Source organism: Quercus suber, unplaced genomic scaffold (genome assembly GCF_002906115.3).
Source record: "Quercus suber isolate HL8 unplaced genomic scaffold, Cork oak 2.0 scaffold_4, whole genome shotgun sequence".
Taxonomy (NCBI): Eukaryota; Viridiplantae; Streptophyta; class Magnoliopsida; order Fagales; family Fagaceae; genus Quercus; species Quercus suber.
Genome location: NW_027069470.1, coordinates 1105646 through 1177734, shown reverse-complemented (window position 1 = coordinate 1177734; position 72089 = coordinate 1105646). Strand labels below are relative to the sequence as shown.

The following is a 72089-nucleotide window of genomic DNA, read 5'->3' as shown; positions in this document are numbered from 1 at the left end:
ATACTTGAATTTTGAGAGTTTGGAGGTGCAATTAGATGCCAAAGTACTTGCTCATAGCTTTTCATCCAAATCTATCGATTATCTTTTTGTCACCATTGTCAAGTGACTAGAGGTGGCTGATAAGTCAAATTTTAAGGTACAAACATTAAAATTTGTTAACTGTGAAGCTTATCTAGATGTGCAAATGCCAAAACAACATTAATGTACTCAAGATTTGTCAAATTTTTAGTCTATGACTCCATATGCAGGCACTGTACTTTGTTGAGGTCCTTTTGTCTTTAGATTGTACTAATTACTAACAAGACTACAAGAGTACTATGCCTGTATTTGCTCTTTACTTCGTTTTAGCGATCCTTTTTGCCGAAAAAGTTTACAGTAACCACCGACTTTAACAGTCTAATTAAATACAAAAATACAGGATTTGGCTGTTTGAAATCTCAGTTCAGAATAGATATATAGGACAAGCAGGTAGACAATCTGTGCACTTAGGATTAATAAATATGCCATTTCATAATTGAAGATAAATCCTGTTTGATTGAGAGGATCCAAAATACCATGAATGAGTTAATGATCAATCAGTTACATGTTTGATTGAACACATCGATACTTGAAATTCAAATTTGAGTAGAATTTGTGCACCTTTTTTTGTGTGTTTGCGTAAAATCTCAAGAAGAGAGAATCCAATAAGATATGCTCATATTTTTTTAATCCAATATGTTAAAAAAGATAACACAACGTGTGACAAGCAATATTTTACCTCCTTATTTATTTATTTATTTATTTATTTTCTCAATTTGACTCCCACTGTTGAATATATATATTCAAAACAATTATTATTTTTTACATCAACTTGATACTTTAGAGCAATTGACTAATTAATATAATAGAGAAGTAAAATTATCTTTGGGTCAGAGTTCAGACTCCACATATGCAGTCACAATTATTTAATTAAAATTGTTCTCTTTTCTATCATTTTTTTATTGGGACCTAGAGGAATTACTCATGTAATGCTTTTTTTGATTGCAAACTCCAACAAATAATGACCCCTTGGAGGTACATACTGTGTGTGAAGTGTAGACATCACGTCAGAATTATGATTCATTTGTAAAGTGTGACTGAGAATTGGGCTTAGAGCTGTTTGGTTAGATGTTTATTGTTTTGAGAGCTTAAAAATACGTTTTCAAAACTCAAAATTTTATTTCGCAACGACAACTCTTTGTTCTTTTTTTTTTTTTTTTTGGAAACAAACATACACAGGAGAGAGGGAAAGGGGTTCAACTTTTCATAGTTTTTTTTTTTTTTTTAAATGTTCATTTTAAACCAAAAACACAATTTTGCAACAACTAATCCAAACGCAACCTAAAGCTAATTAAAAATGGAGTTTCTTGATTGAACAATTGGAAAAGATTCAAGGCTCACTAGAGAGGAAGAAACTATATATAGTCACATCTATAAATAATTCAAACACAAATATAATTTATTGGAAAAACTCACTTGAGAAAAAAAGAAAGATGATGAGGAATAATTGGGGTGTTTGGTACATCATTTCAAACAATAATTTTTAGTTTTTAAATAATATTACACGTATTTTCATACATTTTTTCATTTATACGTATTTTCACACATATTTTCAAACAGCAAAACACATATTTTTAAGTGCATGTACCAAACACTCCTCCAGGACATGCATTTGTTCTTGCAGAGAGATTCCAGGGTGAGAAAATCATGAATTATTTTCTCTAAATTATTGCATGCACCGCCCATCCATGCAGTTTGTTTAAACTGCATTATTGTTTTTGGTAACAAAATGACAAAATAAATTTCAAGTAAATTAAAGGAAAGAGTCCCTTACGCATTGATGTATAACTAGATCATCACACATTCTCTCTCTCTCTCTCTCTCTCTCTCTCTATGTATATATGTATATATATATATATATATACACCAAAAGAGGACACGTTTATTAATTCATGTGGCCTACTCATTTTTGTAGTCAATCATAAAAGGATCTCTTGGTCTCTTCTCCCAATCAATCAAAGAATAACATTATTTAGTCCACTATTTTAGTCCAATAATAGAAAAATTTTATAAAAATTATTTCACACAAATGAAATATTTTAGACACTTTCTTTGCACATAAATATAATTAGTTTCATGTGTGAGATACATATGTAGAATTCACTTTTATGCAAGTGGATGTAATTCTCCTAATACACTAAGTAATTACACTATAAAAACTCCATATATTCTTCACTTATCTAAAAGCCTAATCTAAAAACTCAACTCCAGAGAAGTATTGATATTAGAATATTTAAGTGAATGCCTATATATGGTCTATTTCGTTAAACGTTTTGGGTATATAAAAGCATGTTTATAAAACCCAAAACTCTGTTTCGCAACAGTAATTTTTCATAACTTTTTATAAAAAGCTAATTTAAAATCCAAAATGTCATTTTGTTACAACTTATCCAAATACACCCATAGACCATAGTATATCTCTAAAGAGAATAAAAAACTATAAATGCCATAACATTATGTAGTGATGGAATTGTTTATCATGGTGCTCTAGTATATTCATTTTTTTAAGGTTTTTGTAGTGTTTAATTTGCATTCTGATGTGGCTGTGCCAATAAATGAGCCATTGCCAAAAATGTATATTTTTTTTCTTCGCTCTTTTTTCCACAGTTCACATGAATGTGCCAATTGTTGAACATTAATACAACCTAACAAATTAATTAAAGCTAACAGTCTAACTAATATATTTCATTGCTGAGCACTTAAAATGTATCAAGAATAATTAAGAGCTTATCTTGACAATTGAAAAGTAGTATTATGTAATGCAATTATGGGTTTGCCACTTTATGCCGTCTTCTTCTTATCTTGTTTAATTGTAATTTGCATTAAAAACTAAATTAAATTATGGGTTACCACTTCGTTGATAGCAAAGGCTCCCCCACTAATAATTTTTTTTTTAATATGAGCCCCACCAATAATTAATTAATAAAAACATCAAAATCACATGATGATAAAATAAAAGCATTAAGTCACTTTAAGCACGAGATTAAAAATAGTTGGGTTATGAAGAATTTGATTAAGGCAGCTATGTTGACTTTGGTCTATTTCATTGTGATGTGTTGCTCGTTGCATGCTGCCCCATGATCTAGGGCATGGTGGATCAATCACTAAAATGTAAAAAATTACACTGTTTTTAGCACCATGGGAGTGGAATCTTGTATAAAATGGGGTTATACTTATGCACAATATTCTTTTCACATTTATGTGACTATGGAAAAGAAAAGGAAAAATAAACAAGGGAAAGAAAAGGAAGGAAAACCTATTTTCCTTGTATGTGCGGCTAATTGAGGAAAATTGGTGAAAAAAGAGTGGCCAAGTTGTACCATACTCCAATGAAAAAAATTGCAATTTTTTTTTTACATGTTTTATCATTTATGTGATTATGGAATAGGCTAAGAACCTTGTAGATTAGTTAATTGATACATACCCATGCACAAAGTGATTAAAAAAGAAAATATTAGAACCACAACTTGCTCAAGTGGCAAGTTGTGAGTGGTAGAGTTGTGGACCCACTACTCATAACTTGTCACGTGAGCAAGTTATGATAAAAATTGTGATCCTAACATTACTTAATTAGAAATCTAGAGAGGAAATGGTTCGAATGACAGAGTTATCAATATATTGCAATTATGTATATATATATATATATAACAATAGAATAGAAAAAGGAAAAGGAAAAGAAAATTTAGGAAAATTGGAGAAAAAAGAAGCTACATCTTACTCCAATGAAAGAAAATTGCAAAAACAGTTTCACTTTTTTTAAGTATAGTTTTTTCAAACAATCTCATTTTGAAGAAGTTGAAAAATAAGGTTCCGTTTGATACATGTGTTTAAACATATGTTTTCAATCTTTAAAACAACGTTACACAAAATAGGTATGAAATCAAAGTGTTTCTTCCTTTCTGTTTCCGTACTCTTCATTTCAATCCCAATTACTGAAAAAAGTAGGCCAAGAGAAAAATAGAATTTCTCTATTTGTCTTAGCTCTCCTCACTCTCCATCTAACCAAACAAATAGAAACACTTGCTTTCAAGAAAAGAAAAAGAAAATTTTTTTTCACTCATTTTCTTCCCACCAAACATAGGTTTTACTTTTTACTGTAAAAATAGATTTTGAAGATAAAGACACAAGACACAACTTTTTTTTTTTCCTTTTGTTAAGTAAAGATAAAAACAAAACTTGTTGAGTAATTTTTTTAGCTCATTTGTCATTTGCTGTTTGCATTATCAAGGTCGCATTCAAGTTAAATCATTCTTTCGCATTCAAAATCCGACAAAAATTTAACCAAACTTGCCTCAGGGCTTTTTAATTACCAAGTACTTTCACTTTCACACTTGCGTAAAATGGACCAGGAACTTTTTTTTGGTTGAGAATCAATGGTCCTGAAACTTGAAAGCAGTACTAGGCTACTAGTCAAGACTATGTAAAAATAAATACACTTTTTTTTGTGGGGTTGTATAGAAAAGACACGTACTTTTCATATATGCAACATGCATGAATACACTCGTAGATAGAGAGATCTAAGTGCAGGTCCACCTTAATAAATATACCATACCAGATCACCCGTATTGAAGCTAGGGATTTTGATAATGCCTCCTCAACAACCTTCGAAAACAGTAAACTGATTGAGATTAACGAACAAAACCCAATTGGGTCCCCTTCTTGAAAAGTATCTTTTGGTGCTATAAGCCATATAATATGTGGCACCGTGTTATCAAGCATCACATCTAGCTAAGTATGTGACAATGACACGAATGTTGGCCAATTCAATTAGCTCCCTCTATTGGAAACCAATCTAATGTGGACCCAAATTTTGATTTTATGATCAAATTTTGCCTACAGCCTCATCACTGCCAACAATCAATCTACAATTTTCGGTATGCAATAAATTTAGGGATACAATCTTTTTCACAATTATTTGTGTGAACTATTACTACTATATTTTTTATAAGATGAAACGGAACCTTAGGCCTTACATTCGAAGAGTAAATCATAAATACACAATTCACCAACTAGAAATTGTGTATCAAGTAATTCAAAAAAACTTCTAATAAAAATCGAATACAAGATATCTAAAACTTTAGCTCATCTCAAGCCTCCAATTATTATAATTTATCATGATGAGTATGAACTATTATTATTAATACAAAACAAGTATCTTTACTTTAATATTATTACTAACAAATAAGTAATCGTGAAATATATATATATATATATATATGAAAGAAATTGGGATCTCTAGCTTTGTATGATAGTAGGTTTCTAGTTCCTTCCTTCCTTTTCTCATCAATTTTTTTGGGCTAAAGGAAAATGATGCCTCTTTAGAATAATTTCTCTGACCCTCTTTTCTTGAAGAAGATCAAAAATCGGTGGTTTACAGAGGATACTACACTGTGGGGTCCCAACTAAAAGGAAAGAAAATTCTGGATTTGATGCTGACTAAACACAGCAATCTAAGCCGTTCGATTTGCCGAAAGTATTTAAAACCCTTTGTACTATCAGACATGGGCTGTCTAAAATGGGTCCCATCGGTCTATAACTTTATCTGAATGCCACGTGTACGGCAGCAATTTTTTAATAATAATAGTAAGATTACGTAATTTTATACAATTTTAGTCACAACTAAGATTGTGTATGGATCGAGTTGGGTCGAGTTAAGGGAATTTTTTGACCTAACCCATCATGGTGGGTCAAAAAAATTCAACCCAACCGAACCCATCCCATAAGTCCAACCCAACCTAACCCAATCCACATGGGTCGGGTTGTGTCAGGTTGAACTCATGGGTTTGACAAATTATTATTATTATTAAATTTATTAAATATATTATTATTAGTATATATTATATATATTTTAAATATATATTATATATTTAAAAAATATATATATATATATAATATTTTATATATAAGCACTAATAGTATATAATATTATTATTAGTATATATTAAATTTATAGCTAATTTTTTTAAAAAAATTATTAAATATATAATATATTTTAAATATATATTAAATATGAGTGGGTTGGGTCGGGTTTGACGGATTTCTAATTTTATGACTCACACCCAACTCGACCTGCTATAAAAAAAAAAATTTGTGACCTAACCCAACCCACCAAGCTTTAAAAACCAACCCAACCTAACGGGTCGGGTTAAGTCAGGTCGAATTGGGTGGGTTGGTGAGTTTTCTACACACCTCTAGACTCACAACTTACTAATTATGAGAAGTATAAATATAATAGCATATAAGTTCATAAATCTATCGCTCACAACTCACCATACTACAATTTATGGTTAAAATTGCGTAAAATTATGTGTTCGTTAGTTAAGTTTTTCCTTACGAGATATTCTAGGCAAAAGATTGTGTTTTGATGAACATCCTATAAGGCTGTAACTATTTTTTAAGGCAATGATTTTAAGTCACATCAAATGGTTTGTCTTGATTATCTTCTTGTCAATCACATGGTCATGTGTGGTCAATAACGTTTAACAAAAATATTGCAAGTGCAAGACAATGAGAGCATCTCTAATAACTTAACAAATAATTATCCGAAATTTTAGCCAATTTTTTTAAAATAATCTTCTAATATATCTCTATCATGAGTTTTTATCTTATTATAAATTACCCAAAAGAAACCTATATTTGTATTTATTTTATTAGTATTTTTTTCCTCTCCATACATATGTCCTCCACCTTTGTTTTGGTTAATAATACTATTGATTTATTGAAGATGTCATGAGGCATGAGCCCCATGACTATATTGCATTTCATTGTTATGAAAAAATTATATGGTCTTGATTCATTATATAGTGTTATAGTGCATATAGAGTGTCCATTTAAGAATAAATTATTTAACTTTTTGTTAAAATTTTTTTGCTAAAAATGTGTTAAAGTATTTTTATTCTTTTAAAAAAGTAAGAAAAAATAAAAAAAAAATTGAGATTTTAAAAAGTTGTATGTAAAAACCAAAAATGAGTTTATCAACTCTAGCTAGGCACACTATTTAGAGTGAATATAAATATATAATACTTCATTTAATGGCAATTTTTAACATCATTTGTGTGTGTGTATATATAATATGTATAAGTAGAAGATCTACTATTTGAGCTGGATGTTGTATTCCAAGCTAATTTAGTTTATTTATAAAAATTTTCTTATCGGTTACTCCAAAATATAAATAAATAAATAAATAAATAAATAAATAAATATATATATATATATATAAAGAGAGAGAGAAGGGTTAAGTGTTAATAACAAAATTAAAAAGAAAAAAAAAAGGAAAGATTCAAATCTATTAAAATATGTACATATAAATAGAAGTTAATATATATTGATAGATCTACATAATAAATTTTTTTTTTTTACAACCGTATAGACCTTTCTTGAAGGTCCATGAAGAGGTAGATATATTATGTAATGGGCAAAACCTAACCCATAAAACACCTAAAAGTCCAACCCATACACAAGTCAAAAGATTAAACAAAAATGAAAGCAGAAAGCTAAAAGTTCAAAGCCATTTGTCATCCGATTAGGAAGACTTTTATCAAACATGTCGTCTTCTGCAGGCATGTAAATATAGGTATCAATATCATGTAATGTGATGTGACAACCTTTTATTATATACCTATATTGAATATATATATATATATATATAAAAGCTACCATGATCCATGAGGTTTCTTTGCCATGGGTTTCCCCTTTTTTATTGAAAAGATTGAACTGATTGCCTCATCCATCAGATGGAGATTTTGTCAAACAAAGATTATACCTACTCTTTCTGTTCTTTTAACCTGGTCCAAATTCAAAAAATATTGTTTATGATATTTTTGCAAAATTTCTTCACATATAAACATCATTGTCACTATTATAATTTCAACATGTGACATCCGCGTATGTGAGCAAAGTTTTGTCTGAAAATAGTTCTATAGTAAATAACCTCAGGGTCAAAATAATAACATCATCATTGCTCCCTGTTGATCTATTCATGCACTAAAATTATACAAACATCTATCAACAAATGTGATAAAAACTTATATCAGATTGATTCTATTCTATCACAATTTTAGCCCATTATTAAAATCCTGTTTAATAGGAGAGATACTGATCTTGGTAAAACTCATTGACTCAACAAATAAACTACTCTAGTGATACTATGATTAGCATGGAGTGTGATAGTTCTTAAATTGGGTATTCTCAAGCTAATGGACTATAAATTTGTTCTCTTTTTATTTTTATTTTTATTTTCCTTCTTGATGTATATAAAATTTTATTTTTGTGTAATGAGAAGAAATTAAAGAATGTAAATGTAGAGATCGATGAAGATCATTATATTTTCTAGAATTGGGTGACATGGCAAGTAATATCCATTTAAATAGGTTTTATTTATTTATTTTACCATTAGATGTTATTAATAATTCAACAAAAAAAAAATGTATATAAAATTTGTCAAGCCCATCAAGTGAAATAATAATTTTTCATATTAGGGAAAGTCCACATGACTAATAATTTCTCCAAAAGCCAGGAAAATTGGGCCATATTTTGGACCCAAAGCCAATAAATACAAGCATTAGGCAAAGCTAGATGTTGCTGGCCAAGTCCTTATGAGAATGGACCTAAAATTGGGAAGTCACCAGCCTATATATATATATATATATACCCTAAAGTCTCATTTGCTTGTTCTATCCTAGGAGTATGGACCATTTTCACTTTCATTAATGATTTAGATTCATACTAATCAAAAAACTGAAGTAGAAGTTAGAAAAGAAACAAACATAACTTGAGTTAGGAAAATTTCACCTTTTAACTCCCTCTTATTAAGAAGCTTCCAACTTTTTAAAGTAATATTTGTTTCCCTTGAATTTATCTTTAGAGCCTATTTTGTTGTGTATGTGTGTGAAGATAACCAAGAATGTGCTAACCAATTATTGCTTTATGCTTTTTCAAAAAATTTTTTAATAAAAAGCTTAAGTTGGGTTCAAAAAAAATATATTAACACATCCTCTTATTTTATATGGTTTGGATAAATTTGACTAAGATAAGTCAAATTCAGATCCAAGGGGAAAAATGGGGAAAAAATAGAACATTTATAAGCATAGAAACTCACCCCATATGTAAAATATAGTCAATCATATCTACATAAATACCAACATTAATTTTTTTACAAGTTATCACCTTATTTTACTTAAAGAGGAAGAGGAAGAGGGAAAAAACATAAACATACCTATAAAACTAAATATAAACATACAAGTAGTTTTACATAAACAATGTTATTTTTCACAACTTATCACCTCAAATTATTACTTAGATTGGTTTTAAATAAAGCAATGTTATTTTTTCACAACTTCTCTGCTCAAATTACCTAAGAGAGACAATATTTTACATATTTTTTCAATTACCACCTCATTTCATTTTACATAAAAGGTAACATTATGACCACACATTTTTTTTAATAATATTTTTCATGACTTCTAAATGAATTTAAATATGAGAAAAAAAAATTTAAGAGAAAAACGGTTTTCTTTTAGAGAACAAAAACCTTTATGCAAAGTGACGTCATTTCGAAGTTGCAATAAATATTGTGTAATATTAGTGTTGTAGCATTTTAATATTATCTAATTAAAATGAATAAATATGACAATATAAATATAAAGATATAAAGATATAGGCGTTAATATTCAGAAGTATTTTATTCAATTTCTTTTTATGTTATTTCCATTATTATTTTGTTTGCACCAACAATAAGCATTTCTTTATTTGAAAAGTTTACGCTCTAATAACAAGCTATAAGCTATATGGATAAAAGTTTACCCACTACTGCTTTCATGCGGTATTTTTGTAGTAACTCCATTCTTATAGATATAGTGATAAGGGAGATATGCACACTCATTTAAGAAACGAGAGTGCATATTCATACTTAGTTTGAAGTAATTCATTTTTGGCTATATTTAATATGTTTTTATTTATGATGTATGATAGCACAATATTTTTTTTTGGGTAATCTTCCTATTAAATTCATTGAAAAGATTGAAGAATTATCACCACTTCATACTGTATTTTTTTATGATGCTTTAAATTATGTGTGGGGGATAAAAGGATCAGGCCCAAGTTAACGGGCCGAACACCCACGAGAGAACTGTTTCACATCCGAAGAGAAGGATGAATAGAATGCGAGGTCCAGATTGGAGCGGAATCCTCTGGGTTGAGGATCATCGCTTTCCGAGGAGGATATCTCCAGTCCGAGGAGGACATCTCCTGTCCGAGGAGGATGTTTTACCCTGGTATGATAGCGGAGACTAATTGAGCAGGAGAAAAGCCTGGTTGATCGTCCGAGGAGCCCACCTGATCAAGATAAGCTCAAAGCACACTCAAGAACGATAAGGATGAAGAAATATCTGAGGGAGAGCAGGAGAAAAGCCTGGTTGATCGTCCGAGGAGCCCACCTGATCAAGATAAGCTCAAAGCACACTCAAGAACGATAAGGATGAAGAAATATCTGAGGGGAAGGCTGCTGCCACCGTATTCAATGCATTGCAACAGCTTTTCTGGCCGCATTTATGTGGAGAAGACATCTGAACAGTGCTTCATGACCTACCGCCACTCACACAGAGATGAAAAGCAGCTGCCTGACGTGACAGGTACTTGAGCACGTCCATGGATGGGGAGCACGTGGATGGTAGGGATGAGAGTGAGAGTGGCTATATAATAGAGGGAGAGGGTATGAAACGGGGCATGGAATGTAGGAGAAACTGATCAATAAATAAGAAAAGAAGTGATAATCTTTTGCTGTGAATCCCTTGTCAACTCTAGTTCTTCAACCCATACTCTACAAATTAATTGTCTTTGGGTTTACGTAGAGAAATTAGACCCTACATTATGTAAGTAACTGTTATATAAAAATGAAATATGCATTTTGAACTCTTAAAAGAAAATTTGTGTTATTTTTCACTTTGATAAATAAAAACATTTTATTTATAATTATGCCTATTAATTTTCACTTACTGCAAAAGTCAAAATGACAAACATGAGTTATAACTTAATTTTACATAAGATGAAGAAGGAGAAAAAAAACATAAACATTAACATACAAATAATTTTACATAACACAATGTTATTTTTCCACAACTTATCATCTCAAATTACCTAAGAGGGACAATATTTTTGTCAATCCACCACATTATCTCATTTAAGATAAGAGGTAATGTTATGATCGCACATTTTTTTCGTAATACTTTTCATAACATCCGAATGAATTTAGATATGAGAGAATTTGTTTACGACATTTTTCCCAATTTACCACACCAAATTTTACATAATTGGAGCAATGATGAACACAATTTTTTTCAGCATTTTTATAGCTGGTTAAAAACAATAAGTTGTAAACTAAGAAATTTCACCTTTATGAGTCACACAACTAGTACAATGTTTACTATATATTATCAAATAAAAAAAGTCATATTAACATGAGGAAAATTTTATCAGATGAATTTTATTTTTATTTTTTCACTTATAGTTTTACCAAAAACACATGGCACATAATTTTCATCCATATATACAAAACACTCAACCAAAAGTGAGAGATATTCAAGAAAAAAAAAAAATCCATCAATTTACTTAGCGAGTTTTGGCTTTATGATATCCTTGTTTCTTCACATATTGTCGGACAAATTGCTTTATTCCCTTCTATATATCTCTAGGTATAATGCCTTTATCAAGCTTTTCAAAACTAGAAAATGATTTCCTACACGATGAAATATATCAAGCTTTCAGAAACAAAATGATGATTATGACTCTGTGGCTCTTTGTCAAAAAGAAGAAGGCATTTATAATTAATGAATCCTATCACCAATCTTTTCTAAACACAAGCAAAGTATCTCCAATTCCCAAAATCAAGAAAGCTTAGTAGATTGATCAAGCTTTCTATCTTAGAAGTGAATTAAATATACACCATATACATTCCAAAAGAAAGACTAGAACCCTCTCAGTTAAAATGGAGAAAAAAAAATTATTAGTTACTCATTTTCAGCTATGAATTTAGTTTTGTTTTTCTTTTTTATAGTGTACATTGAATGATATGACATTAAATATTAGGCTAAAATGCAAATCATATCCTCCATGCTTCACTAAAATTCATTTGAATCTTCCAACTTTGCTTTCGTTCATTTTAATCCTCTAATTTTCAAGTTTTGTCAATAAGGCTTTTCCATCAACATTTGTTATATGTTATGGTTAATTTTCTTCAAATTCTTTTAATTAAAAAAAATTCAATTAATGATTGAAAAATATTTTTCAGATTTTTTTTTTGAAAAAAATTTAACAAAAGTTGATAAATAGGCCTTAATTGAATAATTTTGAAATTTAGGAGACTGAAATGAACGTAAGCCAAGTTAAAGGACTGAAATGATTCTGAAGAAATTTAAAAGGTGAATTTTTCATTTTAGCCTAAATATTATATTTGATTTGTAATATTCTATTTTTCTAATTAGAAGTATGTTAGATTTATGCCAAAAAACTTGTGGTTCAATTGACACAATTTGATATTTTTAATAGAAACCGAGTGTTTCTCATAGATTAAAAGTTGATATCAGATTGATGCTACTCTATCACAATTGTAACCCATTATTAAAAGCTAGTTTAATAGGAGATACTAAACTTGATTAAACTCAATGCAGCCAAATGATAACTCAGGCAATGACTCAACAAATAAACCACTCTAGTGATATTATGATTAAATTGGATAGTGATAGTTCTTAAATTGGGTATTCTCAACTCAAGTTAATGGACTATAAATTTGTTCTCTTTTTTATTTTTATTTTTTCCTTCATGATGTAAATAAAATTTTATTTTTTGTAATGAGAAGATCTTATATCTAGAATTAGGTGACGTGGCAAGTAATATTCTTTTAAATAGGTTCTTTTTTTACCAAGTAGTTAAAACTTCAAAAAAAAAAAAGGAATATCACATTTGTCAAGCCCATCAAGTAAAATAAAAGAGAGTTTGAGACCCTTGAGTAGGATCCATCCCTCATAATTGGGAGAGTCTAACAGGCTAATAATTTCTCCAAGAATATTCCCTAAAGCCAAGAAAATTGGGCCATATTTTGACCCTAAGCAAATAAAGACAACTCTGGCAAAGCTAGATGTTGCTGTCATAGTCCTTATGAGAATGGACCTAAAATTGGGAAGCCACTGGCCTATATATATATATATATATATATCCTAAAGTCTCGTTTGCTTGTTCTATCCTAGGAGTACGGACCATTTTCACTTTTATTGATGATTTAGATTCATCAATCACAAAAGTGAAGGAGAAGTTAAAAAAAGAAACAAACATAACTTTAGCTAGGAGAATTTAACCTTTAACTCCCTCTTATTCAGAAGCTTTCAAGTTTTTAAGGTAATACTTATTTCCCTTGAATTTACCTTTAATGCCTATTTTGTTGTGTGTGTGAAGATAAAATGAGGTAAAAATAAATATTAGGAGATGATTAAATCATTGGCATTTAATCAAACTACTAAGAATGTGCTAACCGATTATTTTTATATGCTTTTTCAAATTTTTTTTTGAGCTTAAGTTGGGTTAAAAAAAAAAATATAATAACACATTCTTTTATTTTATCTGGTTTGGATAAATTTGACTAAGATGAGTTAAATTTAGATCCAAGAGGAAAAATGGGGGAAAAAAAAAAAGAATATCTATAAGCATAAAAACTCACCCCATATGTAAAATATAGTCAAACATACCTACATAAACACCAACATTAATTTTTTCACAACTTATCACCTTATTTTACTTAAAGAGGAAGAGGAAAAAACATAAACATAACTATAAAACTAAATATAAACATACAAACAGTTTTCCATTAAAAAAAAAGTTTTTTTTTTCACAATTTATCACCTCAAATTACCTAGAATGGTTTTACATAAAGCAATGCTGTTTTTTCACAACTTTTTAGCTCAAATTACCTAAGAGAGACAATATTTTATATTTTTTTCAATCTACCACCTCATCTTATTTTACATAAAAGGTAATGTTGTGACCGCACATTATTTTTAATAATGTTTTTCATGACTTATGAATGAATTTAAATATGAGAAAAAAAAATTTAAGAGAAAAATAGTTTTCTTTTAGAGAACAAAAACTTTTATGCAAAGCGATGTCATTTTGAAGTTGCAATAAATATCGTGTAATATAAGTGTTGTAACATTTTAATATTATCTAATTAAAATGAATAAATATGACAACACAAATATAAAGATATAAAGATATGAAAGTTAATAAATAATAGGCGTAAATGTACTTTTAATCCCTATGTTTTGCACTTTTTCCATTTTGGTCTTTACATTTTATTTTTACCACTTTTAGTCTCTAAACTAATTAATGCTTAGCATTTAGGTCATTTCCGTCACCCAACTAATAGCAAAAGCTGACGTGGCTGACGATAGAATAAAAAAAAAAATTATAATCACACACATTAATTAATTAAATTAAAAACAAATATTAAAATAAATTAAAAAATAAAAAAAAAATCATTAGTTTTTGGGAAGAACATAAGATCACAAGAACTCGAACCTAGATAAAAGAACTCAAGAACACACGTCTCTCTTTTCCTCTCTCTCTATCCATCATGCCCACAACCAGTAATCACCACCACCACCAACAACCCACCAAAGCCAACAACAACCTAAACTCAACCCAACCACCAAAAGCTAGCCGCCACCACCACCGAGACACCACAGAATCCTAAATTTTTACAGATACCCACATGAAAAAAACACATTTCATTTGAACTACATCAACACACTTCCCAAACATCTTACAATGGAAATCACACACACAAATAAAAATAAAAACATGTTAGCAACTCAAATCTGAACCCAAAAACAGCAAAAAATAATAATAATATACAAGAAAAAGAATTTTCTCGGAGCTGATAAATATTGTTAGCAAATCTGGGTTTATGGATATTGTTATGGATTTTTGTTGTTTTTTATTTTTCTTTGTCTCGACTAGGTTTGGTTGGAAAAGAGAGAACAAGTATGGGTTCGGGAGAGAGAAATCGCGAAGGGAAAAATGGGTAGAGGGGTTAGAGTGCTGGGTTGAGCAGCAGTAGCAATAGCAAAGCATTGATTCGAAACCCAGAAAAACTTAGATAAGCACAGAAGCATCGATCTATATCCAAAACCCATGCGAGCAAAGCCCAGAACAACCAATCTTCAAGCCGCCGCCCGCCGCTGCTGTCACCTTTAGTCTTCAAGCCTCTGCTGTCGCCTTCGCTGTTGTCATCACCCTTGCCGAGAGAGCAAGATCGAGAGGTGGAGATAGAGGTTTGGAGAGATTTGATGGGGAATGTGGAATAGCTTAGAGAGAGGAGAAGATGATTTTTTTTTTTGATAAGTGGAGAAGAGAAATTGGTTTATAAGGATTTGTTTGGTTTTAGTTAGGAATTGTAATTGGAAATGGAATTGGAAGAAAGAGATAGTTTGAACATGTTTCCAACCAAATATTGGGGAAAAAACATGTTTTTCCGAATTTTTCAAAAATATTTTGTTTTTTTAACTTTGTTCAAGATACTTTTTAGATCTTAATTTTAGTGATTTTTAAGTTTTAATTTTTTTTATAATTTAGTTAAAATTAATAAATTAATTTTTAAAATTTTTATGTTGACATGGCATTATATTTTGTGTGATTATATGATTTTTTAATTTCACTGTCAGCCACGTCAGCTTCTGCTGTTAGTTGGGTGACGGAAAGGACCTACATGTCAAGCGTTAATTGGTTTAGGGACTAAAAATGGTAAAAATAAAAAAGTAATAACCAAAATGAAAAAAGTGCAAAATGTAGGGAATAAAATTTGCATTTACGTCTAAATAATATTCAGAAGTATTTTATTCAATTTCTCTTTATTTCAAAAGTTTATGCTTTAATAATAAGCTATGAGCTATATGTATAAATGAAGGACTGACACTCTTACTTAAGAGGGAGAGTGTTAATATGTATTTACTCAATTCTGCATACATAAGGTAATTATGCAATTGTATGTAAATCTTTCCTTATGGATATAGTGATAGGGGAGATATGCACTCTTATTTAAGAAAATAGAGTGTCTATTCATACTTATTTTGAAGTAATTCATTTTTATTATAAAGTCATGTCATTTGGTCTGAAAAATACAGAAGCTACCTATCAAAGACTAGTCAAACATATGTTTCGTCCATAAATTGAGCAAAATGTTGAAGTCTACGTGGACAATTAGTCAAAAGTGCAAAGGAGACTCAACATTTGGACGACTTACATGAGACTTTTGATACACTTAGACAATACAAGATGAAGCTGAATCCAAGCAAATGTGCCTTTGGATCCTATTAAATTCATTGCAAAGATTGAAAAATTATTACCACTTCATACTATATTTTTTATGATGTACTAAATTTTGTAAGTAACTACTAGATAAGAATTAAAAATATATTTTCAACTCTTAAAAAAAGTGTTATTTTTCACTTTGATAAATAAAAATATTTTATCTATAATTATGCCTGTCATTTTTCACTTACAGCAAAAGTCAAAATAACAAACATGAGTTATAACTTAGTTTTACATAAGACGAATAAGGAGAAAAAAAAACATAAACATAAACATACAAATAATTTTACATAACACAATGTTATTTTTCCACACTTATCACCTCAAATTACCTAAGAGGGACAATATTTTTGTCAATCTATCACCTTATCTCATTTAAGATAAGAGGTAATGTTATGATCACACATTTTTTTCATAATACTTTTCATAACATCCGAATGAATTTAGATTGAAAGACTTTGTTTACAACATTTTTCACAATTTACCACACCAAATTTTACATAATTGGAGCAATGATGAACACAATTTTTTTTACCATGTTTATAGCTTGTTAAAAATAATAAGTTGTAAACTAAGAAACTTCTCCTTTATGAGTCACACAATTAGTACAATGTTTACTATTATCAAATAAAAAAAATTCATATTAACATGAGGAAATTTTATCAGATGAATTTTTTTTCACTTATAGTTTTACCAAAAACACAAGGTACAAAATTTTCATCCATGTATACAAAACACTCAACCAAAAGTGAGAGATATTCAAGGGAAAAAAAAAAAAAAAAAAAAAAAAAAAAACCATCAATTTACTGAGTGAGTTTTGGCTTTATGATATCCTTGTTTCTTCACATATTGTTGGACAAATTGCTTTAGTCCCTTCTTCTTGTGGGTTTTCTTCTCATTTTTCTCCTTTATTTTTCTCTCTGCCCCTAATTGCTCCTCTAACTACAAACATAGCTGATCCAATACATTGGGCTCATTAGATTAACATACACCTTACCCCCTATACCATTGATCAAACGGTCAGAATTGGTTCATCTAAATATATATATATATATATGATCAAGCGTCTCTATGAGTGTTCCTTTGACTTCAGCCTCAATCTTCACATAGTTGATGGGACAGCAGTGCTTCTCTAGGCTCCATTGGGGAAAATCAAGGGATGACATGTGTCCATCACTTGTGATGGTCCCACTTGATATAGTGGATGCACAAAAGCTCTTTGAAGACCTGTTACACCCTCTAATTTCCTCCAAATGCCTCAACTAATAGCATGTATTAAACAAGTGACAAGTGCATATCAAAAGTTGTACATAAAATTTTCAATTTTTTCCCTTCAATTAAAAAAAAAAAGTAATTCAATTTTAGAAATAGAATAATTTGGTTCATTCATCTATTTTCTATTATTTGTTTTATTATATATCCAACAGGGTATTTTTATTCAAGACACAATTGTATTGTTGGGTTGAAGATTCAAGATACTTATATTTTTTAGTATCTTATTGATATTTGAGACATTATGTTGCATAATATGATTTTTTTTTTGCTGAATTATGTTGCATAATATGATTAAAATGAAAATTAGTACCCTGTATATGATGTGATCAAAATTAGGTAAAATAAAAACTAATTAGAGAAATAATAGGGGTGATTGCAACTTGACTACTGATGTAATGACCGAAGTTGACCCTAATTAAGGAATAAGGTGTGGCTTTGAACCAAGTCAGTAATTATTTAGGAAAGTCACTCACATCATTAATTTATTGAAGTGTAATTTTCATATATTTGAATAGGACATAAAAGTTTCTTAGTTTACTTGGACCAGGCTATATAAACAGAGAAGTTATTTGGGGGCAGAATTTGACAATTTTAATGCTATCTATAATGTAATTCTCACCACCATAAGTCCTGCCTAGACTTTATCTAGGTATATCTCTAGGTATAATGTCTTTATCAAGATTTTCACAACGAGAAAATGATTTCCTACACAATGATATCAAGTTTTCAGTAAACAATCTGATGATTATGACTTTGTGGCTCTTTGTCAAAAAGAAGAAAACATTTCTAATTAATGAAGCCTATCACCAAGCTTTTCTAAACACAAGCAAAGTATCTCCAATTCCCAAAATCAATAAAGCTTAGATAGATCAAGCTTTCTATCATAGAAGTGAATTCAATATATACCAACAAATTCCAAAAGAAAGAATAGAATCCTCTCAGTTAAAATGGAGACAAAAGAAATTATTAGTTAATCATTTTCAGATATGTTTTTAATTTTTTTTTTTAATAGTGTACATTGGATGATGTGATATTAAATATTATATTTGATTTGTAAGATTTTATTTTTTTCTATTTAAAAGTATATTAGATTTTTGCCAAAAAGGTTGAGTTTCTCGTAGATTAAAAGCTGATATGAGATTGATGCTACTCTATCACAATTTTAGCCATTATTAAAAACTAGTTTAATAAGAGATACTAAGCTTGGTTAAACTCAATGCAACCAAATGATAATTCAGGCAATGACACAACAAATAAACCACTCCAGTGATATTATGATTAAAATAGATAGTGATAGTTCTTAATTGGGTATTTTCAACTCAAGTTAATGGACTATAGATTTGTTCTCTTTTTTATTTTTATTTTTTTCCTTCTTGATGTATATAAAATTTTATTTTTTGTAATGAGAAGAAATTAAAGAATGTAAATGTAGAGATTGATGAAGATCTTATATCTAGAATTAGGTGACGTGGCAAGTAATATCCTTTTTAATAGGTTCTTTTTTTTTACCATGTAATTAAAACATCAAAAAAAAAAAAAAAAAAAGGAATATCACATTTGTCAAGCCCATCAAATAAAATAAAAGTGATTGAGAGTTTGAGACCCTTGAGTAGGATCCATCCTTCATATTAGGGAGAGTCTACCAGGCTAATAATTTCTTCAAGAATATCCCCAAAGCAAAGAAAATTGGGCCATATTTCGACCCGAAGCCAATAAAGGCAAGTATTAAGCAAAGCTAGATGTTGCCGGCCTAGTCCCTATGAGCATGGACCCAAAATTGGGAAGTCAGTGGCCTATATATATATATTCCCTACAACTATGTACCTAAAGGCTAAAGTCTTATTTGCTTGTCCATCCTAGGAGTATGGCCATTTTGACTTCATTCATGATTTAGATTCATACCAATCACAAAACTGAAGGAGAAGTTAAAATATATATATATATATATATATATATATATATAACTTCAGTTAGGGAATATATCCTTTAACTCCCTCTTATTCAAAAGCTTTCAACTTTTTAAAGTAATATTTATTTCCCTTGAATTTACCTTTAATGCCTATTTTTGTTGTCTATGTGTGTGAAGAAAAAATGAGGCAAAAACAAATACTACCAAATGATCGGACAAAATGGGCTTTTGCCCTTAATTTTTATTTATTTATTTATTTATTTAGCAATTTGCCTCTATTTCGAAACTATATAAGGATATGCTCCTGTTTCGATACTCGATTGCTCCGAAATCGAGTTTCAATGAAATACTCGATTCATAGAAAATCGAGTATGCCCGATCAAAGTTAAAAAAAAAAAAAAAAGCATTGAACTCGATCTTAAGGAAATCAAGAAAAATGCCACTATAGGGCACCCTAAACTTAGTATGAGACAATGAGAGTTATTCAAATTTTTTTTTTTTTGCATAAAAACGCTGCTATAGGACTTGAAAACGTCACTATAGGGCTTAAAAACGCCACTATAGGACTCCCAAAATGTGGTATGGAGATTTTTCAGAAAAAACGCCGCTATATGGCTTAAAAACGTCACTATAGGACTTAAAAACGCCACTATAGGTCTCCCTGAATATGGAACGATAACCCTTAAAATTTTTTTTTGCATGGAACTCGATTTGTGGAAGCTCGAGTTCCATGCAAATATATATATATATATATATTTTATAAATTTTGATCGGGCATAACTCGATTTTCCACTAATTGAGTATTTCATTGAAACTCAATTTTAGAGTAATCGAGTATCGAAACAAGGGTATATTCCTATATAGTTTCGAAATAGAGGCAAATTGCTAAATTAAAAAAAAAAAAAAAATTAAGGGCAAAAGCCCATTTTGTCCCCAAATGATCACACCAAACTCTAAGAATGTTCTAACCAATTATTGCTTTATGCTTTTCCAAAATTAAAATAAATAAATAAATAAATCAGGTTTTAAAAAAATATTAACACATCCTCTTATTTTATTTGGTTTGTATAAATTTGACTAAGATGAGTCAAATTCATATTCAATAAGAAAAATGGGGAAGAAAATAGATTATAGGGTAAATTGCAAATTACACACTCAAAGTTTGAGAGTGTTTGGATTTTACGCTCTGAAGTTTCAAAATTTGAATTTTACCCCTTGAAATTTGGAGGGTTGGATTTTACACCATGGCGTTTCAGAATTTGGATTTTACCTCCTAAAGTTTGGGGGTGTTTGGCTTTTACACATCCAAATTAATCTAAAACTTCAGGGTGTAAAATTTAAATAGTTCCAAACTTTAAGGAGTAAAATCCAAATATCCCTAAAATTTAGGGGGTAAAATCAAAATTTTGAAACTTTGGGGTGTAAAATTCAAACACTCTCAAACTTCAGGGGTTAAAATCCAAATTCTAAAACTTCAGTGTGTAAAATCCAAATTTTAAGAGTGTATTTTACAATTTACCCTAGATTATATGTAAAACATAAAAACTCAACCCCATATGTAAAATATAGTCAAACATATCTACATAACATAGTTAGTACTATACGGTATGTGTTTAATTCGGTAAATATACTTATGGGAATAGTTCGGTACATTGCGAAAAAGTTCGTTTCAAAATATCGGCTTAAAAATATGAAAACGGAGAAAGAACGTTACATGATCAGTAGATTCAGTACAGGTACATTACGTCTATATTTTAAAAAATTCATAACAAAAATAGGGTACATTCACCACATATTTTTTTCTCACATAAATATAATAATCTTTGTATCATGAACTTTAAATCCACTCAAGTGTGATTTGGTCCTTGGACTATGTTCAAAACACTTTTTTTTTAGTGATATTAGAAGTACTACAAATTTTACTATGGAAAAATGCTAAAGTCACAAACAATATTACAAACTGTTGATATAGTGAATAATTATTAATAAGTAAAAAAATGATTTTAGTGGTGGGCCCAGATGAGAACTAATAAGAATTTGCTACATTAATAATTAGTAAATGTTGGAAAATAATGTATGGGTATACCATTACTCTTTTACTATATAGTTTTTACTATTATGTGTCTCAAATAAGAAAAATTAATTCAAATACTCATTTATTATCTTTTCTTTTTTAAACTTAAAATGGGACTGACCACTTTGTATTTTTTTTTTAAAATTTTTAAATTTATAGTAATTTTAGTGTTTTATATGAACTAATAATGATTATTTTGATATGTATACATATATATATATATATATATATATAAACAAAACAGTGATTATTTTTAGGAGCTTTTGTTTTTATTACTAAACAATAAACATGTTTGATAAGCATACGTTTCTTTTATTCTTTAATACCTTCTCTTTCATATGTGTTTTACGCCAATAATCAACTGTTTTTCATCAAGTTTTATCTTTCAATAAGCTGTAATTTACAAACCTTTTAACTCTTCCACAATAAATGCATATTTTAAGAAAACACATGAATATAAACATAGGACAAAACTTAGGTATAGTATTTTATATGCAATTTCTTAAGTTCTCCTCTTAAGATTCAGTCATGTGGTTACTTAATTAAAAAATACACTTCCATCCTATGAAGAAAAATTCATGTCGCAGAATCTTAAAAAGAGAACTTAAGGAACAACACCTAAGTACTGTACCTAAGTCTTGCCCATAAACATAATACTACGTATAAACATAACAGTAGTTTTACATAAAATAATAATATTTTTTATGACTTATCACATCAAATTACCTAAGAGAGACAACATTTTTACAGTCATATCTAAATTACCTAAGAGAGACAATGTTATGACATTGTTTCTTAATACATTTCATAACTTCTTAATGAATATGAGAGAATAGTTTCCTAATGAATTTAGACATGACTGTAAAAATTTAGATATGGTTGAATTTATTTACAACTTACCACCACATTTTACATAATTGAAGCAATGATAAACACAACTTTTTCCAACATTTTTATAGCTTTTTAAAAATAATAAACGATAAACTAAGGAACTTCACCTTTATGTTTATTATCAACATGTGGAAAATTTTATCAGGTGTATTTTATTATTTTATTTTTTCACTTATTGTTTCACCTAAAACACTTGACACAAGATTTTCATCCATATATACAAAACTCTCAATCAAAAGTGGGAGAAATTCAAGGAAAAAAAAAATCCATCAATTTACTTATTTAGTGAGTTTTGGCTTTATGTTATCCTTGTCCCTTCACACATTGTTGGACAAATTGCTTTAGTCCCTTCTTCGTGTGGGTTTTCTTCTCATTTTTCTCCTTTATTTTTCTCTCTGCCTCTAATTGCTCCTCCAACTGCAAACACAACCGATACAATACATTGGGCACATCAGATTAACATACACCCTATCCTCCCTATATCATTAATCAAACGATCAGAATTGGTTCATGTAATTTTTATATCCTAGGTTTTTACCTTTAGTACACGTTCTTCTGCATGATCAAGCCTCTCTATGAGTGTTCCTTTCACTTCAGCCTCAATCTTCACATGGTTGATCGGACGGCAGCGCTTCTCTAGGCTCCTTGGGGAAAAATCAAGGGACGATGACATCTGACTTGATGTTGTGGATGCACACGAGCTCTTTGGGGACTTGTTACACCCTCTAATTTCCTCCAAATGCCTCAACTGATGCCATGTAATTGACAAATGCTTATCAAAAGTTGTACATAAAATAAATAAATAAATAAAATTTCAATCTTTTTTTCCTTCAATGAAAAAAATAAAGTCTAATTTTTTTTGAAGCCCAAAGTCTAATTCAATTTTAACAATGGAATAATTTGGTCCATTCATTTATTTTCTGCTATTAGTTTTCATATCTAAAAGGGTATTTTTATTTTTATTTTTATTTTTTTAAGAAGAAAAGATATTAAACTTTATTAAGACAAAACATCCAAATTAGTCAGAATAACTGATCAAACTTGTGGAGGATTATCCTCTTTTCACACACCACAGTCTGGGTAAGTCTGGGCAATTAACTGCTAATCTAGCCAAATTATGAACTACTTTGTTGCCATCTCTTCTTATATGAGGGTAGGTCAATTTTTAGAAATTTTTTTTTATTGGATTGAAGCTTGAAAACACTTATATTTTTTAGTATCTTATTGATATTTGAGGCATTACGTTGCATAATACAAGTAACATGAAAATAAGTACCCTATGTATGATGTAATCAAAATTAGGTAAAATAAAAACTAATTATTAGAGAAATAATAGAGGTGATTACAACTTGATTAATGATGTAATGACCAAATAATTTCTTTATCAGTTGACCCTAATTAAGGAACAAGGCGTGGCTTTTGAAACAAGTTAGTAATTATTTAGGACAGTGATTCTCATCATTTATCTATTGAAGCATAATTTTCATATTTTTTGAATATGAGATAAAAGTTTCTTAGTTTACTTGGACCAAGCTATATAAGCCTCGAAGTTATTTGGGGCAACATTTGACAAATTTTTAAGCTAATGTCATTCTCACCACCATAAGTACTGCCTAGACTTGATCTTGGTTTATCTCTAGGTATAATGTCTTTATCAAGCTTTTCCAAAAGAGAAAATGATTTCCTACACAATGATATATATCAAGTTTTCGGAAAACATAATGGTGATTAAGACTTTGTGACTCTTTGTCAAAAAGAAGAAAACATTTCTAATTAATGGAGCCTATCACCAAGCTTTTCTAAACACAAGCAAAGTATCTCCAATTCCCAAAATCAATAAAGCTTAGTAGATTGATCAAGCTTTCTATCATAGAAGTGAATTCAATATATACCGCATATACATTCCAAAACAAAGAATAGAATCCCCTATAAGTTAAAATGGAGAAAAAAAAATTTATTAGTTAATCATTTTCAGCTAAGTTTTTGTTTCTCTCTTTTTAGTACTGTATAGTGTACATTAAATGATGTGATATATTGAATATTATATTTTATTTGTAAGATTATATTTCTTTCTATAGCTCTATGCATGACCTAGTGTTTAATTCTTCGTCTGAATTATAAATACATCTCAATTATAAATATATTAAATCATTACAAGAAAATGTATTTTTAGTGACGAAAAAATTCGTCACTAAAAGTCCAGTTTTTCGTCACTAAGAACCTTTAGTGACGAAATTCGTTTCGTTGCTATAGCCCCGTCGCTAAAAGTCCTGGTAACGAAAAATTTCGTCACTAAAAGTCCGATTTGTTTTAAAAAAAAAAAAAAAAACTTTTAGCGACGAAAACATTTCGTCGCTAAATGTTTTCCTCACTAAAAACAGTATTTAGTGACGAAAATATTTCGTCACTAAAACCATTTTAGTTTATTAAATCATATTTAGTGACGAACAATTTTGTCACTAAAACTATTGTCGGGTACATATAGTGACGAAAAAAATTCATCACTAAAACTATTTTTAAGAAAGTCCATGCACATATAGCGACGAAAATTTTCGTCACTAAAACTATTTCTTACAAAATTCCACTGCATTTAGTGACGAAATATTTCGTCACTAAAACAATTTTTTGTTGCCATATTTGTGACGAAAAAATTCGTCACTAAAACTTATTTTCTGTTTTTATTATTTTCATGACTTTGATATTAACTTATAACCTGTCATTACATTATTAAAACCTTATATTTGATTAACACATTTATTTCAACAACACATTTATAAAAAATCGATCCATACATTCCACAAGTTAAAATTTAAACAAATATCAAATTCAAACTCCTTCCATACAATAATTGTTTGCAACACATACAATAACGTAAGATGTTTTATAACAATACAAAAAATGTAGCATAATATAATTAGAACCCCCTAAAGCCAAAAGATGTCCACATATGTCTTCAAATAATGCCAAAAGTAAATCCCCTAAAGCCACCAATAAGAAATCTGCACAAATATAAAAACACTACTACATTAAAATCGTAAAGTAAAAACATTAACTATATTATAAAAAAATTTCTAACAATTAGTTTCAAATGATACATAAAAAATGAAGTGTTACCAATAAGTGATTTAACTTGAAGATGAAGCACCCCCATAGTTAAAACCGTCATCATAACCCTTGCTCCTCAAAAAATTAAGAATATTCTTTTGGATCTCATCTTGCTTAGCTCGCACCTCTTGCTCCTTAGCTCGTGCCTCTTGCTCCTTAGCTCGCTCCTCTTCGTCCCTAACTCTTGCCTCTTTGAGCTCAATTATCTCATTTTCTAACCGATGAATATACTCTACCGAGGCACTAGATGAGGCAGTGGTTATCAGAGAAGAGGAAGGTCTCATGCCAAGTCCTTTTACAATACCGAATTTTTTCTTAAAAACCAAGTTTGAGATTTCCTCTTGTGTAAGGGGAATTGCATTAGGATCTTGACAGTGATCCTCTTGCACTTTGAGAATAGTTTCCTACCATTTGAAAGAGGAAAAAAAAAAAAAAAACAATCACAACATTAATACTACATATGTAATAACTTTACAAACATGATAAGAATGGAATAAAAGGGATGAAATGATACACATACATATGTCGCTTCATCGTCATGGTGTATCCACTTATTTGTGTTTGGATTAAAATGAACATCTTTGTAGACTTTTGCCAATTCAGGAACTTGACCGCCATTATTATTTGTCTAATTAATTAACATTCGAGTGTTAGTTATTTATAGTTAATTAATCACAACATGTATTATACTAAGGTTTAAAAAATTGACTAAAACACGCACCTCCTCATCAACCCTAACAACAAGTGCCTTTGTCCCGCATCTATGTTTGCCTGAAGTTTTGCTTCTATTAATAGTGTAATATTGCTTTTAATCTCAATTTACATAGCTAATGTAATATTGCTTATAATCTCAATTTACATAGCTTGGATCCAGTGTTTATATAATTAAATTGAACTTGTCAAGATAGTAACACGTGTTCACTTTTAGTCATGTAATTATCTCAACGAATTCAGTACCAATCCAAACTCAAAATTGAATCCGAATTTACCTAAAAAAAAATTGAATCTAATTATGTAAGAGAGACCTACTATGTTATCCAGATGATCAAGCCTAGAAAGAATGGATTCCTTCATGACAGCCATCAGCAAATATAGCAAATACACAATGGAAACAAACTGAATTCCTTTGTTCCTTTGCTTCTCTCTCTCTCTCTCTCTCTTTTTTTTTTTTTTTTAAAAAGGGTGAGATATTAATAATTACATCATGCCACGTGTCCATCATCTAGAGTAGGTGTCAATAGAGGAAGATGACACGTGGAAGATATATGGGTATGGGGGTTTAAAGATGAGGATAATGATCATGCATGATGCACCATACATAAGCAGTGGCGACTCCAGGAATTTTGTCCAAGGTGTTCCTATTCTACTTTGAAAAATTTTTGGGTTATTTCGGTCTATTTCAGGTGTTTCGAGACATTTCGGTAAATACCGGCTGAAATTTAAGATTTGGCCGGCATGAAGTTTGTGCTTAAAAAAAAAAAATGGCCTTAAAACCAAAACAAATTTGCATTTTGTACACCAAAAAACCTCAAAAGGAAAAAAAATGAAAAGAAATGAAATGAACAAAGGTAACTGTACAATAAACTATAAGTTTATTTGAAATATTAATAAAATTATTAATTATTATTGTTTAGTTGTTTCATTAATTTGTTTGTCTTTTATAAACTATAATTATAAAATTTTTTGTTTTATTAATTATAAAATTATTAATTGTTGTGGCCTAACATAATTTAATTTGTTTGTCTTTTATAATGTATTGGTCAATTATACTGCTTTAATTATTGTTGTTTAGCCTAATTATAAACTATATTGCTTTAATTTATTTGTCATTAATTATACTGCTTTAATTTATTATATTGTTTAGCCCCATGTGCACTTTAATTTATTATATTGTTTAGCCCCATGTGCACATTACACTAAAAGAGCCTCATGTGCAGTACAATAACGTAATGTGCAACCCAACCTCATGTGCCCATCCCACCCCACCCCACACAAAAGACAAGCACGCCTCATGCCTCTGCCAATTAGAAAATTTCACAATCACACATTACACTAAAAGACAATTAATATCTCAATAACACCAACACCAACACCAACGGATAAGATAAACTGATAAAGCCAAATTCAAAAAAAGTAAAAAATAGACAAAATATTAATAAAGTTAAAGACTTAAAGTTTGGCCAATAAGCCAATCACAGACAGACTCATAGTTCAAGAATCAAAAGAGTAAAGAGGGAGAGTTAGTCTTTTTTTTTTGATAAACTGAGAGTTAGTCTTATTAAATAATAAAGAGAGAGAGAGAGAGAGAGAGAGAGAGAGAGAGAGAGAGAGAGAGAGAGAGAGAGAGAGAGAGAGAGAGAGAGAGAGAGAGAGAGAGAGAGAGAGAGAGAGAGAGAGAGAGAGAGATGCTTTCCGTGGGGTTGGCTCAGTTACATTTTTTTTTTTTTTGCTTGAAAGTAGAGCAAATAATTTTTTTTTTATTTTTTAAATTTGAGGGTGTTCCTAATACAGAGAAAATATAAAAAATTTTAATTATTATATATAAATTTTTTTTTCATGTTTTTTTTTCAGGTCAGGCAGTTAGGGTGTTCCTGGGAACACCCTGAGCTACACGTGGTGTCGCCACTGCACGTAAGCCATGCAATGGATGAGGAATGGGCACGTACATATTTTGTATTATGGTGTTTTTTTTTATTATAGGTTGGTGGTGTCAAATACATACTGAAACAGCTATGTTATGTTTGAATGTTTGTTCATGATGAAGATAAGAAAGAGGGGAATATTTTAGTTCTAGATGGGCCTTTTCATTACAAAGCATGCGGGCTATAGCTGCATTTATAAAAATGTGGCTATAGATACACTATAGCCCCGTTTGTTATAAATGCAGCTAAAATTATGAATCTATAGCTGCGTTTTATAAAACGTAGCTATAAGACAGTTCTGTAGCAATGTATTTAGTGTTTGCAGCCGCATTTTATCAGGTTGGGCCTATGGCCGCATTTGAAAAACGTGGCTATATATAGGTCCAACCCAATTTGAGCTTTCTTTTTTTTAAAAAGAAGTTCTACAGTCGCGTTTAGAAAACACGGACATAGGTACTCTTAAAGCTGCATTTTACAAAAACGCAGCTTAAAACCCTCAGATTAAAAAAAAAAAAAACCCTTAGACCCTCAAATTTCTCTCTCTCTAACTCGGTCTCTCACCTTCTCTCTCACTCTCTCCTAGCTGCCACCACCACAATCTATGCTCTTTTTTTCTAGTTATCCAAACAAACACCTTCCTCTTCAGCTCCCTTTTCCTTTATTCTCAGATTTACGCCTTCGATTCTATTGTAATTCCGATTTTGGTGAAGTGGATTTGATATTCGCTCATTCTTTGATTCAAAATCAATTTGAGGTTACCTTTGCTTCTTTCTCTTCTCAATTTTTTTTTCTTTGTGGCACTGAAAATGGCGAGCCCCAAGAATCCAAACGGTTCTTCGCCGGCGAAGAGGTTTAGCATCACAAAGCCAATCTCCGTTGCCAATCCTACTGAGATAGATCTTATACGCAATATAGATTTGGAAAAGGTAAATTTTCTATGTGATTTGGCTAAATTCGGATTATATTGAATTTGCTTATGTATTGAATCTATGTTGTTTGTAGTTCTTGCTTGATTTGTGCTGAGTGTGAGGAAGAAGGTGAGAGGAGAGAAGAGGTTATGGCTCGCATTGGTGAGGTAATTTTCTGGTTTCTTTGTATTATTGACTATTTATTTGAGGAAATAGTGTGTGTTCTTACTATATATGATTACATTTCACATTCAATTTGGTGATCATTTCTAAGATATATGACTTTTCTATTGACTAAAATGAATTAATGGGAATTGTTTTCTAGTGTTTACACTTTACTGTCCATTTAATTGTCTTTTTCCGAGATTGAGATTAACAAATTACTTTTTTTTTTTTTTTTTTTTTTTGGAGGTTGCTATTTTTTTCCTTTCCAGAATTTAGATATTATATTAGTTTGTTGTTCTTTTTTCTTTTTGTTTAAAAAATTCAAGATAAAGGTTGGTGTTAAATTGATTTGTTATTGGGCTTCTTTAAGAGGTTCAAAGTTTTATTTTAGGGAAGTTCCTCAACTCCTGGGTTCATTTGAACCCCCTGAAGACAATGTGGCTCTGCCATTGAATTTAAGTATGGCACTGTGTCCTAAAAGATTTAGCGGTATCAAAGATTATCATGAAGTTCATATATATTGTAATTTGTGTTTTATGGATTGAGAGTTTGTTTGTGTAATTCAGGAAAATTGTGGGGATACTATTTGCACTTTGCAAACGGTTAAGGGTCAGAAGCAGAATCTGGAGGAAAGTGAGCAGTTGTTGAATCACCAGAGGGTTGGGTTACTTGTATTTGAAATTTTTTGCAATATGTGCTTTACTTGTTCAATATGTGTTCATGTTTTTTATTTTGAATTTCATTAACAGGGATTTGATTGCAATATAGAAGTTCTATTAAAGAACTTGCAAAGTACAGAAGTTATGTTTTGTTTAATGGACATGTAAGTTGACTTGGGAAACAATGCTGAGTCAATAGTATCAATTTTCGTTTTAGTTTTAGTAGTCCTTTTTATCCTGCCATCATAATTACATACTTTGTCATTTTCATTTTAAAATATCTTCTTAGGGGAAAAGAAACTGAAACAGAATGAAGAAAAAAAAGCCATTTGGTGTAGAAGTTAGAAGATATTAGTGACGAATTGAGTATAATCGATGATATGATCTTCGATGTGAATAAGTGTACTACTATTACTTCTTTGATGCTGAATGCATTTAAGCCTAGAATGCAAAGGCTCACCTCTTTTTCGAGTTTTTTCTTTACCTTAGTTTGTGTATGTGAATTTGACTATCTAGTATACTTGTGTTATTGCAACATGTGTCTTACTTTGTGTAAAGTTTTGAATTTTCAAATCCCCAAGTTTTGTTGGGGATTTGAAACATGTATATGTGAATTTGATTGTCTAGTCTACTTGTGTTATTGCAACATACGTCTTACCTTTTTTTTTTTTTGGTTTGCTTTAGTAGAATTTTCTGAATAGATTTTGTTGGGTTCCAAGACTTTAGGTTTAAATGTATTAGAACTTCATTTTGTAATGTTAGCAAAGCATGATCAAAACGTTTAGTCTTGTTTTAGACTTGATCGAAGTATGTTTATGTGTAAAGTTGGAATCAAGTTTACTGCAGGATTTACTGTGTAAATTTGCCTAGCTCGATCGATCGAAAATTAGACTTGATTGATCGAAGCTCGTGCAGATTGTTTTTCTGCAGAATTTTCCAACTCAGTCCAAGCCCGTTTGACGTGTAAGGTTTTATGTTTTGCCTTAAGTATAAAAGAAAAAACCCCAGTCATGTTTTTATGGTTGTTACAGTTGTTGTTTATGTTGTGTATGTGAATCTCTTGTGAGATCTAGAGGTGTTTACCTTCACATATACTTAGGGTTATCAAAAATCAAGATTTATGTCAAGAGCTTGATGATCATTCAGTTGCTGCATTAAGAGCTTAAAGATACACAAGCGGGAATGCTTGTACATGCTGTGAATCCAAGAAAGAAGTAGTTCGTGGACTCGGAGCTGTCATGTGGTCGTGGTAGTAAGTTTTCTACTCGAGGTAGCAATAGGATGTTAGTGGTCTAAGTCGCTATTATGTAAATTTCAATTCTTTCATAGTGGATTTGTATTACCTTGAGGATAGCTAGGTTAAATTCTCCCTAGGTTTTTTACCGGTTTGATTTTCCAGAGTTATCATATCGTTGTGTTATTTATTTTTTGCACTTTATAATGATATGTTATATTTGTGTTAACCTAGATCTGATAATTTGATTAAGTAATCACTTGACTAATTAACTAGGTTAATCTTTTTTTTCTTTTTCTTTTTTTTTTCTTTTTTTTGAGAAAGAATTAACTAGGTTAATCTGGTTGTATTTTAATGGGTCTAAAATCGTACAGATTTTTTAGCTAATTTTGTTTTCCTTATATTTAGAATCACAGAGTTTTGAGTTTTCAGGTAACAAAATTTTCTAAATTATTGGAAATTTGAAACAGATATTTTAAAAAAGAATCAAATTTTTGTGACTATGTATTTGAGTTTACATTTAATTTTTCAGACACTATTCAGGGCTCAAATGTTTGACCGCTAGTTTAAAAGTTTTAGATAAAAGACTTTTCAAGGGATGTCTTGGACATCGTTAGGGTTTGCATCTGGTTTATTTAGTTCTATTTCAATGGCCCCTATACGTTGTTATCACTATTTAAGGTACTATAAACTTATTGGCAAGTTAATTTTGCATGAAGAACATTGACTTTTTTACCAAACATGTTTCTGTAAAACCTTTCAGTTGTTTCAATCTAGCTACTACTTCCATAACATTATATCCTCATGATTTTGCAAGATTGTTCAGGTAGAAAATATGGTTACTTACTTACAAATGTTGTCATCGATTCAGAATTTTTGTCAATGAAGTATCTAAGCCTCTGTGATTAATTCACAAGAACAGTGGAATAACTGGTGTTTCTTAAGGATATTTCTTACGTACACTTGTATCTGATCTCAAATTCAGATATTTTGCTCACATAAAACTTGTCTTGAGATAATATTTATTTATTGTTTTCTCCTCTCTTTGACCTCATTTGTGTGGGATCAAGTCTGATTCAATTAAAAGTGGCTTTTGATAATTTGTTTGGCTTCTTCATTTAGGTCCACTTCCTGTCATTGCATTCTGTACAACTCCCAAGTTCTAAAGTAAAGCCAGAGTTGATATATATGGCATCTCCATGAAATGAAGTCATGTGTTAATCCAGTTTTAAAAAGACTCTTTGGTTCCTTCTAATCTTCTCTCCAAATTGCTTCTATTTATTATGTGCATCATGCTTGCAAGAGTTGACATTAAATCTTAGTTTTAAGAAAATTTACTATAGCACTCAGAGAATCTTTCATGATAGCTTAAGGAGAGCTATACAGGCGTCTGTTGCCATGAAAGACTCATTCTCCCTGCACCTTACTAGTTTTAAAGAACAGTTTTACCAATAAATTTTTTTTTTTTGATGTTTTGTAATTTTCTTATAAAAGGGTAACCTTATTTGGCTATGTTCTTCAGGATATTCTCTAGAATAAATTGGCCTAAATCTTTCTCGGAACATCATTAAACAGTGAAAAACAAGGTATCCTCGTAATCTCTATTTGCTTATGAAATTTATAAATATCATTTTAGGGCGAAGATTTGGTTTTCATATATCTAAAGATGTATAATTAGTATTTAAGATCAGACCAATATGTACTAATTTAAATCTATCAAAAGTACATCTTAACCAAAAACATGATTCTAATCTAATTCAATGGGGGTGCAATATTGACAGCTTTGCCACGTTAAATCTATTTCAAATATAAGAATAGGGAGCATTATATTCAATCACAACAATCTTGTTAAAAACCTTTTCTTTTATATTTAAAGAATTGGTTGAAGAGGAAAGAATGGTAAGACCTTGCTAAGCTGGTTTGCTCTTCGTATGTCCCTTTCCTAATTCCAGGTTTTGTGCATTATACGTTTGAATTTAAATTGAGATTCAAGGATCATATAAGGTAAAAAAAACTCAGAAGGCTTGAGGAGCATGGCCCCCTTGAGTAGTAGGTATATTCAATGCATAAGATTCATGAATCAATACTTTTTTAGTGTAGATATATCTGATGTATAAGATAATAATTGCTTGAGCAAGTCTATAAAGTGTCACCACTAATGAATCTAGAGATTAGAGAGTTCATACATGTGGTTGCACCTAATTTCGTCTTGAGAAAATCTCTCAATTTACCCTCATTGCCTTGAGTAGACCTATAAGTATCACCTTACTCTAGTGCAAAGGCATGACATTCCCAACAAGGGTAAGGGTTGGCTCTAGTTAGTGCATTGGAGCTACATAATTTAGACACATGGCAAACATCGGACCCGTGTCCATATCGTTAATTTGGCTCAAGTACACTAGAGCACTAGAGGTAAGCTGAGTCCTTAAAAAGGATCCAGTGTATTATTAGCTGCCTAGTTGGAAATATTTGCAAGATAACATATAGTTTAAGGTGTTACAAATGAATAGAACAAGTTAAACTAAGAAGAAACCTTTATTTCATTATCTTCTTTTTTTTTCTTTTTTTTTTTTATTTTTTTAAATTTTGAACCAGGTTTGGTTAATACAATATTATCCTCTTTTTTTTAAATGCTTGAACCAGGTATGGATAACATAATATCACAAAGCAATGGCAACCCATCCATACCTCATGAGAACTATACTATTGATAGGTTTAAACCTACCACGTGTTTTGTAGATCTATGGGTTTGCTATTTTGATTTGGGTTTTGGGGTTTGGTTGAATGGATGTCTTCAAAATTGCATGTGGTTTGGATTTAAATTTTGGTGGGTGACCTTTTGGATTTGCGGTGGCCGTGTGGCAACCATGGGTTGTTGTTGCACAAAGTCGAAGGTGGTGGCAGTCGTTGGTTGTTACTTCACTGGGTCAAAAGTGGTGGCAGTCGTGGTTGGTTGCTGCACAAATGTTTTTTTTTTTTTTTTCTCTCTTTTCCTTTTGTTGCTGCACTGGGTTCGAGGTGGTGGCAACCATGGGTTGTAGATGATGTTACTGTTTTTAGTTGGTAGAAAATAGGGGGGAGAGAGTGAGAGTTCATGCTAAACTAACCTTTAGTAGTGATGGTTGTTCAATGGAGTTGCTAATTCCGGTGAAGACTTATGGGTTTTACAGGTGGCTAGGTTTGGTGAGAGAAAGGGTACTACACAGCCATATGATCAATTTTTTTTACTTTTTTAAAAAGACACAGTGAGTACAATATTGGCAGGACATGGGTGCGACACCAATAGGACATGGGTACGGCACTGCAAATGAAGTGTTGGTACCTCCTAGACTTATGACTAGCTAAGTTTGCCCAGACATTCTAGCTATTTGTGATTCTGGTCTTAATTGCCTGTTTAACTCCTATGCATTGATTATGCATGAATGGTTGATGTTTGCAAGGTAAAAACTCTAATCTTGAGAATTTAGCCATTTGATGAATGTATTATAATCTCGAGAATTCTCATAAGTAATACTGTAAAAATTTAAAAGAAATGTATGAAGCATGCTGTGCAACATGTAAAGGTGAATTGATTAAGTTAAATGCAAGTTCAGATAGAAACAAGTTTAACTGAAAGGAGTAAGATACACGTATGTATATTTTAATTACATTATCTAGTTGTGCACTCATAATTTTTGTTCTTAAATTGGTTTCTTTATTTTGCAGGTCTTGCCACCTCCAAATGTGACTGGTGCCCTCCATGTTGGCCATGCCCTTACTATTGCCATAGAGGTCCTGTGGTCACCTAAAATCTTATGTTTATGCTATACATCTTCCATCTTGCGGTTTTTTAATATGAAATGGTATATACTACATGCAAGATACAATTGTTCACTGGCGAAGAATGTTAGGATACAATACTATTGCCATAAACTCTCTTCTTGCAAAGTTTTTCAAGAGTTTGTATTAGAATAGATTTTATTGTATTCAACAAGTAAATATAAGTTGAGTGATTTATGACTTCTCTCATATGTTCATTTGTTTGTTGTGGTTTTGTCACAGATTGCCAAATGAGGAGATTGTTAGGACATATGTGGTTCACTTGTTAAGAACATATGTCATTCTTTTATGTAATTGGCTAATCCTTCGACAAAACGCACTTTACTTGTAATTGAGTAGCTCTAGGTGTTTTTAATACTTCAAGAAATAAGGTTTCAAGATCAAGTGTTGAAGTCATCAAGTCTGTCCAAGAAACAAGCTGAGAAAATGCAAGTTCATTAAAGTTCGACAGCTAGCATGTGTCGAGGTTTAGAAAGTTGTTCAGCCCGTGTTCTCGACACCTACTCGACACCTCCTATCTGTCAAGGTTTATGAAATTCAGAATTCTGATATGATTTTCTTGGAATCCGTAAATGTGTCTTTGGGCTTTCTTTTCTCCTAACCTTACCCTAGACATATAAAAGGATTGTTTTAAGGACCGTCAAAAAGTTCACAAGTTGCACAAGCAATGAGCAAAGTTTGTTCAAGCAAATTGTGACCGAAGACAAAATTTTGTCCTAGTTCATCATTCTTGAAGAAGTTGCTGTGTATGTGCACCTTTGGGTTTTGTGACCAAGCATCTTCTTGATCTCTATCGTTGGGATGAACTGAAGAACTTTGCAGCCAACAATCTTCTCTAGTTGGTTATTGAAGTCGCGTACTGGGATCTGCGCATTGGTTAGTCACGTTCTTGGGAGCCGTGCATTAAAAGGAGAAATTGTCACTACAGAACAAGTCTAATTGGGTATTGGGGTAAGGGTTCAACTGTAGGTTGGTATAAGGTACTGTGATTCCTTTACTTGTAACTACTTGTTGTGATAATAGTAGAATTTTGGGAGTGGTGAACTAAAAATCATCCGGTGGGGTTTTTGCCGTTAGGTTTTCCCCATTTGTAAACAAATCACTGTGTTATTTATTTTTCGCTGCATAATTAGTTTATTGGTGATTTGTTTATGCTACCACGTGTTTGCATGTTAGTTAATTTAATTAATTCACTTGGCTAAATTAATTGGTTAATTTATCACTAGTGGTCAATTCGTTTTTGGCCTATCAGTAAGTACTAAGTTGTTATTTACATTTCAATGTAATTTGGGGGTTGTGGTTGGTGAGCTCACTTTCGAATTTTGGCTTCTTCTTCAACTGTTCTTGTTTACATGCTTTTTGCTTTTTGTTGTTGTTGTTGGAATGTTTTTAATTGGAGTTGAGATTGGCAGTGGCTTGATGATGTTTTCATATTTTGCTGATATTCCTATTCTACATACATCACAGTAATTTGTGAATACAAGGGTTTTAGAAATAACTATACATTAATTTTGTCTATTTTAAAATTATATAGTATGATGATGTCTAGTTTGCCTTTTTGTAAGTGTTTCCACCACTTAAAAACAAAAAAGTGAGTTTATTTCACACATACTATTGTTACTTGAAAATCATAGGAGAAATATATGGATTATTTATTTATATAGCCTTAGGATTATCAATGTGTGCACCTGCCTTTTTTCCTCATTTTGTGGCATCTTACTTGATGATTATATAGCCTTAGGATTATCAATAAAGCCTTGTAGACAGGCATTTTCCATTTGGCCAGAAAAAAAAAAAATGCGGCTATAGACCGAATTGACCTATAGCCACGTTTTCAGGAGCTATAACTGCATTTTTAAAATGCGGATGTGGGACCTTTTTTTTTTTTTTTGATAGTGTTTTCTTGAATCTCTGCCATGGAACTAAAACTCCGGAAGTATGGAACTCACTTTTTTTATTCATAGTTCATGGTTCATATCTAGGATGTACGAACGCTTTATTTAGGACGTTGTACCCGTATCGTATTTACATTGCAATGGTGTTCTATTTGTCATACTATGTTATAATTTTTTAAAAATTGTTCTTGTCACCGTATCGTACTTGTACCCATTTCCGTGTTCATATATCACAGGTTCTTAGTTCATAAACCATCTAGATTTTCTAGAGTTAAAATCTATGCTTTTTTTTTTGGTAAATTGCAAATTACACCCCTAAAGTTTGGGAGTGTTTAGATTTTACACCTGAAATTTCAGAATTTGGATTTTACCCCTTAAAGTTTGGAAGTATTTGGATTTTATATCCATAAGTTTTGAAACTTTAGGGTGTAAAATCCAAACACTCCTAAAGTTCAGGGAGTAAAATTCAAATTCTGAAATTTCATGATGTAAAATTCAAATACCCCCAAACTTTTGGGGTGTAATTTGCAATTTACTTTTTTTTTTTTTTTTTTTTTTTTTGTAACTCTACAATATTCTTAATATATATATATATATATATATAGAAAATTATTCTTAAAATCTTGATGATTCATTGATAAATGGGTAGTTTAATTTTGAATCATATTATTAGTGAATAATTAAACAAATATTTATTTTTACTGTTTTATCATTTAAAGCCTAAATTATAAGTTATACTATTTTTCTTTGATCTATTTTCCATTCAATCTTTTAAGTTTTCATTTTTTTTCATTTCATTACTTTTTAACTTCCACTAGTTTCCAATATAGTTAATTTGTCTAATCAAATATTATTAGCTCCACCACAACGATATCATTTTGATTTTTTTAAATGGGAAAGATACTAAAACGATAAAGGAGGTGTGTCGAAATTAGATAAATGGACTAAATTAAAAACATTTTAAGCTAAAAGAACTTAAACAAAAAATAATAGTAAAATTCAAAGACTGAATAAAAGTATGTCAAAGTTAACAAATGTCCTAAGGACATTAGTTTAAGAACTTTTTAAAACATTTTATGAAAAAATGATAAAACAATTAAATTTCTTGATAGCTTTTTATATTTCTCATAAAAGTGATGTTAAAAACTAATATAGTTTATTAACAATTGGCCTATGGACACCTATTAACAAGACCCATCAAATATAAACTTTCTTTTATTTATGCATGTCCAAGATTTTAAGAAACTCTACATTGAAATTACCTAAAAAAAATCAATGCGTTCACACCCATTGCAATGTCCAAGATTTTAATGAAACTCTACATTGAAATTAACCCAAAAAATATCAATGCGTTTACCACCATTGCACTGACATAAAATGAACAAGTTGTTAGTTTGTTTTTTATATAGTTTTTTTTTTTTTTTTTTTTTTGGTGTGTAGTCTGTACCATATGTGATAGTAAACTATAGGTTTGATGTGTGAGAATGAGTAGCTCCACTGTTGGGGAAAAGCTTGTATTTGGATTAGAGGGCTCATTTGGTACTATTTCTTAAACAACAATTTTTAGCATTTAAACACTACAATATGTATTTTCAATATACTTTTTAAACTACACATATTTTCATAATATTTAAACAACTGTATTAAAAAAAAAATTTAACAATTAACTTTCAGTTTTTTCATTTTTCAATTGTTTTGCCATCTTTGAACAGGAGTCAGTTTATATCTTTTTAAAATGGATGCCTACTCCCAAGTCCCAAAGCTATATAGCTCCTCGTTAGTTGTGATTCTTTAATTCTTTATGAAAAACTTTTATTAACAAAGAGACATCCGATCCTCAACCAAAAAAAAAAAAAAACAAAGGTGACATCCTAAAATCCATTTACTCTACTTTGGATTCTGTGAGCTTAAAAAAAATTGCTTTATCATTTTATCCGTGCACTATTGTTTAAGAACTTCATTTTCATCCACAACTCTAAAAAAAATCCACTTCTTGATGATGATACCGATGTTTGAATAGGATTATAGAAGGATATGTGTGGGTTTTTTTTTTTTTGGATTAAATTGCAAAACTTACCTTTTATACTTCGTCAAAATTCATTTAAGTTCTTTAGCTTTATTTTCGTTAATTGAACTTTGTTTTTATTTGTTTCAGTTATCAACTTTCAAGTTTATTCAATTAAGACTTTTCTATTAACCTTTGATATATGTTGTGGTTAATTTTTCAATTTTTTAATTTTTTTTTAAAATTTTTTCAATTAAAAAAATATTCAATTAATGATTAAAAAATATTTGTAGATTTTTTTAACAAAAATTGACGAAAATTCTTTAATTGAATAAATCTAAAACTTGAAAGACTGAAATTAACGAAAGCAAAATTAGAGGATCTAAATGAATTTAAAGGAATGCAGGAAAAACTTAAAGGGTCAATTTTATATTTTAGTTTTTTTTTTCTTTTTTTAATGTCCAGGAAGCTTTGGTCCTTTGAACACCTTTTTAGCTCAAATAGATTTTAATTTAAAAAAAAAAACAGTCCCTGGACTCGAAGGCCAAAATGGTTTGTGTGCCTGGAACCCCTGGGCTCATAAAATAGAACTAATAAATAATAATTGGACCTTAAACAAGGAAAGTCATGCATGAACGTGTACAGAATTCCACATCAATTGTTTATTCGGTAAATCTTAATTAGATGAACAATTATAAAGAGTCCTAATTGTAACTCGCCTAATCCTAAATTGCATGGAATGACCCAAAGGTAAATGTAGCATGCTACACATATTGGCCCAAACATGTGTGTGCCTTCAAGGCCTTGCCCAAATGAACCTGTTGTAGAACCTGTTTTTCAAACAGGGAATCTCGGTATAGATTTTATTCAAACTTCTTGTGCATTGTTAACTCACTTATTTTAACCATGTAATAATATTATGTTTTACAGAGGCAAGTTGGAACTTGGAACTTGCCAATGATTAATAACTTTCCATAAAAACATTCTCATTTGGGTTTGTCAATTCAGCTTTTATTTTGTGTTGGAAAGATTGTCGGAAAGATTGTGCAATAATATAAAACAAGCTGGGAACCCTTTGTTTTGGCCTACAAAAATTACTCTACATTTCAAGGCTATGAAAATACTCTATCAAACAAAAAGGCACTGTAAGTTGCAGATAAACTTGTGAGATATAAAATGAATAATTAATTGATTCCAGAAGCAATGTCCAATTTTTTTAGAATATACTAAAATAACACATAAAAATCACTCTTGTAACACCAAAATAATTTTCTTTGCCGCTTATCATCTACACATAATGTAAACTTCACATAGACAAACAAGCTCAAAGACATAACGTTAAGGCCAAAATATGAGACACTTACATATCTCCTTACCTCTGAAACTTGGCAAGGACAATTAACTTAAAATAAGAATTTTCAGTCTTCAAGTAGTGGTATTTTCCCTCTAGCAGTTGATTCCACACTGCGTAACATCTGGACCGGTAACTCTAGTGGTAAATGGATCTACTCGCACCCATAACAATGAGAAAATTGAAGCGAGGAGAATTGACCAGACAACAACAATGGTGGGTGTCCGGTTCTGACGACCCATCAAACCTTTAAGGAAGGGATACAGATGGACAATCACCCAAAAGGCAAAGAAGAGCTTCCCAAAGAGAGGACCCCATGATTGGTAACCGCTGTTGATGGCATAGGAAATCCCCGCAACGACTCCAACCAAGTTTATGATAAGGAGAGTTGTTGGTGGGATTAGAAGGGTTGTCCACTTGAACAAGTACAATTCCGCAGAGTCTCCATCTTCATCTGATGCCTTGGATGTAACTGTGAAGTTGGTGTCAATACCAGCAAGTACTTTAAGCAAACCTTGGAAAACGGCAAAGAGATGGGCTGAAACACCACCAATAACCCAAAACTGCTCATTTCTCCACCACTCGTCAATTCCAACACCACTCCACCTCATCTCTAGGATACCGGTAGCAAAGATGGAAAGAAAGAGCGATATAAACCATATACTTGCAATGTTACTGATCTGCAAGTGGAATAAGCCAAGCAAAAAAATTTAGCAGATACTAAAGACCAGCATTTTGAGACAATATTCATAATATACACAAACAGGAACAAGTAATTTTTTTTCTTCTTCTCTCATGGAGAAAGTTTCCCCCAAGCACAAGAAAATACAGAACAGTTTTTATATTTCCATCTTTTATCTCTTTTTCACAACAAGAGAGGTGTGAATGGTGTCACCGACTTCGCCTTGCTCATTCCCCTCCAAACCCTTTTATTTTGAAAACAAAAACTAGCAAGAAGAATGTGGTCCTTTCCAATATATACCGTAATTCCTGTAAATCCTACTATTCTTAATTAATGGATGCCATGCCAGGGTATTTATGAAATGTTAATTCATTATGGTGAATTTTTATCTGTTCACCATTTCATATTTTGAAGCAAAATCACAAACAACTCCCCAAATAACAAAACACTGTAAGCTCTTGTAAGATGCAGGGATTGCAGAGGGTGATGCTAGGGAAAAGATTATTAAAAAAAAAGAGCCCTGTTGAGATAATAATGACAAGGACACCATTATTGTACAGAAAATGAGTTTGGTTATAAAACAAACCTGTGGAATAATGAACTTGTTTGTAAGTAGACAGACAGCCGGCAAAGTACAATACATAAGAAGAGGAAGGGCAGTGATTGGATAGATGGTGGTGTTGATATATGCGAACCTCTCAAGCCATTTAAGCCTGCCATTATAACCGTACCAGATAGGGCAATGTCTACTGAGAAGAATTTCCACAGAACCTAAAGCCCATCGAAGCACTTGGTTCAAACGATCTGACAGATTAATAGGAGCAGACCCTTTAAAGGCTGGGCGCTTGGGCATGCAGTAAATTGACCGCCAACCACGAGCATGCATCTTAAATCCTGTCAGAATATCTTCAGTAACAGAGCCATAAATCCATCCAATCTGCAGTTCAAGACACAAATATTGATTAGAGAAAATGTTATAAAACAGCAATTTACAAAAAAATTATCAAAAACGCGATCCACCATGTGCAGAAATGGGAAGACTGCACGCACATAAATGCACTCTATAAGCCACGATGTCTTGTTTGTCAATTAATAGATGGTTACTAGAGGAAACCAATACCAGTGCAGAAATGCTGAGAAATTTCAAGGTAGGTAAGAGAGAGGATTGAAGGAGGGAAGAAAAAGGTTTAGTGTAACAAACTTTTATCAGCTTTCAAATTTCATTTAAAAAGAAAAGCCTGGTCCTGGTTGGGAGTGCCTTTGTGGTGGATGTTTCTTATTAGTTGATATGATGTGGCAAGCAACAAGGAGTCCTTATAGATGTGGACAAATTCATTGTGTGGTGTGCACCAATCTTTAAACAAGTAACCTTGTACCTTACTCAAAGTTTAGGGAAGAAAATGCATACCAAATTTTAATTGCCAATAACTTGTAGTTGCCTATACTACAAAAATTAAGGGTCTGGTTTATTTTTCTCCTTTTTATAGGCATCTAATCATATCATGATATTAAAAGTATGTATAACAGTATTTTACAAAAGAAGGTATTGTTCCTATTCCTTTCAGACACATACAAAAATGTTGCAAATCTCTAAAGCCAGAGGCATATTCTGCTTAAAGGACATCTTGGTAAATCAAAAGACTGATAACAAAGTTAAAGAAATAAATAACAAGACATCATACCTCAGTTCCCCATTCTGATTTGTCCTCATAACCACAGCTGATGACATGAATAGCCTCTTTAAGAAGAGTTTCTGGTGTTGCAGATTGTGGAACTCCACCATTCTCCATAAGTGTAGACGCAACAAAAACATCAGACTGACCAAACCTTTTCTCTAGGCTCATTTGGGACATGAGTAGCGACTTTTCATCGTCAAATCCAGCACCTGAATTTAAAAAGAGTAAGAAAATGTTAGAATCATATCTGAAAAAATTACGAGAGTTATAAGATGCCGTGGATATTGTACAAATATAGTTTCATGAATGACAAAGTTGATTTTAGATCTTGTTTACCACTCAATAAGAAGCAATCAGTCTCTCCTTTTAAACAAGTAAATGAGGAATTTATTACATAGTCAAGAAGCAATCAGTCTCTCCTTTTAAACAAGTAAATGAGGAATTTATTACATAGTCAATAAATCCAAGATGACATGGAAAGATTTTGACTGGTTTATAATTTATTTTTAAAAAAAATACCCAAAAAATTAAAGAAATAATATTCAAACAATGTACCTTCCACACCCTCTTCTATATCCTCTAGACTAGAAATAGCCACAGTGGGGTCTACATTCTTGCTAGATTTCTTGTCTGAACCCTTTTTACTAGACTTTGAGCCCTTCTTTCTTGACCCACCACAAAGCGAAGATAAAAATCCAGCTTTCTTATGCTTAGGTTTGAGAGGTGGCTCATAACCATATAAAGCTGTTCTATTGAAGACGCATCCAGTACCCACATAAACAGGGCCTTGAATGCCATCCAGACCTCTCAAGTTGATCTGAAATTTAAGATGATAAACATATTATCAAAAAGATGTTTAGCAAAAAGATAACTAATAATTTTAAACAAATATAAAATGTTTATTCCAATCACAAGGGCATCAAACACATCACACAAGTGAACACAATTAAAACCATTCAACAACATCAGATGGACACAAAAAATCCATCGCTTAATTGGAGAATGTAAGACTTACATCAAAGAAGACAGTATTTCGGTTGGCATATCGATCATTCCTATCAATACCATCAAACCTCTGTGGAAACTGAACGTAACAAACATGTTTTCCAAGGTTGGGATCCATTAGGAAACACATAGCTTCTCTCAAGGCCTTGCTATTGTTTATGTAGTGATCACAATCAAGATTCAACAAGAAAGGTCCATTGGTAAGCACTGCTGATACTCGAACCTGAAAGAGAGTATTGAACACTAGAGGTAAGATAAATGTAGACATAAAGAGAATGCAAAAACTCCGGAATTCATATTTTTAACTACTCACTAGTGCATTCATAGCACCAGCCTTCTTGTGATGTTGAAAACCTGGACGCTTTTCACGAGAAACATAAACTAAACGTGGAAGCTCATTACCCTCAGCATCAAGCCCTCCACTTTGGCCCAAGAAAACCTGCACATAATGAAATAGACAAAATTTTACCAAGTAAATGATACTCCTGCAAGAGAGAAGATACACTTGACTCCACTTTACACCCTAATTCGAAAAAAGATGGGTGGGGGGAAGAGAACGGTACTTCAAGGAAAAAATCTAAGCAGTTTGTTCTATGAACTTCAAGGAAAAGTTGCATCAAATAAGAAACACATTCAAACCATAACTGAATTCCAACAAGCAATAGGCTGACAGTTTTAACCACAAGGAGTAGTACAATCAGCTAGGAACCACGCCTCATGAAGCAAAGGTCACTTGTTTGAACCTCCCCTCCCCACTCCCCTTGAGGCCAAAATTTACATACTAACAAGTAACTTGCAATGTTCAGCATTAAAACAACACTAGTTGCTAACCCGTGCAGAGCACATGAAAGCTATTGTGTACGAAGATTTGAACAATTCTTTGTTTCTTCATCTTTGATTTCACGGTAGGATTCCTATCCTTGATATAAAACATTAAATTACGAAATTGAAAATATAAATCAAACTTAAATTAAAATAAAAATTAGGATTTCAATCCTTTACATCCTCAAATATCCAATAAATGCTAAAATATCAATTTCCAATCAATTGAAAGACAACTTTAAAGTATTTTTTGTATCTTCTTCCTCTGTTGTTCTTACATTCATTTGAAGTGCCACTAGTATAAGCTTGTCAATAAAACACGTTAAGAAATGTATTACGACATACAGAAGTTAGATATCAAATTTGTAATTTTGCTATATTAAAAAAGACATAATTTTAGTTTTATTATTATTTTAAAATTGAACAAATCTATTGTAAAATTGTAGGAGAAATTTAGGAAATAGGATTAGAAAGACATAAATGCTAACGTAGCTCAATGTGAGTGTAACAATATTAAATATTACGTTTCAGCTTTTAATAATATATAAATATAGCTTTTAGTAATATATAGATATAGATGAAGCAGAAGCTACCTGGATCATTCCTGGATGGTCTCTGGTGTTGTTTCCAGGCCATGGTGTGCCATCTTGCATAATCCATCCTTCTTCAGGAATCTTCTGTGCCTTTGCAACAAGCCCGTTAATACGGACTTTAAATTCTTCGTATTCTCTCTGCATAATGAGACAAAGTAACACTAGAAGGATGCATCTATGTGCGGAAAATGGATTGGCAAGATACATCAGAAATTCAGGATTGTAAACCCTTACCTTCATAGCTCTACGATCTTTGACAAATGATGGTTGAACCTTATCTTTCAAGTAGTCAATCTTCTGTGCAAAGTACCATTCTGGAGCCCGAGGCTCAATGTTATATTTCTTGGAGAAAGGAACCCATTTCCGTGCAAATTCAGATGTCTCAGCCAAAGCTTCAAATGACAACATAGCAGCACCATCATCAGACACATAGCAAGAGACCTTGTCAACTGGATAGTCGACCGAGAGAATAGATAGCACAGTATTAGCTGTCACAAGAGGAGGCTCCTTCAATGGATCGACAGTACTGACAAATATGTCAACTGCAGCTAATTGTGATGGTTCTCCCTCACGGTCATATCTGTAATGTATATTCCTTCAGAATTAAAACTTTATATATAATATGAAAACATCAAATTGAAATGACACAGTTACTTGAGACACATTAATGCAGGCTTAATCGCTAAGTACAATAAATGAATGTATACAGCAAAAGATATTCTCACCTCAGAGCAAGCCTGTCAAGATATGTTTCACGGTTTACAGGCAGCCACTTGGGGAACTGATCCAATATCCAGGACATTGCAAACCAAATCTCACAAATCACAGATATTAACCACAGAGCATAGGCATTGAGCACAGGATTTGTTATTCGATAGTGCAAAAAAATGGAGAGAATAATGAGCCGCAGAACAATGACCATCCTATAAGGGTTTATCCTAGAAGATGGAATAGAAACCTTTCTTGAGAGAGGCTGCCGAGCTTCATCATTCCTGCAAAACAAAACCAGACATAGCATTAACCGCAGCCCTTTCTATATTGGACTTATGAAACAAGTGATAATAACAGAAATTAGACAAGGGAAAGCCGACTCCATGGCTATAATTAGTTTACATTAAGAACTCTAATTGCAATTATTGCTAATACCCAACAGCAATAAAGCTGATGCAATCAACAAAACAAACCACAAAGTTTTGAACTAGCTATAAAGTACCAACAATTACAAAGAATAAAGCCTCAATAAAATCTGAAAGAGCACCCAACAGTCTGTATTTCAATCAAGAGGGAACGTACAGTAGAGAGTCATCCACAAGCACATCAGTGCTGGCATCAATATCACGGTTATCACCAGCACCCCTTTCAGAATTGGCTTGGCCGGTGCTCATTGGAACAACATTCTTTTCCTGCTTCATCTTCCAGCCATCAACTCTTTCTTTCCAGGCTACATTTCCTAATCCTGGTGAACCAAATTCCCTTACCGGATCCACAACCCTAATATTAGCTGCAGAAAAAGTATAATCAAGAACCTCAAATCAATATCTGATAGCAACAACTAAACACAGGGTACATAGTACATGCAAAGGATAGAGGCATACGCGATTGATTAACATCAGATGAATAAGGCAGAGGATGGATACGCTTCCCGCCACCACCAACTCCAGGAGGTGCCATAGAAAGACGCTCAGGTGATGCAGCAGACAATTCTCCAGAAACCTACCATTGGCTGGAAGATTAATTAGAGAGAGAGAGAGAGAAAAGAGAACAGCATATCATAAGGTTATTGAATTACCTCTGTTCCATTGGTGAGCAAAGGAATGTGGTTGTGAGAAACCTCTTTATCATAACTGGGAGCCCCTACATCCTCTCCCCGTCCATATGTCATATGCCAGCTCAACATGCGCTCTGCAATCTTTTGCTTTTGGTTTTGATCTTCCGAATTGTAATTGAAGTCACTGCCACCATCATCAGCATCAGCATCCTCTTCTCTATCCCCGAGAATTGCAGGACTTCCTAAAATCAACAAGATAAATGGCAACAATTAAACAGTCAGAATATACTGATCAGAAGATATCCACTGCTTTTCAAATATTGATAGTGTCACCAGCAATACCAATTAAGTTAATTTTTTTGCATTTGTATTTGCAGTTTCACTAAGTTCACTGACAATTTCAAAGATTAGCAGATGACACACCTAAACTAGTTGGATGCAGTTAACTTTGCAGGGGTGGGGGAGATGGGATCATAATCTTTTACAATAACACAACTTTTTCAAACTCATGTTCTTTCCCATGTTTCCTAGTGTGGAAATTTTTTCAGTTATTTAATACCTAACTTACCTTTGTGTCTTTTGTATCGGGTTTTGCACTGAGGGCAAGACTGATTCCCATCCTTCCTCTCGTATTCATAGCAAGGCCTGCAAACAGGAAATGCGCAAACATCGCAGGCAATGAATGGCTCACCATCTACAGTCTTCCCAACATTATCGCCACAGATCTGGCAGACTTGTCCACCTAGGGTCTTTGAGGACTTTGCCTGAGTTACCACATTAAAAGACATTCCAATCAACAATCAGATACTGATCACATCAATTTGAATCAATCAACAGAATAATATAAGCTTAACTAATGTACCCAACGTCTATAGCTAACAAAAGTCAGAAGGAAACCAAAAAGACACAGGCAGAGGTCAAATTTCAGTCTCTAAACGAATTCTATGCCCCATCTGGTTGGTGAACAAATGTAGAATAGAGAAATGAAGAAACTAAAGAAACTTTTACATTCTTCATTAAATGGATCATTACAATTTCCACTCAACTGAGACTAGTGCAACTATGTTACTAAGTTGGTGGGCAAGAGATTTCATGGTTTGAAAACCAAAACAACATCAGAATTTAATTTTCAACATGTGACCATCTCATTTTCTCAGTTATCTCATCAACAAAACAGAGCACAGATTGCAAATTAGAGCTAAAGTTCTCTGACACTCACCGCAGTTTCTCCTTCTGATTCCATTGGCACCAGCTTCTCTTTGCCCAGATGTGAACAATGGATCAAGCAGGTTCCTCAGTCTCAACAAGATCTAATGCATACCTCAGAGCTCAATGCTTCAAAAACACGCCTCTTTCTCAAATCAAAGCCCAGATCTGCACAACTGTGAATCAGATTACCCTATTCAACAAGCATTCTCTACAGTCATCAATTGCTTACGTAATTACAAAAATTCCATATCTTTATTCTCAGTTTGGTTGCTAAGAAAAATGTGGGACTGAAATTTTACAATCTTTGAGCCTTTACAAGACTGTGACCTGAGGAAACAAAGTGTTTTTACTCAACCAACCTAGTACAGCTCACTCTTTTCCTCGGTTTACTCGGCAACCAAACAGTGTCTATCAGTAAAATCAACTAACTACACACAATTAAGTAGTCCACAACACATAAAATCTTAATTCAAATGCAATTGTTCCAACAAACCCAGATGCCACTATTTTCTCAACAACAAAACACTAAACTTACCTCAAAACAAATCGATCAGACTGAATTTTCAATGAAAACCCAATTGAATTCCTTGCCCCAAACAGCCAAAATCTCCACCAGATCTCAAAACCAAGAGACACCCAGATGGGAAAACTGGGAGAAAATGAAGCCCAAGAGAGAAAGATTTGAGCTTGATGGACTTAGAGGTCGATTTGACCCAAGTAAACCAAGCAATGCTAATATGCTATCCTATGCTATGCCCAGCTGTCTCTGTGTGTGTGTGTGTGTGTGTCTCTCTCTCTCTCTCTCTTTGCGAGTTAGGCTCAAACAGTGGGTGTATAGCTGTTAAATGGTTATATATATAAAATAGTGAAAGAAATGACTTCAAGAGGACGAAAGGGACACAACAACTACAACTACAAGCTTGGACTCACCGACACTCTCTTTCTGTGTTGTTTAGAGAGAGAGAGAGAGAGAGAAAGAGACAAAGATTATTGGGTGAACAAAACACAGATCATACACACTCCAATCATTTGATCCTCTGAAATTATCTACTGTCTGAGATAAAAAAATAAAAATAGAAATTATCTCTCTTTTTTCTTTTTGGTAAAAATAAAAATGGAAACTTTATCACAATGAAAATATATCATTTGCTGTACTTTTTTTTTTTTTTTTGCTTTGGAAAATATAAAAATATTGGTGTATTAAAAAAATTAGACTTTTAAAAGTTGTATATTCTATTATAAGATTAACCAACAAAAAATAAATAAATAAATAAAACAAGCACAAAGTATACCAAAAAAAAAAAAAAGAGGAATTGTATAATATCTATATAAATTTGGGTATGGTAATCCAAAAGTAAATTTGTCGCATTTGACTCAAATTTCATTGAGTAGCAACTTCAAAGTTTTTAAAAATATTTTATTTTATTTTTCCTTATTATTTTGATATGATCAAATAGAGTTTATGTCAAATCCGATGCTAGATTTAAATTATACCATGTCACAATAAAAGCTCACGTTTTTTTTTTTTCCTTTTAATTTTCATTTTGTTGCCATTTTAACAAACATGGCAATAACTTTAACTTTCATTAGTAACTTACGTTACTTCAAAGTTTTTAAAAATATTTTATTTTATTTTTCCTTATTATTTTGATATGATCAAATAGAGTTTATGTCAAATCCGATGCTAGATTTAAATTATACCATGTCACAATAAAAACTTGAGTTTTTTTTTTTTTTTCCTTTTAATTTTCATTTTGTTGCCATTTTAACAAACATGGCAATAACTTTAACTTTCATTAGTAACTTACGTTATAATAAAGAATAACTCTTCCATGTGTGTTGCTATCATAGACACATTCTTTAGAAAATTTGAGGTACCATAGAAAGCCCCCAAAATAAAATAATGCCAAAATTTTCCTCAAAAAACTTTGGAGCATTCCTTTTATCTTTGGTAGAATAATTGGGGTATTCATGTCTAACCTTATATGATCAATTGACCATGTTCGATGTATTTTGATCATTAAAATTAAGTCAAATTAATCAATTCATGACTATTAAATAAATCATTAGTTAAAATAAATGGATCCCCCATATGATTATAGTATTAGCTATGATCACATTCATCTGTTCTTAAGTGTTTTAGTCTTTATAATTCATGTTAATATAAATGAAATATTAAGATTATAACACTTTAAATAAGCAATTCTAATCAAAGCTAATAGCATAACCTTAAATTACAGTACAAGGAACCCCCCCCCCCAAAAAAAAAACATATATACATAGAATTATTTGGGAAAAACTATGCTTGAAAATAAAATATTAAGATTGAAAATTGGAAAATTAAAACCAATAAGCAATTCTAATCAAAGCTAATAGCATAACCTTAAATTACAGTACAAGGAACCCCCCCCCCCCCAAAAAAAAAACATATATACATAGAATTATTTGGGAAAAACTATGCTTGAAAATAAAATATTAAGATTGAAAATTGGAAAATTAAAACCAAAAGTTTACTATTTAGTTAGGGGTTTGACCATCCTTCAATTGAAATAAGCAAGTCTAATCATTTCCAATACCATACCCAAATGGTCAATATGTGTTTTTGTATATCTAAATATCTTTTATTATTTTAGAATTTTTTTTTTTATAATATTTGCAAATGAGAATTTGGGAAAGGTATGGTTAGGCAGATTTTTGATTTAGGAAGTGAAATGTCTTTTTAAAAGACATCTTCAAAAAGGGAAACAAATAAATAAATATAACCAGGCAAATTGAGTTGCTTTAGTTTATCAATCTAATGAAATATATAAAAGTTAGAGTCACGAAACATAGATCTATTGATCTAATAAATTATTAACAATATTACTAAATAATTGCAATCATGGCATATATTATATGCTAAGAGCATAAGAGATTGAATCATTGACATATTAAAGTATCATGCACCCAATGAAAAAGGTTGAACAATATCGATTAAAAAAAAGGGAAAAGAAAGAAAGAAAAGAAAAAGGTTGAATAATATTGATTTTAGTTACTGACCACGTTTTAATCATTTTGCAAAAGAAAAGTCAAAAACCATGAAATTGAAAGCTCATTTGGATTTCTGTCGGTCCGTGTAATTTCATGGAATGATTAGTCCAATAATTATTTTCCTAAAAAAATTAATTTATTTTTTATTTTTAGGGATAGTCCAATAAATTTTCAAATCTCTGTTTTTCTCTGTCTGGGTGGATTCATTCATCTTTATAGTTCTACGATAAAGAGAAAAAGGAGTTGATTGAGATTGTTAGGAAATTAGATGGGTTGCCTCACTAATTGAGAGAATATGTAACCTCAAATTTATAAAGAGGACTTTGAATTGTGATTTATAACATGATTAAATGCATTTAATTTGAGAGAATTTGTAATTTTTTAGACTTCAAATATTTGTTCACTTTATTTTTTAACTATAATGCTCGGTTTATTTTGATGAAAAATTTTGTGTGAAAATAATTTTTTATAATTTTCAGTATTTGGTAGTATCAGAAAAAATGAGTGTAAGGAAAACTATTTTTAGTCAATAAAAAAAGTTTAGCTTATTTTTTATTTTTTATTTTGAAAAACAACTCTATTTCACAATAAATTTATATATATATATATATATATCTAGAATTTGAAAGTTATTACGTCCGCTTTTAATGATTGCCTTATTTATCATCAAGCCAAAAAAACTAATCAATTTATTTCACGACAAGCAAAATAATAGAAGTTAAAAGATTGTTGCTATCAAAAATAAGAAAATGAGATTGTTATATAGAAAATATTTAAAAATAAAAAATAAAAACTCGATTTCTAGAAAACACTAACGTCGAAACACATAAGTAGACATTTGAAAAAATATTTTTACCACTTGTTAAGAAAAGAGTATACAATTCGTTATCCATTGAAAGCAATGACTGATTTTAGCTAAATGGATAAAGTGTATCACAACAAAAGGAACTCATACTAGTCTTGAACCTGCAAATATGACCATGATAATGAGGCTTGGAAAAGTAACGTCTACCGACTGAGTTAATATGAGGCAAACCAGTATCCACTGAACTATAGTACATGTAGCTCTATCGTTTTCGTTTTTATTTTATTGCTTAGCTTGATTTTGATATATATATATATTGGGTGGTTTTAGCTCTTCATGATTGAAATGTCTCTCTTTTGTTATATCTTCTTCTGCAGATGAATGTCACATCATGTGGTCATATAATTAACTACTCACAGCCCCACCATTTTGTTTAGATTATTGATTCACCAACTCCAAGTCTCAATTATATAAAGAAATCAAATTTGTTGAAATAAATAATCTAACAGACCATTTCAATTACAAGGAGGTTTCAACAGCAACATATAATTGTGGAAAAAATAGCATTGGAAATGATTTTTAAGAGATTTTTTTTTTCTTTTGTTGAAAGATGGAAGTATAATATAATTTAGTCCACATGAGCTTTATTTCACTTTTTAAAATAATAAATAAATATATCAGATTCTTTTTTAAAAAATAAAATAAATATAACAGATATTTTATTGATTGTTGTTGTAAATCTTTTTGTACAATCCGCTTTGGAAAATCTACACATCATTTGCTGCAGGACAATTCCACGCCACATGTGCATTAGTCTCAGGTTCTTGGGTGCAAATTGGACAATATCCATCAAATAATATTTTCCTTTTTGCTAAATTAATCTTTGTGAACAATATGTTCATAGGATAAAGTTTGTTAAGACCATATCTCCACTCAATTTTTTTTTATTGGATTTGAATTTTGATAAAAACCCACTATTTGATTATATTTTCTTTTTATATTCTTTATATTTCTAAAAATTTTAAAAGATCAAAGATCAATAAATAATGTATGTTGAAAACATAAAAAACATGCAATTAAATTATTAGATCTTCAAGCTATATTGTCGTGTTAATGTTTTCAATAGAACCTGTAGCCTTAAACTGCAACTAAGTTTATAGCCTAACTTTATCCATATCCATATAAGCTCTCCGCAAGAAATTTTTAACTTCATAAGTAACCTGTAAGATCCATATGCCTAGATAGAATTTCCTCAATTCTGTAGCGTGTGAGCCTCTTTGGCACTGGACTACACGTTGCTCTAAGAGGAAAAGTATGCTTATATTACACTCAAAAGTACCTAACTTAGTCTTTGTACATAGTACTACATATAATTATGTCTTGAGCATTAATGCATTATGATAGATTAGGGAAACTTTTTGAACCAAAGTCACTTATGAGTTATCATATTGCTTAAAATTTGTTCCATAAGCGGATAAGCCCATTTCATATTTTTGGCTGCTCTTCATTTAACTCGGAAAACCATAGTCACATCGTGTATTACAACTAAAGTTGTGATTTAAAGTTATAATTTCAAATTTGAAAAAACGTGACGTAAAGTCATGTTTTCAGTTATAATCTGGTGGTGTGTAAATGCACACATTTGTGCAACAAATTTTTCTCTATTAAAAAAGGAAAGCTAAGTTACTATTAAAAACTTTTTTTTTTCTTTCTAAATTAAGTATTGTAAACACCCAATTTTGCAAATGCAAGTCAATTAAGGGAAATATACCAATTTCAATCATTAAAGAGTAAAAATGTTATTTGAACATTAATTAAAAAAATTCAAAATTTAAAAATTTCATAAATACAAAATTAATTTCAAAATACATGAACTTAATTTTAAAGGATTGTTGATCCATTTGAGAGAACTCTAGACAATGATGTATTTTTTTGCCAATATTAGTGAAAATTAAATACCCTATTATATATATATATATATACACACATGTGGGAGGAACGAATCTTTCCCCAATCCTTGAGGACTAAGGCTCAACGCCATTTCCGAAGAAAACAATACCTAATTGGGAAAAGATTTGTTCCTCCCACAAAAAGGGCAAGGGCACATTTTTGAGCCCAAACTCAAAATGTAAAGGGATAAAGCCCCGATGAGCCCAGTACAATAAATTTGTTGATAGTGGATTAGAAAACTAGGCCCTAATGAATTGAACAATTGCTGGAATGGGTTTAAAAGATAGTTAAACGAAAGTAAGAAGGATTGATCCAAATAGATTTGCTCTCGGCACAGTCCGATGAAGTAAGTTCTAATATAAACCAACTGAACAGATTCTTTATACAATTTTGATTGCTACAGTCTTTTCTCTCTCTGTTTTTCGATCCCCTCTTCTCCAGGGGTCCCTTGCATTATATATCCCTCTTTTCATGATCTTGGCTCTCCATTTGTTGATCATCTAGGCCACTACTTGAGTACTTGTCCTATCAGATATCTTCTCTAGCCTTCTGTGAGTTGGGATAGCTTAGGCAGCACTGTTTAAGGGTTTTCTCCACATAAATACGATCAGAAAGTTAGCTGCAAAGCATTCAATGCGGTGACAGTAGCTTTTCCCTTGATACCTCTGAGCCCCCATCCCTCTTGTATGTTTGTATTACACACCCCTGTCAGTAGAACCTCCTGGAAGGCCACTCTGATTGACATGATATACTTTTGATCTGTGCTCTGTTCATCCGAGGAGATACTCCTCCTCGGACCACCTTCCCCAACCTTTCTGCTTGCATCTTATTTACGGGATTTTAAGCTTAATACTCTCACTATTGTTTATCCATTCTCGGACCAACCAACGTCCTCAGCCAAGACCCAAGGCCCAATATACAATTTTGGTCCTTACTCCTACAATATATACATACATATATATATATACACACACACTATTAATAACATGATTCCCAATTTGAGTTTTAAAATTTTGCGAATTAAAATATCCTCACATAAGTTCTTAAACTCTCTAAAATATCCATATATTTTAGTTAAACAATTTTAAATTAAAAAAACACAAACAGGTTAAAAAAAAGTAATTTATTGTTCTTAAGTTTTAAACTTTTTCCTTTATCTTTCCTATTAAGCCTAAAACTTAGGATATTATCTCTATCTCATTTTTAAACATTATTTCATGTTAGCTTACCTCTTTTTCTTTTTCTTTTTTTGAGAATGAATCTTACCTCTTTCTTTAAAAAAATAAACACGGCTATTTATATATCATTTTTAAACATTATAAAACTAAAAAAAAAAAAAAAAGCATTATTGTACATGCAAAAAAGAGCATTATTGTACACGCAAAGTGCGTGTAATGAGTCTAGTATATGTGTGTGTGTGTATATATATATATATATATAACCTTTGCCAAAGAATTATGATGATCCAATACAGTTATTATCATTAATTATTCGTTAGAGGTTAGGTCACTATACTAACATATGTCTTGCGTTGAAGAATGACATCTAACACCTTATTGATTATGAAGTAGATCATCATCCATCCATCATCAGATGGCTAGTTTAACCTTGCTCAAGCAAGCAATCATCCTAAAATAGGTCATTCCATTGTGTATGTCTATACATATGTTTATTTAAAGGATTAATAAAAAACACCATTAGTCACTAAACTTTAACCAATGAAAGATTTAGTTCCAACGGTTTAAGTGATTGCTTTTATTCTAAAGTAAAAAACTTAAATATCTAACAAACTTAAAGCGATTTGTTTTAGTCCCTAACGTGTCTACTGGAGTGATAATGTTTTAGTTATTAGTTTGTCCAAATCATTTAGGGGACTAAAAGAATTGCTTAAATTTCCAATACACAATTAGTTTATGGACTAAATAGGCACCAACAATGTATTCAAGCATTATATGAGAAAAATGGAGAAAACAATGGGTTTTAAAACATAACCAAATTTGGGATTCCAATGTTTATTGAATTTTATTGCCATGTGTCCAAGGATTTTATTAGAACTTTGTGTAGAGCAGTAGAGCTGCTTGTTGTTGAGCTTCCCAGTGACCTTGATTGATCAATATTAATTTTAATAATTTCCATATTATGGTGAATTAATTACATGGTTTTCCCCCAATTTTTTTTATTAAAACATAATATTTTTCCGTTCATTTTCACTCATTCTTCTTCTCTTAATATATTTTCTTAATTTTTTTTTCTGTAGTATATTATATGGAGTATTGAAATTCCTCATTCTCGGTAGACTAAAGACAAGGAGGTGAATTCACGCTAATCCAACATTTGCACTTATGAAAACAAATCCGTAAAATCCTGTTCCATTTTTTAATACTCAAATTTTAATAATAACAGTTTTGGTAACTGATGTTTCAAATTTTCCTTTTTAATTTTGTCCATTTTGTGTATTTTAGTGAGATTCTTATGGCTGATATTATACACAAGAGAAAAAGAACAAAGAGTGGAGGAAGAGCTTATCAAAGGATGGGGAAAGGAGAGAATTGATGGGTTTTTTTTTTTTTTTTTTAAATAAGAATCGACAATTGATGTATTGGTATATAGGTAATATATGTTACTATGTTTACAAAAAAAATATATGTGCAGAGCCTTAAAAAAGAAGCAATATTTATATATATATATATATATATATAAAGTATAAACAAGCTTAAATTAATGTATAAACATAAATGTTATTCTACTACAAGATTTCATTTGTATGTTGTTGTTTGACAGTTGAGATTTGAATAAATTATTCCTTCCTACTTTATTTAGTAAAAAAAAAAAAATCCTCAAAAAGAATTAAAAAACACACTAGCAAAATTTTTTTTTAAAAAGGTATTCATGTTTTGTTATCTTATATTATTATCTTTTAGATTTTTTATAAATTAACTAGAATATTCAATGTTATAAGTTTAAATGAGTTGGTATAGACAATTGATATACAATAATTATAAATTTAACTTTTAAAGGTGAGTCAAACAACTATGTAATAATGATTTTTTTTCTTTAAATGTTTAACAAATAAAAAGTTAATACTGAGTGTTACCTTGAAGAATAGTAACCAATTTTCACTTTGCAAACTCCATCCCCCCTTTTTTTGTTTTTGGAGAAAATACTCCATCCCTATTAAATTTGTGTTTGGGGGTATAATTTAAGGCTTTTCCTACATTATTGCTACAATTTATCTTCATCATAGTATATATTTTAAATTGTGTCATTTTGTTTCAAATAACCAAATCCCTTTTATTTATCAAAAGTTGCAATTTCAAACACCAACTTGTGCCCATCTTATCTATTAAGCATAAAATTTGTCTAAATCTTCTTTCTCATGGTATATGAGCATTTGAAATACCAATGATCAACTAGTCTACCACTTTCTCATGCATAAAATATATATACAATTTATGTTTATATATATTTTTATGTATATGGTTTAACATATACTTATTTCTATATATAAAATATACACAAGCTTAAATCAATGTATAAAATATACGTGCCAATGTATGTGAGAAATGCATCGGCATTGGTTATAATGACAATCAGAACCTAATAAATCTCATCCACCAATGCAATAGAGAGAGACGTTTAAAATATATATATATATATATATATATATTCCGTAGTTTATATTTAAAAATGTTTTCTTTATATAGAATTTTTTTTAAAAAAATTAAAATTGGAAAGAGAACAAAATTACATTTATATTTTTTTTTTATTTTTGAGATAGTTTCAACCTATAACACTCTTAATGGTAGCTCTTTATTATCAGATCAAGACACTAATCGAATTTTTGATGTAAACAAGGATTGAACTCTAAATCTCTTATTCAACTATCATAAACTTTACTAATTTAATTAACTAGAATCTATAAATTACATTTTGTATGAAGTTGATATCGGCAATTTTTAACTAAAAGGAATATATTGACAACAAAAATGAATTTAAAGATTAAAGAAATGATTTAAAATTTTATTTATAAAAAAAGTATAAACTTATAAGCTCAAAATGACAAAAATAAAACTTAAATACCAAAACCACAATCGATCTAAGGGAGAAACATGCGCCCTATAAACTAGACCCGATACGATTAATTTTGTGTGGAACTAACTTGGGTCTAATGCTTTTATTCACTAGACCTGTCATTGGCATCTAACACAAAACATCTTAACAAGTCCGATGCACAGAGAGTTTTGTAGGAACCGACTTGGGTCTAATGCATGAGTTCACTAAAACCGTCATTGGCGTCTTAACGGTCCGATGCACCTGGCACTGGACCGAATGTTTGCCCTAATTTGTACTTAACTAAAAAAACAAAAACAAAATCAAAAAAATTGCTTATCCTTCTTTGACGCCAATACTACAGTGAAGAGAGCTAGGGTTTGTGGAGGGAGAAAAATCGAAATGGCGTCGTTTGTGTCACTGAGATCGGAGATCTTCGACCGAGAAGAGCGAAAACAGTGAGCTTCACCTTCTTCCCCTATCTTCCATTTCTCTCTTACCTTTGATTTCTTTTCACTATTCGATTCGATTCGATTCGATGCCTCTGAGTAATTATTGTATATTTGTATTTGTATATACTAATTTTTTTTTTTTTTTTTTTAAATTTCAGGCAGTACCAAGCTCATATCCGAGGTCTCAATGCCTATGATCGCCACAAGAAATTCCTCAAAGATTATGGTAATTAATATATATATATATATATGTGTGTGTGTGTGTGTGTGTGTGTGTGTGTGTGTGTGTAAATGGCATTGCTCTTGTTGTTGTTGTTTTGGGCTGAAATATAGTTTAATTTCTAAAGTTTGGTGCTTTATGTGTGGAAACTTTAAAAGGTTATTGATATAGTTATTGTGTTTATATGCTGATAATGAAATTGCTGATGTGGAACGATAATAAGTTCGTGCAATGCTTAGATAGTTTGTTGATTTTGGTCAAGTGTTGCCTGGAGTAAAATGGGTACTTTTTATATTTATGTTTATCTGCCATCAAGGGCGGATCGATGGATGTGAAGTGGCGCGGTAAAAGTTGATGTTGCCTGGAATAAATTTAGACGGATGGAAGTGAAAAGTTGGTACATTTGATGTTTTTTGGGACTAAAGTTTGTAACTTCCTAACTTTGGGGTATAAATGGTGTATTTTTGCTTTTGATTTGGGAAGCTGGGAAAATAGAATAGGTTTCTATTCTACTGTGTATAGTTTTTGTTTCTAAGATTGGACTTTGTTGGTATGGTTTGTTAGTGGCTATGAACTCTTAGGTGAAAATGTTGCAATTGGTTCTTACTTTATATGTGTGTGGATTGGATTTTTGCTCTAGAGTTATTGGATTGTGTTGCCAAGGTTTGTTTTATGAGATGCAGAACTGCAGAAACTCTGGAAATATGAATTTTAGGAGCAGCATATGGTTTAATTGAGTTCCCATTGTTGAAATAACTTGTTGAATATAGAAATTCTTGTAATGCAATTGGGTATCAGAATTGGGGCACAAATGTGGAGGAATTTCATTTTTTGTAAAAAATTATTGTATTTTCTCAATTTTGTGAAACTTTGGAGGATTCTTGCTTATAATCAAATATGGTGGAGAAACATTGAAGTTACTGGTAATAGTTAGAGAATAGTTCGAGACAGAAGATGGACACTGAGGAAGCGTTGCAAATAATGAGCTTTTTATTTGTTTAATCCTCGTGTCCTAAAGCAACTGGGTGATGAACAATCCTCTCCACTAAGGAGGAAGGGGCTACAGTCGTCCTTATATTTTTCTTCATTATTGATGAAATTATTATAGTGGTTTCTGTTTTGTGCAAAGCATCCTTATCTAAGTGACTAGAGCCTAGGACACGAGATGTGGCAAGAGTGTGGATATCTATTAAGTGATTTGTGGACTTCATGTTATCTGTGTTTTTATTGTACTGGTAATGTTGTAGGAATATGCTTTAACATCTCTTGCATGTGCTTCATTTAGTTGCCAACAATGTTTTTCATTAGGTAAGCTGATTATGTGCCTGTTTGGTTTGGCGGTTTAAATTTGCACTTTTTAAAACCCCACTTTTTTTTTCTTTTTCTTTCTCTCTCTCTCTCTCTCTCTCTCTCTCAATATTATATATATATATATATATGCTGTTGTTCAGCCTTTTTAATCCACCCTTTAAAAAAAATAGGCCATACCAAATGGCCACTACAGCTGGAGAATATCTGGCTATTTCTCTTGAACAGTAGCTGTAGTAATCAAGATCACTGCATATTCATTCCACAGTTAAAGAAATTCTTTTGAGAATCTTGATTTATATTGCAGCTAGCTTTTATGGAAAAGAAGACTCTAGAAATGTGAAGTTACCTGTTAAAACTGATCGAGACACCCTAAGGGAGGGATATCGGTATGTTCAATGTGTTATGCCATACTGTATATCTACTGGCTGTGGATGCCTCAGTAGACTTCTTTTGTTCATATTGTTGTATAAAGTTTTAAATTCTCCGCTTCAATTCAGATTATATTCCTGAATGTTTTCTCCCCCACTCTCTGGACTTTGCTTTAGGCAGTTTTTATAATAATATTTTCTTTTAGATGATCAAAAATAATAATCTTCTCTTTTATTTACAAAGGTTCATACGTACTGAGGAAGATGATATGGATCCATCATGGGAACAAAGGCTGGTGAAGCGTTATTATGATAAGCTTTTTAAAGAGTATCCTTTGCAAGCAGATACTATTATGCTTTCATTCTTTTCAGTTTTTAAATGTGGCTTATTAATGCTTAAGATGATTTAAAAATTGATGGTGATTCTGGTTCCTGGTAACCTTAGTTAATAGAAGGATGTACACAATAATTATGTTCTTGGTAGGCATGTAGTCATTATAGAATCAAATAGATCTTAGTACAAGTTTCTGTGTAGTAGAAATCATTCGTCCAGACAAGGGAAGAATGAAATTGCCTTTCATTTGCTCATGCAAAAGCTTGCCTATTGCTCATTTCAAGGGCTGTGATCTATTATGCTAAAGGGAGCCAGACCTTTATATCATTACCCTATATGAGCTCCGCATGCTGTTCCTGACCTGATCTCATGCAAATGCATACTTGCTCATTTTGCATTTGCTCACCTCATATTAGCTATTCCTTGCTTTCTTCTTTCCTCTGTTTTCTGTCATTTCACCCTATTGATCCATAAAACAACTCAGTAGCATGTGATGTAACAATGGTATGGTAATTGCAATTCATGAGCATACCTTTGATAACTTTAGGTGAACGTACTTTGATCATGAGGTATGTTGGTTAAGGTCTAATATTCTGCAATGGAAAGAACAAATTAAATGGACATGCTTTTAGTACCCTTTTTGCTTGCTTTCTGGGATATTTCTTCTACTTTTTTTAATTTTGAGAGCCTGTTCTCTAACGCATTTACATTTGAATTTGTAATATTATCGAGCTTTCAAGTGTTTGGGTTGCTACTACCATATTATAAGTAGAAACTGTTTTTTGTTCCTTCACTACCTTTAACTCATTGAAGATATTGCATAGCGGACATGTCACAATACAAAACTGGCAAGGTGATTGTTTACTCAGTATATATATTTGTAATCTTTCCTACTTTGAAGTTTAACTGAACTGATGAACCTTCACTTTGATGCTTTTACAATTTTTAGCCTCTTTAAAAGAACTTTCTTTTATCTATATATGAGAGTGCGTACAGTGGATAGTTTGTCTGTGATGGTTCCATCATCATATTAGGAGGCTTATTTCTGGTGATTATAACCTTTTTAAATTTGATTTATTATTTAGATGTATTTGGACTAAAGCTGGTAATAGCCCAGTTTAGAGTTTCTGAAGCTCATTTTCTGTGAATTTTCAAGTCATACAAACAAAGTGAGAAGTAGGTTAGCTTCCTATGTTTCCTTTTGTTTCATTCTACTTTTCTTCCCTTTGTCCTGTAAGTTTGAATTCTAATATGCTTGCCTAGTTTTTGTAGATTAGTGGTAGAGCTGTCTTTTTTTTTTTTTGAGAAACTAGTGGTAGAGCTGTCTTTAGTACATGTAACTATCCTTAAAGGGACAAGATGCACGCATCAGTCATGGCTTGCCTTTTTGGTTCATATATCTTAATCCTATATGATCTGTGTTAGTATAACTGCACCTTTTTAAGAGGAGGGTAATAATTTTTTTATTAATAAAAAGGAAATTGAAATAAGCTGTGTTATCATTTTACTTATCAACAGGAAAAAATGCTATATTATCTTACTGGGGAAATCAACCAGATGTCCTTTTTTCCTTTTTTTTTTTTTTTTTTTTTAATAATCTTTTGCTAGATAGCACTGGGTGTATGTTAGGATGTTGTCTTAGTTTTTTTCTAAAAATAGCAACAAAACTCTCATTCCAAAAAAAAAAACCCTAGCTTTTTTAAAAATAAGCTAACTTTTATCCTTTTGCCTCAAATGTAGCAAATAAGCTACAGGAAACTGTGGGAAGTCAAAGAAAGTGGAAATGATTTTTCTTTAGTTGGGTTTTAAACAATGATTTTGGGTATCCCATATAACCTGAACTACTTTGTTGTATCTTGCTTAGTATTTGGACATTTAAATTGGAGACATTGATGCCGTTTGGATTGGGCGTCTGTGTTTTTCAGTTTGCGTTTTCAGATTTTTTTTTTTTTTTTTTTTCTCCCCTGAGAGTGAACAGTAACATCACATGGGTTCACTGTGCAGGGACAAAAATCACTGTTTATCACTGTTCACGCACTAAAAAATATAAAAAAAATGGGTCCCACTGGTACAATTTACAATTTAAAAATTATTTTGCTACAGTATTTTTAGTTTTCAGTTTCAGCAATAATAAATTCAATCCAAATGGACCCATTATCAGCTTTACTATATAGGTTACTGTTCTGGGAAAAAAGGTACTTGTTTAATTGCTGTTTGATACATTCATACCTAGTAAAAAAATTTCTATGAGGTTAGAGTCTAATTTAACTTTCAAATGATGTTTAGCGGGGAAGAGAATAAACAATCTCTAGTTTTGTGATGGTTCCCCATTTGTGCTATAAAAATTGTGCTTTAGCGTTTAAATACATACTTTTTGCTATTAAAAAAAAAAAAATACATACAATAAGTTTTTGACTTATTATCTAAAATTTTCTGTCTAGATTGGTCTGAGATGGAGGGCAGAGAAGGAAGTCATATCTGGGAAAGGTATTTTATTTCTCCTTGTTATTTTAGTAATGTTGTTTTTTCATTTTTGTCTGTTAATGATTCCTTGGGGGGATTTTATGGTCTAACCCCTTAGGTTGCCAATAGAGAGCACCCCTGTAGTCCAACCCACCTGGCCCAGCTTTTCCCAACTCCCAGCCATATTTCGATTACCGATTTGAATATTTTAGGGTTGACCAAATATTTTGATTACTAATCTTAACACCACCTGAAAACTTAGTATTCCTCCCTTGCTTGATTAAATTATTGCACTGTGGTATTATCAAGTTTATTCATTCTTTTTGTGTCAGGGCAGTTCATATGTGGTAACAAACACTGTGATGAAAAAGATGACTTGGCTAGCTATGAGGCAAGTGTTTTAGTAACATCATTGATCTCTTTACCATTTTATGGGTATGGAAATTTTTTTGTTGGTTTATGACAATTTCTCTTATGGCTTTGGACGAATTTAAATCTCATTTATTTATGTTTTTGCGAATGAGTCTTCACTCAAATGATACTTCCTCCTCTCAGAAGTATGGGTAGAGAGTGAGGTTATGGGTTCACAACCTACTAAGTGTGTGTGTAAGTTATCAATAAAAAAAAGTGAAGTGTATTTATCGTTCTGGCAATGCTAGGTAACAGCTGCGAGTCTTTTGACCATGCATGTGCAACTTTAAGAACCAATACTGAAATTTCGTGTGAGATTATTTTTTAAAGGGATTTTCTCAATTTTACAATTAATATATTCAATTAGTTATTTACCAGTTTCATTTCTTCATGGTATATTGGTTTTGAGGGAGGTAAGAGGGTGGGTAAGGAGAGAGGCGACTTCTGATCATGTGTATAGTTGCAATGAGCAGTTTATTTGGTGACGGGTCTTGTAATGCAATTTTACTGAGTTTCACACTGTATACACACCAACCAATATGGGGGTGAGGCTTTAAAGAATTTAAATGGTGTTATCTTCATGGTGGAATGAAAAGATAAAAAAATCTTCATTTTTATAATTTACTATCATCCTCTTTAGAAATTGTTATCAATTATTAGTGTGTCCATTCTTTGTTCAAATTTGCTGTCGTGCTTGGTCATTGCATGAATGGGATTAGACTTGGAGCTCTAACTTTTGGCAGTTACAATGGAAAATATTATTGTCAAATTTTATGTATAATAAAATCTTTCTGTTTGTGCATATCGATATTGTCAGAGGCCTCGTCATGCTTTTGTTGTTTTCTCATTTTTTATTAGCAGCAGCAATTTTGAGTACTTTGACTATGCCTTTCAAGGCTTTAGTCATATATGATTCATGGTGTAACGATCTCACCCACCTCTAAATGATTAAGTGTTAAAGGATTAATTTACTTGACTCCTTTGTGGCTGAACTCATTGGGATTAATTTCTACATAAAGGAAGCATGTTGCCATTGTTATATTTTGTAACTCTTTTGAGACCTATGAAGTGTTATAAAATATTAAGTGCTTTTTTCTGGTGCATGTATGTATATACATTGGTGTGGATGTTAAGCATCATTCATACAATGAGAAGGTACACTCTTGTTGGAATTTCATTGTGCATCTAGGCAGTTCGGCACATTCTGTATTAATATCCATGTTATGCTAGGCATCATACTGCTATCTTACTGGTTCTAAAGTCTACTTTAAGCACATATGGGATAAGTGATACCGATCTCTTTTCATCTTTCCTTATGCTTAGAAGCTTGAGATAAAAGAGGAAGATAATATTTATTGTTAATTTTTCCCCATATATGTGCCTCTGTACAAGCATCCAGCTATATTATCGACAGTATCTATAATTGTCCATTTAAGTTTTGTATCTCATCTTACTTGATTGTTACATTGCAGGTCAACTTTAGTTATTCTGAAGCTGGAGAAAACAAACAAGCACTTGTGAAATTGGTAACTTGTGAGAGGTGGGTTGGCTTTTGCTGATTCTATAAGTCTACTTATGAATTTGTGATGACAACATCATTTAAGATGTATAAACATGTTATAATGTTTTTTTTTTTTTTTTTTAAAAAATTTTTATTGATCATTCTCAATAGATGTGCGGATAAGCTTCATTACAAAAGGCGGAAAGAGAAGGAGCAATCAGAAAAAAAAGAACGAGAAGAAAACAAAAGAAAGAGGTGCCAATTCAAGCCAAGAGCCTTTTTTTTGTGCTCATGCCTGTTTACTGCTGATTAAAATTCCATTCACTTACTCAGTCTATTTCCAGGAATCGATCAAGGAGTATTGATGAAACAGATAATGACTGCGAAGGGAGCAAGGAGAGAAGAAAAGGTCTGAACATTCCTCTGGTTGTACTTCATTTTTTGCATGATGAGGCGTTCTTGTGCTTATATTCAGTTCACATTTGTATATATGATTTTATTTTGTGTGTCAAAATCTTTTAGTCTGTTTTCGGATCATGGATAGGCCATGGAATTGATTGGTGCACCAAATCCAATTTTCAAAATCTACTGTTTGGATGTGCACTAGTTCCATGGAACAAATGAAATGATGTATAGATGATTATCTTAATTCTAAGACATTATTAACTATTAAGAGGGATTTGATTTCCAAAATTGATAATTGAACCCCCCATTTGGTTGACTGATCATGTCTTAAATTTTGATGATTGCTTAATTATTAGTTTATCACAAGTTTAATTTAAACACCTAGATGGATCTGTATGTTGGTATTGGGTAAGATAGGTGGTTAATGATTTAAAGGAAAACTTTTGGCATAGGTTGCTTAGAAGTTTTTCCCCAGTTGCTACGTTGAACTCTATCTGAGACTTGCTTTGTTTAGCATCAAACTAGGATTGGAGTCTTCACTCTTCAGCAGTTAAAGAGTCAAAGGGACCTTCCGGGGAGACATGGGCGAGGAATTTTTCATGAATGTTCCTCCAGGTTTCACATGTCGCTGGAAGAGCTGAAGTAGATGCGCAAATATTCCCTATTGGTTTAGAGTTTTGGGATTTGTTGGTTATTTACTTTCTTCTACCATAATTTTCTTTCGTCTGGGGCTGGTGTTGAGAAAGATGGCAATTACATTTTTAAATAACTGTGGTTCTTTAGTCTCCACCACTGGGAAGCTTTTGACTTTCCCATTCTTACCAACTAATCAGCAATCATCTTTACCTAAAATCACTATTCTAGGTCCAGGAGGTTGCCCATTATCTCTAGGACATGCTCAATGTTGCATGTTCGGGCTGTCCAGTGCTTTGACAATTTCTCATTCTTATGACAGCCACGGAGCTTGTAGAGTTGAGAGTTTTTTTGCTTCCAAATTAGAAGTAGAAATGGGATTAAGATTTTATGCAAGTTAAGTGCATCCTAGCTTTAGTTTCCTTCATTTAGCTAAGCAAGTCTTCTATTCATAGGTCTGCCAATAATTGTGATTATTGCAATAGAGTGAAAGGATAGCTTATGGAAATTTGCACTTGTACACTCCTATGTTTTTAAAAAAAAATATTTGCTATGACCTGGCTTTCTACTTTTTTTATTTTTATTTTTTATTTTTTTATTTTTTTTTTATAGATGAGGCATTCTACTGTTCTTGTGAGCTTACGTTTTTTTTTTTTAAACTGTTCTTTGCAGGAAAAAAGGCTTCGATTTCAACTGATGATCATAATGTTGATGATGATGATAACTTTGATGAGTTTCTTGAGGGGATGTTTCCATGACCGACTGCTGCCATATTTAGACGGCTAGTTGTTTGCCAACATTGACAACATGATAGCAAAATGCTGAAGTTCCAAAATAGAATGAACCTTGATGTTTCATAGTTCCAAACACTTCTTTACCCTTTAAATTCCATTAAACCGTTATCTGTGTATCCATTAGGAACAGAAATTAACATGTAACCTTGGGAAGCAGCAAATAGAATGTATAATATATTTTCATTTCAGTTGTGGGAAAAAGGATGACAAAGAACTATCATTGAGCTGCATGTAGTTACCATCATCGGCTTGCAGAGGAAGTGAAGAATGAGTTTTGCAGGCTGCCTATGGTAAGAGATAATAACAAGTGAATTGTAATTATATTTGGTTTGCTTGGGTTGAAGAAAGAAACATCAATTATGAGAGGCGTGTAAAATTAACATAAGAAAGAAACCTCAATTATGAGGCGTGTAAAATCAACATGTGGTACAAGTCAAAAGCAATATTTGAGATTACGTGGTTTGAATAACAGCCTCATGTTACTCAGGTTTTTATGATGAAGTTGTACAGCCCATCTATGTACACTCGAAATGGTATGAGGCCATCAGTTACGAGTATGAAGCACTCCATTGCTAAATTAATTTCAAAATTTCAGTGACCTTTACTGGGTTTATATATTTATTTTTTATTTTTAGATTTGATTCACTTTTTTCTCTTTGTTGAGCTTGGATTCTGGAAGTAGATTCCTTGGTTTTTAAAAAAGGAGAATATTTATCTCTATTTAATTTTTAGTTGGACGATGTTGAAGCCTTTCTGTTTCATTAGTCTCTTATCAATTAAGATTTTCAGAAAAACCAAAAAAAGAAAAAGAAAAAAAAAGATGTTGAGGTGTTTTACATAATCGTTAAGCATTGGGTTTTCAACAAATAAAAAATTATTATGGGACTTGAATTGAGGTGTTTTGGAAGATTAAAATAATGTTTTTAAAACCCAAAATTCTATTTTGCAATCACAACTCTCTATAAATTTTTTTTACAAATGTTCTTTACAAACTCGAAACACAATTTTGCAACGGCTTATATAAATGCACCCTCATATTATAAAAGAAATTTGGTGAGGAAAAGTATTAATGTAGTCTCTTGTATATCTCCATGGTTCACTCAAAGAAAATTATATCACAGAAAATTATACCATCCTCCCTTGAGGTATAAAGAAGGAAATGTCAGTGATCTCCAAAGCTTTACAAAAAGTGAGTCTTTTTTTTTTCCTTTTTCATTCTTGTGATAAAATATAACAACTAAAACGAAATTTTTATTCTGCTTTTGAGTTGCCTAAATAAGTGTTGTTCATAATCACTGAATCAAAGGACAGGCTAGTCCATAAAAATAGGATAACTATAAGGGTAAAGATAGCTAGTTCATTGTCTTTGCTATGTTTATCATAAAACTAGCATCATAGCAGAACTTTGCACGACAAGAGAAGGGAGGATCGACAAGGACAGATTATATCTTGTAGGCTGTAGGGATATTATTCTTGATGTGGACTTTCTTGGAGTCTTGACTATTGGTGTATACTGGATAAGTGTCTATTTGCCATGATTTATTTTGTCTAACTTTGTAGCTTATTTGTTTATTATGTATAGCCTTTTAAAACTCTACCTTTTCAAGTACAAGTTTTAAACATTTTTTTCTAAAATCTTTTGTATGTTTATCTATAAAACTTGTATGTAGTTTTAGAGCAAATCATACTACTGCTTGTAATATGATTCAATAATAGGCTCAGGGTCTGTTTCCATTTTAGATCTTCATGAGTTTCTGTTTGTTCAGGAAGATAGAGTTAAGATTGGTTTTGATAGTTGATAATTGATGGACATGAAATTTTCTAAATAACAAAATGCTCGAAACTTTAAATCTCATTGTTGCATTAGAAAATAATGAAAGAGAGAGGTTTACTTAAATAATATGCTTTAATTGTTTACCTAATTATCCATCGGTTCTAATATTAAAAACTTTTTACAAATAGTAAAGGGACAATTCATGCTACACAACAAATTATAAAAGTTATTTGTCAGGACATCTAATGTACGTTACAAGCATCTTAATTTTTTTTTTAATCTCTTTATTCCTTCTTCACATGATTCTCATGACACCTATGTACTTATATAACTGTTCATCCAAGACAATTATTGTGGTGGTTGTTTTTTTAGTCATTCTTATCTTTTTTCTTTTAATCTGTCTTAGTGCATCTCCTTTTTTTTTTTCTTCTATATGATATGAGAGATGGGATTCATTTGTAAGAAAACAACAAATGAATATATAGTTTTTCTTTTTCCATATGATCTCTCTTTCAAGAATTCTCTTTATGTTATATTGCCAGTATTTATTTGAGCAAGTTTAGTTGAATAGTTAAGACCAAATGAAACATGAGAGCTAGAAGTAACTTATTATCTAAAAGCATTTTCAAAAGGTTACTACATTTATAAAGACATGTTATATTCTAAAGTTCTATTTATTGAAGATAAATAAATAACCAAATGTTTATAATTAAATTGACATGAAAATGTTTCAAAGGTTCTCAAGGAATTCAAAGTTACAGCAGATGAGCACACTGTACACTGATGTGTAAAGTGTATGAGTACCTGACTAATAAGTAGGTAACACATTAATGGTCTATGAGGTACACAACCTGACCACATTAACTCTTTTAGGACTATTACTGGCCACAAGTCCCAGTTAAAGAATAAGCAAAAACAAAAGGCAATAGTACAATTATGTCTCCTTATCCTTTAAGAGAAGCTTTCTATTTGTACCTAATTTTTTTGGGTCTGAAGAAAGAAGTTTCTATACCCTATGGGGCAACCTCAAAAACCTTTATTATTAGCAAATATTTTAACTTTCAAAAGAAAACAAACCAATTCCTTTCAAAAAAAAAAAAAAAAAATGAAAACAAGCCACATTTGGTACCTTTTTACCCAAAATAATTTGTACCTGCCACTATATAAAAGTTGACTGGTAGATTCATTCTTAAAGCTCACTCATTACTCATTAGGAATGGGTATCAGAATCAAACAAGATATTAGATGCCTGTCAAGTGTCAACAACATAGAAAAAGTTATCAGACACAGTTTTCTATGCTTCGTACACAAATCCAAAACCCATCAAATGTTTTTTTCTTACAAAACAAACAAATAGTAGTGTTAGTACCGCTTAAACTGCTACAAATATTTTGTCATAATTATGAACAAGACCTTTTTTTTTTTTTTTTTTTTTTTTTTAAAGAAACAAACAAAATCACACTGGAGAGGGAAAAAAAAAATTAACACAAAGTAATATCACAATTTCACTCAAAAGTTATACTAACTTTTAAGGAATGATGAAATAAGTTATATTACACATAACACACTCTCTTAAGTAATGTAGGACAATTATCCATTTAAAAAAAAAAAAAACAAACACAAACACAAACACACACAGAGGAGAGAGAAAGGGTTTTAATTATAGACAAGACTTATATATAATATTTATGTACTATTCTTTAGGTTTTCCTCTTAAAAATTTTATTATGTATATTTTTTTGAATAGAAGTGTATTTTTTATTTAAGTAACCATATAATTAAATCTTAAAAGAAGAACCTAAAAAATAACACCTAAAATTATATACTTAAATTTTGTCTATTATTTTATGTGTTAAATTGCGACTAATTATTTGTCACTTTTATATGAATTTATTATTTTCTTTTCACAGTTCATAGTCTACTACGTAAACAATTATGACATAAATTGTATTATTTTATGCATTCTTATAATTTTTCACAAATAAAACCCATCAAATGTCTTTTTGTACAAAACAAACAAGGCATGAAAAACAAAACCCAAAAAGAAAAAAGAAAAAGAAAAAGAAAAGAAAAAGAAAAAGAAAAAATTGCAATTGCCAATGCCAGCTCTAAAACAGCACAGTATATTTGTACCTTTGTTGTGATAAGCTGCATTGGGAGTTACATCAACCAGAGACCATACCAGATCGTACGCCACGTGTCAGCTTTAGGTGCTACACAGTGCAGTCTATTACACGTGCACAAGGCACGTGGGGTGGTGTTGAACTCAGAGCAGAATTCTTGCTTAGGTGAGAGCTTGTACGTTTGGAGGCACAGATCTTTGACTGCTACCTGGGATCATGACAAATGACACCGTTTTTCTTGCAGTTTTGTTTTTGTTTTTGTTTTTGTTTTTTTTGTTAAATTAAATTCTAAACTTATATTTTAAGAGTTTTTTTTTTTTTTTTTCAGATTAACCTATAATTCAAAAAATACCCAAATTTAAAGCAGTTTCAAATAAGAATTTAGGGTAAATTGTAAAGTATATTCTAAAATTTAAAATTGCTTAAATTTTACATTTTGAAGTTTGGTTTCGTTAACAAAATCTCACCCTCTGTTAGTTTTAATTGTTAAGTAATATGTTAGCGTGTTAATGTATATTTCTTTTTGCCAAGTCAATCTTAAAATAATGCCACTTTAGAAGCACAAGCTGTATTCTTTGTCCTTAGTGAGATAATCTCGTTTTGGGAGGCCAGTTTTTTTGTGGGGGGGGGGGGACGTCAATACATCAGTGTGTCACATAACACCCTAAACAAATGAAGAGTGGAGTTTTGTTAATGAAACCAATTTTAAGGTGTAAAATTCAAATTTTCAAATTTCAAGGTATAAAATCTAAGTAACCCAAAATTTTAGGGTTGTACTTTGCAATTTACTTACGAATTTATAATTTCATCGATTATAAATCAAAAAAAATCTTTTAAAATCATACAAAATTTAAACCTTGAACTTTTTAAGTTTGATTTTAGGATTTAATTGGAGGTTAACTCTGTTACAATTTTAAAAGTTCAGGGTCCAATTTGAAATTAGAAAGGTTTAAAGTTGAAAATTTTGGATTTATATGTAGGGTGCTAGGGTTTAAGATGTAGTTTGTCCTTTTTTAAGTGTTACATCAACGGTCATAATAAGCTCTTTATTTGTTGAGAAAACAACACCTGAAAGACCAAGAGTATAAGAGATTGTTGAGAAAACAACACCTGAAATATCTAGACCATAATAGATCTCAACCTATTCAAACTTCAGACTGTAGTGTTTAAATAATAAAAGCCAATAATTCTTGTGCTAAAAAACCAATTTCACACAACCACCTTTGAATGTTTGAACTCAGATTCAAAATTCCTAATTATTGGTCATGATTATGGTAATTCATGTGATAATTTGTGTTTTTATCTTTAATTATATGACTTGTGATTAACAAGCAAGTAAATGGTATA

The 72089-nt window shown here is 31.3% G+C and overlaps 3 protein-coding genes and 1 long non-coding RNA gene across 10 annotated transcripts; 1 reads left to right on the top strand and 3 right to left on the bottom strand.

Moving 5' to 3' along the window:
- Nucleotides 1–22883: 22883 nt before the first annotated feature.
- Nucleotides 22884–26768, bottom strand: LOC112038758 (uncharacterized). The gene is made up of 3 exons (XM_024071599.1): nucleotides 26715–26768; nucleotides 23120–23328; nucleotides 22884–23010 (listed from the first exon to the last, which is right to left on the bottom strand). Exons 1-3 carry the CDS (start codon nucleotides 26766–26768, stop codon nucleotides 22884–22886), a joined length of 390 nt encoding a protein of 129 aa, XP_023927367.1.
- On the bottom strand, nucleotides 26062–26425 carry LOC136066710 (uncharacterized). The gene is made up of 3 exons (XR_010628204.1): nucleotides 26407–26425; nucleotides 26206–26313; nucleotides 26062–26089 (listed from the first exon to the last, which is right to left on the bottom strand). It is a non-coding gene; the product is annotated as an uncharacterized LOC136066710 (long non-coding RNA).
- A 13394-nt stretch (nucleotides 26769–40162) lies between the features above and the next one.
- On the bottom strand, nucleotides 40163–48958 carry LOC112038772 (cellulose synthase A catalytic subunit 3 [UDP-forming]). 2 transcript variants are annotated; one of them, XM_065770746.1, is made up of 15 exons: nucleotides 48654–48958; nucleotides 48129–48291; nucleotides 47478–47673; nucleotides 46931–47151; nucleotides 46737–46854; nucleotides 46435–46642; nucleotides 45867–46133; nucleotides 45376–45721; nucleotides 45142–45279; nucleotides 44040–44165; nucleotides 43737–43949; nucleotides 43277–43538; nucleotides 42728–42930; nucleotides 41632–41982; nucleotides 40163–41043 (listed from the first exon to the last, which is right to left on the bottom strand). In XM_065770746.1, exons 2-15 carry the CDS (start codon nucleotides 48150–48152, stop codon nucleotides 40459–40461), a joined length of 3258 nt encoding a protein of 1085 aa, XP_065626818.1. In that variant the 5' UTR covers nucleotides 48153–48291; nucleotides 48654–48958; the 3' UTR covers nucleotides 40163–40458. The 2 variants fall into 2 exon arrangements, with proteins under 2 accessions (XP_065626818.1, XP_065626812.1); XM_065770740.1 differs by having other exon boundaries at nucleotides 48129–48283.
- Nucleotides 48959–58047: 9089 nt separating this feature from the next.
- LOC112038771 (uncharacterized) lies at nucleotides 58048–67490 on the top strand. Of its 6 annotated transcripts, none has more exons than XM_065770735.1 (11): nucleotides 58050–58411; nucleotides 58564–58631; nucleotides 60241–60322; nucleotides 60549–60632; nucleotides 61452–61491; nucleotides 63080–63125; nucleotides 63434–63492; nucleotides 64985–65052; nucleotides 65185–65268; nucleotides 65347–65439; nucleotides 66724–66821. In XM_065770735.1, the coding sequence occupies exons 1-10, from the start codon at nucleotides 58356–58358 to the stop codon at nucleotides 65426–65428; spliced, it is 669 nt and encodes a 222-aa protein (XP_065626807.1). In that variant the 5' UTR covers nucleotides 58050–58355; the 3' UTR covers nucleotides 65429–65439; nucleotides 66724–66821. The 6 variants fall into 6 exon arrangements, with proteins under 6 accessions (XP_065626804.1, XP_065626807.1, XP_065626798.1 ...); XM_065770717.1 differs by having other exon boundaries at nucleotides 58053–58411; nucleotides 65358–65439; nucleotides 66724–67490; XM_024071618.2 differs by having other exon boundaries at nucleotides 58053–58411; nucleotides 65347–65422; nucleotides 66724–67490.
- Nucleotides 67491–72089: the final 4599 nt, after the last annotated feature.

Bases quoted from the DNA above. Each gene is read 5' to 3' on its own strand.
- LOC112038758 (XM_024071599.1), bottom strand. From the start codon at position 26,768: ATGGCTGTCATGAAGGAATCCATTCTTTCTAGGCTTGATCATCTGGAT. The intron at 23,329-26,714 runs GTAGGTCTCTCT...ACATGGCATCAG, and splicing joins TTGATCATCTGGATAACATA to TTGAGGCATTTGGAGGAAAT. The intron at 23,011-23,119 runs GGTAAAAACCTA...TGTATTGTATCG, and splicing joins GCAGAAGAACGTGTACTAAA to GTTGTGTTTGCAGTTGGAGG.
- LOC112038772 (XM_065770746.1), bottom strand. From the start codon at position 48,152: ATGGAATCAGAAGGAGAAACTGCG. The intron at 46,643-46,736 runs GTATGCCTCTAT...CTTTTTCTGCAG, and splicing joins ATCTGATGTTAATCAATCGC to CTAATATTAGGGTTGTGGAT. The intron at 44,166-45,141 runs GTAGCTTCTGCT...CATTATGTGCAG, and splicing joins ACCATCCAGGAATGATCCAG to GTTTTCTTGGGCCAAAGTGG.
- LOC112038771 (XM_065770717.1), top strand. From the start codon at position 58,356: ATGGCGTCGTTTGTGTCACTGAGATCGGAGATCTTCGACCGAGAAGAG. The intron at 58,412-58,563 runs GTGAGCTTCACC...TTTAAATTTCAG, and splicing joins GACCGAGAAGAGCGAAAACA to GCAGTACCAAGCTCATATCC. The intron at 65,053-65,184 runs GTGGGTTGGCTT...CATTCTCAATAG, and splicing joins AAATTGGTAACTTGTGAGAG to ATGTGCGGATAAGCTTCATT.